Consider the following 72089-nt stretch of genomic DNA (forward strand, 5'->3'; position numbering starts at 1 on the left):
AACAAAACAGAGCGTAGAATATCGCCGACGTACCGCTGTCCTGTAAGTGCGCCGTGGATAACTGCCAAAGCGATCCTGCTACGAAAAGAAATGGTATCGCAGACCATCACTCCTGGTTATCACGGCTTGTGGCGGGCGACAGTCAAGTTGGTATCCCACCACTGTTCGATGCATCTCCAGACACGTCTTCGCTGGTCACTGTGGCTCAGTTAGAAGCGGGACTCATCACTGAATTCCAGCCCAGTCAGTGAGGTTCCAGACCGAATACGTGTCTGTAGACGCCCCGGACAGTGGTGGGCTACCAACTTGACTGTCGCCAGCCACACCGCCCGACAGCCAGGAGTGATGGTCTGGGGTGCCATTTCATTTCATAGCAGCACCTCTTCGGCGGCCATCCGCCGCACCCTTTCCAGTACACCGATACGTCGACGTTATTAATCAGCTGTTTTGTTGCCCTTCGTGGCAAGCCACCGGGTTTACATTTCAGCAATTTAATACTCACCCGCATACGGCGAGAGTTCCTGCTGCTTGTCTTCGTGCTTCTTAAACCCTACTTTGGCCAATAAGGTCAACGGTACTCTCTCAAACTGATAACGTTTGGGGTAATACGGGCATTACCCTCAAACAAGCTGGGGATTTAGGCGATGTAGCATTCTAACTCAACGGAATCTTGCACGATATTCTTCATTTACTTGTCTGTACATGTACGTCACATTCACCGACTTTCAACCCATTTGGGTAATTCCTTTGTGGTGGATCTTTTTTGGCTTTGAGTATAGAGGGTGGTTTTTCCCACCGTGCACAAACTCTAGAGACCGATCGATGAAAAGATACGGAAAAAATGGTCTAATAAACTTATGTCCGGAAATGCAAGGTTTCCATGCTAGAGACCATTTATTCAGTCATACATTGTTATAGATATTGCGGTCTAATACACGCTGTACCATGCAGCCACAGTTATAGTATGTGCTGAAAATGGTTTCCGTGCACCTGAAAGCGTGCGTGTACGGGTTGTAGAATGTTCTGTCTCACACGTTCACTTCGGCCAGGCTGCACCCGAACAGTGTCAAAGGCAGCATGAATACGCTGCGCTACTGTCTCCACATTTGGAATAGGCTCTGCATGAACGATACTTCTGAGGTGGTCCCATAACCATCTCGATGTTTGAGATCTGGTAAACGAGCGGGCCATGCAACTGAGACGCCTCGTCCGATCCATCGATCAGGGGAAGACACGATTGAGATGCTTCCGGACGTTAAAGGCGAATTGAGCTGGAGTACCATCATGTAGCATCCACATAACCCTTCGAATCATCAGTGGCAAGTCTTCCAGTAGGGGATGCACAGTCACCCGCAAGATATGGCGATAGTTCCAGCCTATTAGACGATGTGGAAGGAAGACTGATCCCAAAATACGGTCGCCAATGAACCACGCTCACACATTCCGGTGGCACCGATACTGATGATTCGCCGCCACCATACCATAGGGGTTCTGCACACTAGCCCACAGGTGACTGTTCTGAAAGTTGAAGATACCAGTCCGCGTAAAGGTGGCCTCATCTATGAATAGCATGGATGACATAAATTTTCTAATCGTGATTACCTGTTGAAGAAACCATTGACAAAACTGCTCCTGATACGGAAAGTCTGTCGCTAGTAAGACAACCACGCTCTGTAAGTAATAAGGATAGTACTTGTAGTCATAGAGAATGTTCCACAGAGTAACGACCCTGTCTCAGACAAGCGGCGAAACACTGTTGCTGTGGTTGTTGTCGACGGGGAATGGTCTCCTGATACAACCTTGAAGCCCGCCGCCCGTTGCCGTTTTCCTTTACAAACTCTCGATTCGAATGCGGAACCATTGTGTACAATGCTGTATCACATCCACTACAAGGTGAGTCAGCATGAGAAGTGAATCGGACACAACATTACCAATTACTATGGCAGGAGAGGGTGCTAGGGCATGACATGAGAGGAACAGTACCAGCTTCTAGGAGGAAATCGTGTACACTGTAAGTGTGGCTGCATCCTACCTCGTATATTAGGCCGCAGTCTCTGTAACTGTAACAAAGTAAAAAAAAAAAATGTTTTCTGGCATGGAAACCGCGCATTTCCGGACATTAGTTCATTATACCTTTTCTGTTCCGTATTCTCTCATCGATCAATCCCTAGAGTTTGTACCCGGTGGAAAACAATCACACTGTATGCAGAGTGAGTTTCGTAACACGTGACACCACTTTCATTTCGTGAACGGTTACATATATCGAAATGAGATTTTCGAAAAAGGTTAGAGCATTGAGGAAAGATTTTTTAAAATATTTTTAGCGGTGGTACGAACGAAGTTAATGAATCAAGTACGTTAAAAAATGGACATACACTTTTTATAACTGCATTCGATAGCTGTTGTGAAGACAATTACAGTGATACAGCGTTTTTTAATGTTATCGGTGTAACCCATCGTATAAAAATACGAGAAGTTTACTAGAATCTGAGAGCACAGTGGCCGGAATAGGCATTAGAGGTGCAAACACCGCCAAGCAGAGTGTTGGCGCTGGCTGTGTCAGTAGGTCAACACATTGGCCTACTTGTTCACTTGCCTGCTCTGCAGGCGGCTCTTTTCTGCTTCAGCATTCGTTTCGTGCAGACATGTACACCAGTGAGAATAATTTGGATATACTACTTTTATATCGTGAATGTTAAAGGAAATGCCGTGAAGACAGTACAGTGTTATAGGGCTACCCATCTGGATTTCCGGTATTCGACGCGGCAACTGCGCGAATTGTTAAGACGCTAGTCTGGACTGGCTGTTTGAACGTGTTAAAGGGGACAATAACGAAGACTGCAATTGTCAGAACACGATGAAGCTCTTCTGGTTACGACGCTAATGAATTCGCACAGTGGTACGAGACATATGGTTCAAATGGCTCTGAGCACTATGGGACTCAACTGCTGAGGTCATAAGTCCCCTAGAACTTAGAACTACTTAAACCTAACTAACCTAAGGACAACACACACATCCATGCCCGAGGCAGGATTCGAACCTGCGACCGTAGCGGTCGCGCGGTTCCAGACTGTAGCGCCAGAACCGCTCGGCCACCAGCGGCCGGCGTACGAGACATACTGCAAAGGAATGTAGAATGCATCCTGCATCTACAGAATTTCAAAATGGCTCTGAGCACTATAGGACTTAACATCTGAGGTCATCAGTCCCCTAGAACTTAGAACTACTTAAACCTAACTAACCTAAGAACATCACACACATCCATGCCCGAGGCAGGATTCTAACCTGCGACCGCAGCGGTCGCGCTGTTCCAGACTGAAGCGTCTAGAACCGCTCGGCCACTCCGGCCCTACAGAATTTCCATCCCTATTATCTTTCACTACACCAGGTACACGACGACCGTGATTTCGAACGTCGTACAGAATTTGGCCGATATTCCATTCAGCAACTGAGAGACGACACTACGTTTTTCCAGCGAGTGCTCTTTACCGATGAAGCAACGTTTACTACCCGCGCTAATGTAAATTTGCATAACATGCGCTACTGGGCAGCAGAAAATCCACACTGGCTTCGTCAGGTGCAACATAAATGGCCGTGAAGCGTAAAAAGCGTGTATGACATAGTGGGTAATTATATTGTGTGACCTTACTTCAGCTCAGGCGTTCTAAACTGACTTTCGTGCGCTCACTTCTGCCGATTCTTCTAGAAGAGGTACCACTGGGTATTCGACAGTGCATGTGTTTCCAGCAGGACGGTTGTCCAGCTCTCTCCTCCCGTGTTGCAACGCAAATACAGAATGAGAACTGATTTGAACATTTGATAGGACGAAATTATGCTCTCAAATGGCCTGCGAGGACCTCTGATTTGCCTCCTCCTGATTTATTTTTTCGTGAAGCACTCAAAGATGCAGTCTAAGACGAAGCCCCAAATACTCCAGGTGATATGTGTCGTCGAATCGAGAGTGCTTGCTTTCCCATATCATCTACTGTAATTACATCTGTTCATCGTTCTTTGGAACGGCGATTGCAAATGTACCTTTCAGTCCATGGTCAACAGACGCAACACATGTTTAAACAAAGGATAAAGGTATCTCTTAAGGCAAAATTTATGTCATATGATTTGGTTGGTTACCAAATCATTGTCAGTAAACTGTTTATTTAATTTACGTTTGCACGAAATTGCATTGCAACGTCGAATAAGTCGACAGCGTGTATCACACGTAAGTGATAATCATTACGCGCTTACGTTCAACATGAAACGACGTTCCGTTAAGACGAATATTTTTTTGCGGTGTACAGGTGTTCATCACAACACTTTTAATAAAATGTTTAGTTCGACGAATGTATTGCATGTGATATAATTTAGAGCATTGTAGTTAGGGACAGTTATCCGACATAATGTATTTTAGCTTTAACAAGCACACAGCCGTGAACTGGAAAAGGTAGATCAAATCTTCCTTCTAACATTTAGATATATAATGCAGTTGTTGCTTTTTGCAGCTCATGAGACATCTCTATTTTAGAAGAATGGAATAGCTGATTTCTCTGCTTCAGCTCAGGTAAATCTGGGAGGATACACAAATGTGAAGCCCACTGTGATAAGCTAGATTCTAGTCTACGTCGTATTTGCATATACAACATCCGTAGGTGAACATGCATCTAGGTCGTATGTTGGTTCAAGCTTTATTCTCGTACCCCATGCCTACCTTACGGTATGCAAGTATACAGCCTGATCCGAGACGCCTGCTTGGCAGTGTTTGCACCGCTAACACCCATTTCAGCCACTATGCTCTCAAATTCTAGAATATTTCTCGAATTCTTTTCCGACAAGTTTCAACGTCAACGCTAACAAATTCTGTACCACTGTAATTCTCAAGAGCTATCGAATGTAGTTATAAGAAGTATACGGTTCCTTTTAAGAAAACTAACTTACTTCGATATCTCAGTTGAGAATAGCTCTATAAAAATATTAACCAAACAAAAACATACAAACATATGAGCCACTCGACGCTCTAACTTGTGTCGAAAACCGCGTTTCGATATGTGTAGCCGGCACGAAATAGAAAGCAGTGGGTACATCTACGTGACTCAACGTGTGTGTGTGTGTGTGTGTGTGTGTGTGTGTGTGTGTGTGTGTGTGTTAGTGAGTGAGTGAGTGAGTGACAACTACCACCTTTTGCAGCGTGGGCCGCTACGAGACGTGAAGGTAGAGAAGAGTGAATGAGGTTCTGGAAGGAACTGCCACGTGTAACCATGCCTGCTCCAGTGCTGTGGCTAGAGCGCTATGTTTCTCCGTTGAGGATCGAAGACGCGAATAGTCCTATGGAAGTGGTCACACAGATTCTAGATTAGTTTGGTAGCCTAGGGAGTACCGTAAACTTTTCCTGGTCGTCTTCGAGCAACGCACTTGCACTGCAAGCCGTGTGGTACGTTGCATTATCCTGCTGGTAGATGCCGCCTTTCCGAGGAAAATTAAACGGCATGTAGTGGTGGAAGTAGTCCACAAGAAGAGATGCATACCTTTGGTGATGAATTGTGCCTTCCGTAATAACAAGCTCTCCCAAGGAATGCCACGAAAACGTTTCTCAGACCACAGTGCTCTCTCCTTGTGTGCTATGAGATGTTTCACGCCGCACCGACCAACGGCCATCTGTCGTTTGGAGTATAAAACACGATTCATCTGAAAAGGCTACCGATCGTCACTCAGTGGACGTCCAGTTGCGATATCAGCATGTAAATTCCATCCTTAGTCACCGATGGGATAGCATTCAGCAAGGATGCGTGAACTGGACGCCTCCTGTGGTGGCCATACGCAGCAACTTTGGCTGAACGCTCGTTGAGGAGACACTGTTGGTAGCCCCTTGCTTTATCAGGGCAGTCAGTTTCTCAACAAATGCACGTCTATGGCACATCGTTCGTATACTTTTGAGCACAACCCAGAATGACTGCAACGAGGCTATATTGTGAATGCCTGTTTCATTTTAATGGCCGCTAAAGTTCTCGGTTGTGATTGGCTGTTTCGTTCTAATCGGTGGTAAAATACTAGGCTCTGGTTGGATAAGACTAGAGAAGCGAGGAGAGAGGGTGTATGGTGACGCCATAGAGAATGAGAGTGGCTAGACAAATGAACAAGACTTCATAGATGTGTAACAGCACTGTCCCTGGATTAAGAAAACTGATAGAGCTCTTCTCGGCCACTAGTCGTGTGGGAATTGTTCTCGAATGCCAACTGCGTTCCTTATCTTATGAAAATAATGGCATGTTAATTTCATTCAACAATCTCCCAAACATTCATTTGATGGCATTCCTTTGGACTTGGTCAACATGGTTAGAAGCAATTCCATGCTTTGTTCTGAAGTCTGCTTTAGAAAGGTTTAAATACGTTCCGGTCCAAAGAAAATGTATCGCTGCAAAGTCATTCAACTGGCATTACGATGAGGTAATCAATATCTGTTTGCACACAATCTTCAAGAATTCTTCTATAAATATGAGGATACTTGATGTTCAGAAGGGAATGTTTGTTAGTGTCAAAATTATTAGACTTTCCAGGATTATTGGTGCGGTGCATTTTTTCTTGGAGAGTAGTGTAAGCTTCCGAGAGGTGGGCCATTCCATGGCCACAGCAAAAGAACAAAACTTCGTTGCTGCAAAGTATTTTTATTCCGTGATTTCCGGTTGGATCTCGAAAAGAGTTATAAATCTGAATGTTTTTCAGAGTTATCTGCTTTTAGGTGACAAAAAAAGCATTGTACCATTTACAAGGAAAAGTTAAATCCTGAATTAATGAAGTTGCGAGAATGGATTGCTCCTTGTTTCATGAACTATGGTCTTTCATCAGTGGCGAAATCCGCTACAGTTGTAAAAATTATTTCTAAAAAGTAGAGCACAAACCGATTTCAGGACAAGTATTCCTTGTTGAAAGGCATCTCGAAAATTATAAATCAAGAATAATATCCGCCAACATAGTTGAGATACGAGTAATCAAAACTAAACAGTACCAACAGAAATTCTGAGAAAGAAAAACCTTGTACATATATTAAAACATGATTCCTCAGTGGATGCGCAATTGACATTAAAATAGGTTAAAATAAGTTAAACTAGTGCGTCCCCAATACATGGGACGCACAGGATATTCTCTTCAATCCTAGGCCTGCCTCCAGAGGAGGACCTACATAAAAGGATACTCGTCTCCAGTTAAAGGAGCGGGAACCACCGTTAAATGGAATAAAATACTGAAGGTATTAACGGTCCGACGACCCAAATCCCCAGCGCAAAATTTACAACGGTCCGAGCTTAGGACACACACATCGATTCGCATAAAGATGGAAGGGCAGTCTTTCGAATAATGAAACGTACAAAAAATGGTTGTGAACTCTCGCTTTAATGTAGGTTCGAATCCTGCCTCGGGTATGGATGTGTGTGATGTCCTTAGGTTAGTTAGGTTTAATTAGTTCTAAGTTCTAGGCGACTGATGCCCTCAGAAGTTAAGTCGCATAGTGCTCAGAGCTATTTGAACCATCTACAAATTTCTGTGGTGCTGTTTAGCTTTGATTATCTTAACCGTGTGGACAGGTATTATTATGGCTCATAGTTCTGCAGATGCACCTGAAGATACTATACATATCCTGAAATCTGGTTGTGCTTTAAATTATGAAAATAACTGTAGCAGATATTGTCATTGATGATGTATAGAAATTGTCTATGCCCCGTCAGGAGAAACGGGTGTCCTGGTTTCTGTTAGCACGGTGAAAACAAATTGGAAATGTCTTCTAAGGGACAAAAGTACTTTAAGGTCACAATGCAGACGCTTCACCCATGATGTATCATTTGTAACGGCGTAAACTGCCCCGGGGGTATGTATACGATAATAGGAGCGGAAACATTCCAGCAACCGCGGGTTCGAGACAGAGCGGTTTCCAAAATTATTGTGAATGTGTGGAGCCACCATCGGCTCGGTATAAAATATTACACTTGATTGTAAATAAAAATTTGAAGCGCATACTTTTTGATTAAGTCCTCATGTACAAGGTCCAGTCAAATGAAAACGAGAGAGATGGAAAAAAAAAGTCTGTAAATTGTTTATCATTTGAAAGCAATCGTCTTAAATGTTAATACATTTATCTCACTGTGAGACAGTCAATGCCTTCATTGGGAATTGCCTGCAGCTGAGCAAGCACCCACGACTGTACCCAGGAGTGCACCTCTTCTTCCGAAGCAGTCGACGGCCACGCATGTCTTTCTTCAGGACAGCAAAAATATGGAAAACGCATGAACAGAGATAGGGATTATATGGAGGATGCGTAAGGGCTTCTCAGGGAAACTCCTGCAACGTTTTCGAAACAACAGGCACTTGTAATGATGACCTCTATCTTTGACTGCAAGGGCCCGCTGCTCACTGAGTTTCTGCACACTGGTGCCACAATCAACGCGCAACAGTATGTGGAAACTTTGCATAAATTCCAGCGCACTATCAAGACCAAGCGCTCAGGAACGTTGGCGAACCACATCATTCTGCAGCAGAACGCTGCCCGCCCACATGGTGCCAAGGGTGTCTCGACCAATCTGCAAAAACTTCGTTGGGACGCTAGTACACGTCCTCCATACAGTCCCGATCTCACCACATGCCTGATGAAAAACATTTCTGGCGCCTATTTGCTTCGGACGAAGAGTAAGAGGTGGACGCCTCGGTAAAAACATGGTTCCGCAGGCAACCGCAAGCATTTTTATATGAAGGCATTGACCATCTTGCCTCACAGGGCATATATGTGTCAACAATTACGACGAATACTCTTGAAACAATGAACAGTTTACAAACTATTTTTCCATCTTCCTCTTTTTCACTTGACTACCCCTTATAATTGTGCTCACATTTCACCGGTGGCCTATTGCTAGGGAGGGCTAAACATGCGTTATGGAGCATCGATTCATTTTGTAGCGGTGATGTCGACCAGGGCCCTTAACTTGGCATCCACGATCACTTGCGATGTAGAACTACGGTCTTCCGGCCTGGGATCGTCTCAAAAGTGAAGTGTACAACACTCCCATTACGATTGAAGAACTCGATCCGTGAAATATACACAATTGTCAAGATTTATGAGTCAATCTGGGGTGTTCGAAAGAATTCGCAACTAACTCTGTAATTATATGAATGTGTGGTGTCTGGTCTTTAGCATTCATATAATTTATTCGCCTCTATGGGCAATGAATACATAACCATCAGCGCGGATGGACATTTACGTTCGACATCGGGCGGGAATCTAAAATTCTTGAGCATGGAGGACGTGGGCGTGGACTGCAGATAGGTGGTGCTAGGTGGGAATATGAGTCGGCGGGGGAAGCGTGTCGAGATAGTCCGCTCATCTGGTATAAACACTATGCTTGGGTGGCGCAACGGATAATGCAACTGCCTTGTAAGCAGTAGATCCTCGGTTCGAGTTTTGGTCCGGCATAAATTTTCACTCCTCGCCCTTGATTCTACATGTAAGTCCTAATGCAGCTGATATCATTAGTTCCTTCCCTATCCTTTCCTTTCTCCCTCTCCCCTTCTCAACATTCTGCTTACACAATAACTCTATAATGTTACTCAGCATTTTCACATACTTCGTTTTTTGTTCTCTTGTCTTCCTTTACTACTTAATGAGTTGAGCATAAAGTATCAAAATCAAGACAGAGACTAACTATATTATCTGTTAACGCAAAAATTAAAAATATTAACGAAAAAAATTAACGCTATGTGAAATGTTATTTTCATAAGGTTATCTTTCAATGTTTGATCATACAGAATATCAGTTATATCTTTGCGTTCTTTTATAATTAAACGAAATCATTCTATAACTGGTACAATGGCGACTGTTGTATGGTCCATTGCATGCCATCTGAGTACAGAAGGAAATACGAAATATCTTTAAAATCATATAATTTCCAAAGTGGGACCGATTCATTAGCGAGTCATGCTTTCAGATCTCGTAGAACGTCCCGCACATCGGTGGGAGAGAAGACTATCAGGGGTGAGAGGGGGGCCCAAAAAATAACAGAACACAATTTTTTTCTCTCCCTATTTAGGTTGAAAAATGCGGAATTTTTTGTAGGACATCGTACAATATTAGCGCTTCAGTCCTAGCAGTTTCATGAAGTTCCGATAGGTCGTGGCCCTATACGTAGCATTGAAAATGGCGTCTTTAATGGAGTTGCGTTACAAGCAAAGAACTGTCATTGAGATTCATATGGTGGAAAACCAGATCATCGCAGACTGCAGAATGTCTGCAGAGACCTGACAGTGAACAAAAGCAGGCTGAGTTGTTGGACAAGGTATCGGTCATCATCGCAACAAGATCGCGCAAACATGCACGCTGGCAAGGTGCACACAGCTGTGACTCCTGCACTGTTGGAACGTGTGGACGCCCTCATTCGAGGCGATCGACGAATCACAGTCAACTGCACTTCTCTTTTGGTAGTGCTGACACACTCCCGCACCGGTTGGGCAGCTAAAAGGTGTGTGCCCGCTGGGTTACATGCACCCTAACAGAAGAACTTAAATAGAAAGGAAGGACCGTCTCCGCAATGAAGGATACACTCCGTGGGAAGCAGTACGCTGAGGTTGGGGAGTTTATTGGAATAGGAACACAGTGAATCCGACGTCGACCAGCAGAGCGGTAACATGTGCGCATATATATCCTCCAAGTAGGGTGACGTAATGTTGCCACATTGAAGGGAGATTGTGTTGAAAAATAGGGTTTTGCAGCCAGAAGAATGGCAAGTAATACTGCATACTGGAATATAGTATAAAAATAATCTTCTTTCAGAAAAAAACTATTGCAAAAAAAAGGCCCTCAGCACTATGGGACTTAACATCTGAAGTCATCAGTACCCTAGGACGTAGAACTGCTTCAACCTAAGTAAGCTAAGGACATCACACACAGCCATGCCCGAGGCAGGATTCAAACCTGCGACCGTAGTGGTCGCGCGGTTCCAGACTGTAGCGCCTAGAAGCACTCGGCCACACCGGCCGGCAAATTATTGCATTACTCATTGGAAATCTCCCGTATTTTGAAGTTTCTCATAACAAATGTGTTACGAGAAAATGTCTTTCTCTCACACTGTAACTAAGTAATGTGAACATGAAGCATTACCTATGGAATTAAGTGGCTTGGTTAAAAATTCTGTGTCCGTGAAATTTAAAATTAAAACTGTAGCAATTAGTGTAGGCACTCGCAAGTCGGACATCGTCAAGATAAAACAAGAAAGCTCTTTGTAATAAACGGAAATAGTAACTGCCTCAGTGGAGTGGCCACAATGGTGGCTGAACAAATTGCAACCATGCCGCTTAATTATGATCACAGTAAATGAACGCTTGATCCATGACATGAGCTATTAAAACGTAATATGACATTACAATGGAAAAACCCACAATGTAACGACTTTCATTTATCGTTACTTATTAATCAGTAAGACGTACATGGAAAATATGTTCGTACTGATACAAGCAGTACTGCGACAATAAGAATGTCTAACGAGAGAAGAAAAAAAAAGAAGTGACAAAAAATGGCAATTTCCCCTTTTTACTCAGGAAATAAAAATTAAATCAGCGTTACTAGAATTCAAGTTCAAACACTACGCGAATTCTCTTCTCGTCATAGAAGTATTATTTTCTGTTCAATAAAACGTAAATGTCTACTCGAAAAAAGTTGTATATACTAAGAAAGAAAAAAATTATTGTGACGCTTCACAGTGATATGTTTTCCCGCCTGATCGACGCTAATGGTTGTCGAGAAGTGAACATCGTGTTGTTTTCTCCTTCTCCGTAATGAAGGCAATTGAACTAATAATTTAGACATGGATATTAAAATTACCGAACTATCAGTTTAATAAGTCACAGCTGCAAAATACTAACGCGAATTCTTTACAGACGAATGGAAAAGCTGGTAGAAGCGGACCTCGGGGAAGATCAGTTTGGATTCCGTAGAAATGTTGCAACACGTGAGGCAATGCTAACCTCACGACTTATCTTAGAAGAAAGATTAAGAAAAGGCAAACCTACGTTTCTAGCATTTGTAGACTTAGAGAAAGCTTTTGACAATGTTAACTGGAATACTCTCTTTCAAATTCTGAAGGTGGCAGGGGTAAAATACAGGGAGCGAAAGGCTATTTACAATTTGTACAGAAACCAGATGACAGTTGTAAGAGTCGAGGGGCATGAAATGGAAGCAGTGGTTGGGAAAGGAGTGAGACAGGGTTGTAGCCTCTCCCCTATGTTATTCAATCTGTATATTGAGCAAGCAGTAAAGGAAACAAAAGAAAAATTCGGAGTAGGTATTAAAATTCATGGAGAAGAAGTAAAAACTTTGAGGTTCGCCGATGACATTGTAAGTCTGTCAGAGACAGCAAAAGACTTGGAAGAGCAGTTGAACGGAATGGACAGTGTCTTGAAAGGAGGATATAAGATGAACATCAACAAAAGCAAAACGAGGATAATGGAATGTAGTCAAATTAAATCGGGTGATGCTGAGGGAATTAGATTAGGAAATGAGACACTTAAAGTAGTAAAGGTGTTTTGCTATTTAGGGAGTAAAATAACTGATGATGGTCGAAGTAGAGAGGATATAAAATGTAGACTGGCAATGGCAAGGAAATCGTTTCTGAAGAAGAGAAATTTGTTAACATCGAGTATAGATTTAAGAGTCAGGAAGTCGTTTCTGAAAGTATTTGTATGGAGTGTAGCCATGTATGGAAGTGACACATGGACGATAACTTGTGTGGACAAGAAGAGAATAGAAGCTTTCGAAATGTGGTGCTACAGAAGAATGCTGAAGATAAGGTGGGTAGATCACGTAACTAATGAGGAGGTATTGAATAGGATTGGGGAGAAGAGAAGTTTGTGGCACAACTTGACTAGAAGAAGGGATCGGTTGGTAGGACATGTTCTGAGGCATCAAGGGATCACCAATTTAGCATTGGATGGCAGCGTGGAGGGTAAAAATCGTAGAGGGAGACCAAGAGATGAATACACTAAGCAGATTCAGAAGGATGTAGGTTGCAGTAGCTACTGGGAGATGAAGAAGCTTGCACAGGATAGAGTAGCATGGAGAGCTGCATCAAACCAGTCTCAGGACTGAAGACCACAACAACAGCAACATTAATTCACTTGCAACGCATAGATCACTAAATCGTTACTCGTAATTGGTCATTTTAATATGCTTATCAAGTATTTCGGAATTAACTTTTAGCAAGAATGAAAGCGGAAAATGTCAGATACATTACTTCTTTATGTGCGACATTGTCAAGTATTTTGTCATGACCTACTTTTGGTCACAGTGGTGACTGCAATTGCCATTGAAAGCACTGCTCGCCCCAGACAGGAAATTTGGTTGATGTCAGTGTTCCAAATGACGATGTACAGCTGAAGTCGCGGAGAGCATGCGGCTTGGAGTTGAATCCTGTCGTATAAAATACCTGGTTTGTGTGGATAGCGTACTGGAGCTTCGACAGCACTTCTCACGACTTCAATGAAGTGGTGATTCTTCATCTGTATGAATGGCGAATCGTGTTTTCATTTATGACAACATGTGTAACTACATCCCTCTTTTTAGTCATCGTACATAGGATTAGAATTACTGCTGCGGCTTTTTAAAGTCATTACTCTATTGTAAAACTCCTACTTTTATGTTCAGTAAGGTATTTCTTGTTGTTGTGGTCTTTAATACGAAGGCTACTTTGTTGCAGCTCTCCACGCTAGTATATCCGGAGGAAGCCCCTTCATCTCCACGTAACTATTGAAACCTGTTTCCGTTTGAATCTGCTTACCACACAAACAACTCTGTGTTCCGGGCATCCACAGCTGTGATGGCTTCATCTTGCAAAAAGAACACAGCTTACAGTTGGGTAACACTCTTTAATGGAACAATACCGGTTTCAGGGCCTGTAGGCACATTGCTACTTGCTAACCTACAGAGAAAAAAATAACAGCGTAAGCTACAATTCATATGGTCCAGCGGACCCAGGTCATAACATACAGGCATAATACGTTAACACAGAAAGTTACTAAACATACATTTCTTTTAGTTATTACAAACATCAACGTACGACGGAAGGAGTACCAAAGCTCTGCTGGTAAAACGCCATTACCCGCCAAATGGAGATATTTAAGAAAGGTGGCTGTGTGTAGCTCATCCACCGTAAAGACTGCGACGACTCTACAACCAGAATAAAACATAAATAATGGAATACAGATTGAATGATTACAGGTTACCCTGCTCGTTGTAGTGGCAGCCTCCGCGCCCCTCGACAACCCACTAGCCACAATAAACGTTTGGGAAAGATTGACACTCAGAGCACAACGACAAAATAAAACATTATATGTTGCACAATAAGACGAACACCATCCGAGAAGCAAGAGACAGAAACAAGTCCAAGAGCTGCAGCTACGACTTTCTCCCCTCCCCACGGACCCTCTCACGCCTCCTCTCGCTGTTTTAACTGTCGGGAAAATGGCGTGATAAACAAGATGTCAAAGTACAGCAGGCGGTACGGAACCAAAATATGCGTGGAGCGCCAGGTATTACAGTCAAGTCCTAGCAGGACAATCAGAAAGCCGCAATGTCGCAACTCAATCCGGCTTTTAAGCGTGTCCTGAGAATACAAGACATACTACGCAAATTCCCATTTCTAACACACAGAAGGTGTGTCCTTTTTCCCAATGCAGAATTTTTAAGTAGTTACTGAATGGCCTTGCTCACGGAAATTAGTATTTAATGGAGATTTTGAATTGGTCAAATTTAGATGTTCTCTAAACCTGACAATGAAACTACGGCCAGTTTTACCCACAAATCGTGTAGGACAATCGTCGCAACGGCTACAGTACACCCCCTTACATCGGTACTTGTGACAAGGGGCCTCCTCTCTACACCTAACTCTCTCGCCCATCTTCCCTGACCGATCTCATTTTTTTTTCCTAAGCTCTACGCCCACTTTTTCCTGAGATGCTTTCATAATACGGAAGAATGCCGTAACCATTTCACTCTTTTTTCCCCCTCTGCAGCCGGCCTTTGTGGCCGAGTGGTTCTAGGCGCTACAGTCTACAACCGCGCAACCGTTACGGTCGCAGGTTCGAATCCTGCCTTTGGCATGGATGTGTGTGATGTCCTGGGGTTAGTTAGGTTTAAGTAGTTCTAAGTTCACAGAGCCATTTGAACCATTTTTTTCTCCTCTCTGCCTCTTGTTACGTAATACCGTCACCATCAGACCCTTCCCCAATCCCTCCCCCTCCCCACGAAACAAAATCCAACTTTTTCGCAAAATTACCTTCTTAACTAACATGGGCTGTAGGAAGGTAACTCGATACTTTCGATCTAAGGCCTCCTTACTCATGCGGATATTACAGAGTCAATGCATAATAAATCGAAATGCCGCCATTTAACTAGCAAGAGTGTGGTTTGAACCAAAGTGGATAACCCAATCGGTTGTGTATGTTTTTCTAAAAATATCTAATGCCTCTCTGGAGACCTCGAAGAAACTGCTGAAATTCAAGGAAGGTAGTTATCCTCAGTCGCTATGTGGCATGGTAAATTGAACATTTGCATCCAAGTTACTGAACTCCCCAAAAAAGTCGCAACTTGGTCATAAGAATACTTGTTTTCGGAAGTATGTGTGATCACCAGATTGAAAATAATTGTATCTAAGGACTGTACCTAGATTTTTACGGACATCACAAACCTTGTCCACAGGGCTGCCATTATCTGTTCTTAAATGTTGGTTCATAATATTCTGAACCACATCGACGGTAATAGTATACATGTTTTTAACATCCACAGAGACCATTTAGGTATCCTGGGGAATACTTTCATCTGGCAACTTGTTAACTGCGGTTCCTTATTATCTACACAGAGATTAATTGGGTGATGATAATGCTCATTTAAGTACATACCGAGGGCCGCATCAGTATAGTAACCTACCCCTTCTTGGGCACTGATAACAGAATGAAAGGCCTAACCAGCACCAACTCCTTATGGGTTTTAACAGCAGTTTTTAAGTTAGGTGCTCCAGGATTCATAGGAACTTGATTCTTGGCTTTAAATTGTCCAGGGAAGACCTTAATATTCTTCAGGAGCTCTTTCAACTGATCCACATTCTTGGTGGTAGGGTCCCTATCACATTGCTCATTCTGATTCTCATTCAACAACTGATGGGCATTCCATGTATTGACGCTCTTTCAAAACCACAAGTGTTTTTATCTTTTCCCACTTGCCCAATTAGTATGTGGTTATCCACTAACGTGTAAAACGATTGGTTTGGGAATGGGATAGATGACAGTGTTCTTACTCTCCGTTCTATGTTCCTGCGTTTGGGACTGTGTTTGACTTATTGTGCGACATGTGAACTTTTAACTTGTTATTGTTAATGTTCATTGCTTGTTTGGAAAGGGGGGGGGGCTCTAAACTTTCCCGGTCATTTGCAATACGTGGGACGTGGTTAACCTACTGCTCAACTCACCTCACAGTTATGCTTTCATCGCCGTCGGTGACGCCTGCACTTTGTTCTGAGTGCCAACTATTTCCTGTACGTCCTTTATAGCTGGTGGATTGTTCCTGTGCGGTGCTGTGATAAGCTGGATAATTTGTAAGCGTTCAAACTGTTGCTTTGTTACGAGTATTGTCGAGGGTCCCTCTATTCCAGTTTTATACAAGGAGAAGTTAAAAAGCAAAGGGGCTTTTGAGAAAAGGAATATTTTTTCTAATGATAGAAAACTCTAATATATATTGTTTCTCTACATAGCCTCCCTGCACTTCAACGCACTTTAACCAATTTTCCTCAAGTTTTTCGATTGTGTCGGAACTAACTTTGCACCGCATCAGTGACTCCTGCATCGGTTGCAAATCTTCTTCCCCTGAGCGCTTCCTTCAATTGTCCAAACATACGGAAACAGCTTGGGGCCAGGTCTGGAGTATATGGCGCGTTCTCCAGCCATTCCATTCCCAACTCCCTTATCGTTTCGGCCGTCCGTTTGGCAGATTGTAGCTGAGTGTTATCTTGCTGCAGGATGACACCTTTTCCGTGACGTCTGGACGTGATTGCAGGTTTCAATTAAGTTTGCAACACGTTACAGTGGTTTTCGCTGTCCACCGTTCCGCCTTTTGGGGTGAAATGAATGGCTACCATACCTCGCTTGTCCTAGAATAGTGTTAGCATAATATTACCAGCTGATGGGCGATATTTAAATTTCCTAACTTCTCATGAGGACATTAGGTGTTTCCAAACCATGCTCGCAGCCTTACTTGCCGGTTCAAGATGATGCACCCAGGTTTCGTCTATAGAAGCTATTTGCTGCAACAGTCCGTCTCCCTCTTGAAGATAACGAGCCAAATGTTTACGAGGGATGTCCATCCTTTGCACCTTAAGCTACGTTTACAGTTCTTTCGGTACCCACCTTGCACACAGTTTCCGAAAAGTTAGCCTGTCGTGTAAGAGGGCATACGCTGAACCTTGGCTGATACGTATTGTATTAGCGATTTCATCCAAAACTTCCAAATTGTCCTCAGTTGTTGACGTCGATCAGTGTTACCAAGCCCTACGGCATAGGTCCATTTATTTTTTGACTTCCACTCGTACTTCGGTTTGAGTGTAGGATAGTCCCTGTTTTCATGGTGGCTGAGATCCACACTATTCACTCTCTTTTTCTGAATAATTAAAGTTGGTAAAAGAGATTTTTGTCACAAGAATTGGGAATGGTTTTCTTAGCTACGTTGTGTGTACCGAATTCGAAAATGAAATCAGTTTTTGCCTAACGGGCTCGGTTTCTGTGGTACAGTATCCACAATGTATAAAATAAACAGAAAATTCTGAACGTTGGCTGCTTTGGTACTGCTTATTTGATTTCCTTTTATTCATTTTCGGACGTAGTTGTTGTTAAACATTTGAAATATGTCCAAGGAATTCCGTACAGGATCGTCAGTAACGAGATTTACCACCAGGATACGAAGGAGTTGGATGAGTAATGGTCACGTTGCATCGCATCACGTTGTGCTTGTTGCATCGGTCTCAGTAGTGAGAGATCTCTGACCTGACGAAGCCAGTCGCTGTGGGTTCTTGAAAGTTTATGTTCTGAGTGAATTCAGAAGAATAAGAGTCTCATACCCGCATAAATAACCTAAACTCTTTTTCATATACTGTATCTATGGTGAATTAACACTGAAATCGCCAAAACGGGGACTAATCATTGTACGAACACGTGCTATGAACTTTATTTTGGGTACAATGTTCGCGACCAAGACAAAATGTGGACCCCTCGCTTATGCTGTTTGACATGTGTTACATTCCCGACATCCTGGTAAAAAGGATCAATCCACGTGTCCTCTGATGTCCACCAGTAATTATCTGCTTTTGGGGTGTAATGCTGTATTACCAGCAAAGTTCGCCTTCTCTTTCGGTCCCCTTTTGACGTACGTAATGATTGAGACTAGTCTGTGGCATTTAGCAATTGTCTGTGTTAGGCTTTTATAATCGTACAGCTACGACCTCGGACGGCTGGGTCATATGAATTGCCACTTAGATTTTTATTGTTTTCTCTTTAAATGTACACCTGAGGACGCGGCCACAGACCAATAAACTGATAGTGTCCCATTAAATGGTATTAAATAGTTGTGAGCGATGTTGTTTCTGTTCCCTATAGTCAAGCCTTGATCGTACTCTACAATTTTTACCCTTACACTGTGTTCCATTACTAAACTAATAATCGTACTTGGTCAGGACGTAAGTCAAACATAGATTCCTACTTTTAGTTCAACTGTGCCATAAATTTGTTTTCTCTCGAGTTCAGTTCTGTACCCCCTCATTATGTGTTCGATCTACCCTTTAGTCTCCATTATTTTTCTGTGGCACCGTATTTAAGAAGCTTCTAGTCTTTTCTTTTCTGAAATGTTTATCGACCATGTACAAAACGGCGCAACGGCTAAATACCTTTGGAAAAGACTTCTAAACTCTTAAATGTATATTCGATGGAGACAGATTTATTTCATCCTTTCCTACTGTTACCTCTCTGCATTGTATAGGCTGTTTGCATCGGCCATCGACAGTTAATTTCGCTCCCCAAACACTAGAACTCACCGACTCTTCTTAGTATCTCATTTCTAAATATATTTCGCTCAGCTATCAACTCATTCGCCTACATTCCGTTTCTATTGATTCGCTTTTGTTGACGTTATCTTACAAGCTCTTCTCACAACACTACCAATCCGTTCAACTGATCTTCCAGGTCTCCAACAGGATTACAACATTTCTGACTGGATTATGGAGACGTTGACATACGTGGAAGTTCTTATCTTCTCGTCCTGAAATTCAGTTCGCTTTGCCAATCTCTCCTTGGTTTCCTTTATTGCATGTACAATGTACAGAATTAATAACATCGGGGAGAGGCTGCAACACTATATCACTACCTTTTCAACCACCGTCTCTCTCTCTCACAATTCCAGTATGGTTCCTATACAAGCTGTAGATTTCTTTCAATGTATTTTATCCCTGCTACCTTCAGAACTGAAAAGTGTGCGTTACAGCCAACATTGAGATTTAAGGACAATGAGCGATTTCATGTTAGTTCAATTGTCCAGGCCTTCTTCGATTCTCTGCATTCATGGCTTGTAGCTTTATTAACCGTCTCGGGACGTGCTTCTGTGACTTGTTTCATCGATACACGAGACCCATTTGTCAAATTGCTGCTATTTTTCTCTTACGTTATAGTAAAATATATACTATTCACTTTACCTTTCACCAGTATTCTCATTATGATTCCTACTCAGGAGCTACGTTGAAAACTTCCGATTGCTTCTCTACATTTCGGACATTAGCATTAATACACATCCATAACTGTCCCGTAAAATATTCTGCAGCGGCAAGAAACTGTTGTATGATTAGGGGAGAAAGTCTGATTTGATTCAAAGTGATTTTCACTTTTTGGAATAACACACAGAACGAAACTGACTGCAGAACACAAAGCGCACGTTGTAACTGACCCCATTCTCCACTCCAATATGAATAACAGTTGGTGTGATAATATGAAAGTGTACCTCTGTACTGTTTTCACTTTCGTGAATCATATAGTAAACGGAAGTTGGCTCTAGATATATAACCATCAAACCTCAATTAAAATTTTAATTAGTTCTTTTGTGTGATGAAATTCAATTTAGCGCGCACGGTGAAATAAACGGCAATCTAACTATCTGCAGTAAACGGGTTAAGTCTCAACTCGAACACCGAGACAAAATGCAATTAACTCTCTGCGACGGCAAATATTTTCGCATGAGCAGAGAAATAAGTAAATTTTACGTACATTCCTAGCTGCGGTCCCCAGTCTCGTCGAATGAAAAAAAATTGGCATAAACTCTTTCGTAAGTTTTTGTAAACAAACGAACAGGTTAGTTCTTGAAACATATTGACCCGATCCAGGAAAGAAGAAAGTTTCAAGGAACACTGAAATTTCCTCTGGTATAAACAAACAGCATACAAGACGTATTGGCCATTTGATTTAAACGCCTTTTCACACCAGATATATACATATTACGGCAAGTGTTTTCTGGTTTCCTGCTGAAGATGAGGTTCAGTGTACCCTTACATAACCTTTGTTAGAATAATTAGGCGTTCTCACCTGAATCGTTACTGAGTGTCCGTATAAAGCTAATAACTACCATGGTATGTAAGTAACTACCGATGTTCCTACATTTGGCTCCTTCCTAACAATATTCGTTTTAAAATAATATCGACGGTGTTTGAGGTCACTTCTTTAAGGCTATGTGTTTTCTGCTGTGTCTTCGTTTTGAAGTAGTCCTGGAGCTATAAATAGCATCAGGATATCAACTGCCATCCAGCCTCTCACTTTCAGGAATTTCGTGAATTTACTACATCAATTAAATCGAATGTCTCTTATTCGTGCATATCGATTGCATCTCGCAATCGGCCATGTAGTTGTATCGATGTTGCTAATGTCAGGGGTCGTACTTGTTCTGAGCATAGGAAAAGCCTTCTGCCCGTGCGCTTGAATAGCGAGCTGTGGGCCATCAACGGTAAGGGTTCACTGTAAGGTGGTTTAAGGGAATCATGTGCGGTGGACGCGTCCGCGACCCGGCAGTCGGTATTCGGCAGTTGTTTTGATGTAGCGGAGAGACCCTGTGTTCGTCTGCGAGTGCACCACGAGTGTTTGAGTTTTTTCTGTGTTCTACTTCGATACACCACATTAACTGCATGTTGAAAATTTTATTTTCTCGTGCTTTGAGAAGTATGGCGAGTGCTATCTTTCATACTTCCGTGTAGGTTGACGTTTCTTCCTGATGTCTGTGTAGAAGCAGAAAGGTTTATATGTAAGCAACGAAACGTCCTGGGTATGGTGCTTGCTTAATGTTATCAGCTGATGGCTTGTGCTTACAAAAGGCCGGTTTCTACTCTGACAGAAAAACTGGCTGGTAAACCGTCTCCAACGGTATGGGTTGTATTTGGTCCTCCGACCGCTTTTGGCCTCTGTTAGCGCCGAATTATATTCGTCCGTGTTGTTTCACAGTGACTGGTTTTAGTATTGTGAGTTGTTGGTGGAATTGTTTTCCCGGATACGTGTGTATCTTGTGGTTTTGAATGAGCAGTTATTTGGGTGTTTCCTGAAAACGTAGTGCAGTCTGTCTCTTCGTCCTTGCCTAAAAATATTCCATCGTTCTACCATTGATCGGACGTTAGGCGGATTGGTTAGACGGTCGGTTGGCGCTTAAGCTGCCTCTAGTTGAGCTGCCATCCCGTTACGTGAGCACAACTCTTGGCTGCCTGTCTCACCTTACCTTATGTTTGAGTTACCTTCCCAGGCTAACCCTTGGAACACTTGCTGAGAACCGCTTGGCGTGATTCCTTAGATTCTGATGTTATTTTAAGGGTATTTGTAATTTTCTAATTAATATTGGTGTGGCCTCCAGCCGAGCAATAATTTCACTTCTTTCGTGATAAAGCCTTCAGCAGTGTTACAGTAAGTATTTTTTAAGCAAACTTGTTTTCAAAGAAAGGTATTTATTTTAAAAGTGCTATATGGAATTGTTTTACTGACTTCTCATTCAGGCCTTTAGCCGTTTGTTGTTCGAGGTCATAGTTGGTGGCCTTCGGCCCCAAAATTGTGGGATTTCTTTTCTGTGATAAGGCCTTCAACCGTAATACAGGCAATTATGTTTTTTTAAGAGATTGTTTAAAATTTCAATTTCTTTAAATAAAGTTTACGTATTTATTGTGCAACCGAGAGTGACTCATATCGGGCCCATCCACCATGGTAACCTTATCCTGCCCCATCCTGAGAAACCAGCTCATAATACTTATGAAAACTTTACCTGGTAGTAAGTGTAAAGTGAAGCTGTCTTTAGTATAGCCGGCGGCCTATGCAGTCACTGCAGCTCAGAGTCCGCTACTCGTGGCGTAGTTGTTAGCTTTGCTTCCTCTTGATCCTGGGGTAGCAGGTTCGATTTGCGGGCATGATGGAACTTTTCCCGACTCGCGGCCTGGGCGTAGTGTTATCCTCATCACCATTTAGTTAGGATCGCGGGCAAGTCACCGAATTGTGGTCACACAGAAAGATTGCCCCAAGTCACACCCAATAGTGTTAGCCGATCATGTTATTTGCAGTTCAATAACGCACAACTCATATAATGCTTTCTTCACGTATTTTCTCTGAACAGTTAAGTTTTCTATTTAAACATGTGTTTTTGATGGATAAATAGAGCATAAGCTGTGGAGGCCAAATGAAACAAAAAAACAAACGAATCTACGATTCATTTTTGATGAATTCATGGTGTTTGTATCAATGCCAGAGTGGACTGTTCCTGCTTTGTCGATGAACTATGGAGTTTGTTTAAATGTAATAAGAATAGTAACAAAGCTAGTACCAAACCATGTGAAACGTAGGTTGCTTCGTAAATCTTAAGTTAATTCTTCATGCACATTGAAGAAGCTATCTATCAGGTAAAAGAGATACGTATCCTTTGTTACTAATGGTAACAGTGTCATAGAACTCGAGTTTTCCACAAATAGTATCATTATCGCCTAAACACCTTGGAAAGACCGCAGAAAATTCCATTTGGTGTTATTTGACACTTAAATGTTTTATTACGTGGTAGACAAATTTAAGGTCGCCATATTTAATGAAAAGTTTTATATGAAACTCAGTTTGCGACTTTCTCAGAAATTTATTTTAGTAGAGAAGCTTGAAACCCCCTAAATCAAAAAAATTCAGAGATGATTCAATAAAATCAACGGCTCCTGCGTGTACGTTCTTCAGTAGACTCGAATAGTTTAAATCTGGCCATTATAAGTCTTCCCCTGTGGTTCAAATGGCTCTGAGCACTATGGCACTTAACATCTATGGTCATCAGTCCCCTAGAACTTAGAACTACTTAAATATAACTAACCTAAGGACAGCACACAACACCCAGTCATCACGAGGCAGAGAAAATACCTGATCTCGCCGGGAATCGAAGCTGGGAACCCGGGCGTGGGAAGCGAGAACGCTACCGCACGACCACGAGCTGCGGACTTTCCCCTGTGTCCACCCGTCCTTCGAATTTGCTGTTCAATACAGACTAGTATGTCAAGATTGTTCCTTTCATTTGCACAGTTTGTAAAGGATGCAATTTTCAGTCTAAAATTCTAAAAGATAGTTACTCCATTCTTATTAGTACAAATATTACAATTTCTTTCTTGCTCAGGGTAGTTCCCTTATTTACTATTTTCGTTATTTTACGAAAGTGATGTTCGTAAGCACATATCAAATTAGCTTAAAACTGAAAACTAGTGGGGGACTATCTATCGTAGTAGTTACGTCGACGAAAGAAGCTAGAAGGAAAGAACATTTGACAACAACGACAATTCTGATCCAGCTGTCATACATGCCCTTATCGCACGATAGACGAAGTTAGTGAAAAAGCCGAAGGATATACTACGTAACTGATGGTCCACTTATCAGACGCAAATGGTAGTCCCTGCATTTTACAATGATTTCGTTGTCGCTCAGAAGAACGGTCTGATGTAGCTCCCAACGCTAAAATTTCATTTGGGATATGTTTTCATAACTGAACAGCCACTGTTTCCCGTATACGTCTGATCTTAATTACAGTATTCATGTCTTGGTTTTCTCTGGAATGACATATTTATCTAATCATTCCTCCATTGCCCAATTTATCCCTTTTTTAAGTCTATTACTGCCACAAAGCTCTTCTCACCCGAACACAAAGCAGTAATCCTTTATTCGTTACTTGAATGCCATAACTCGTGATATAGTCGTTAGCGGCGCTGTCTCTAGACAGCGAGATCCTCGGTTCGAAACGTGGCCGGGGTGGAATTCTCTTTGTTCAGTGACTTAGTGCTTATGTTGACCTCATCACTTTCCCACATCTTCACCGGCGTTGAAGTCCACAATGTTACATCAAATAGGAAGACTTTCAGTAGGCGGCCGAAAAAACCAGATGGGTCTCTGAACCGTACTCTCATTTCATTTCAGTTACTTGATCTACGCCGGCCGGTGTGGCCGAGAGGTTCTAGGCGTTTCAGTCTGAAACCGCGCGACCGCTACCGTCACAGGTTCGAATCCTGCCTCGGGCATAGATGTGTGTGATGTCCTTAGGTTAGTTAGGTTTAGGTAGTTCTAAGTTCTACGGAACTGATGACCTCAGATGTTAAGTCCCATCGTGCTCAGAGCCATTTGAAACATTTGAACTTGATCTACGTATCTACTCGCCATGATTCTCTTGTAGAACTAACTTTCCGAAGCTTCTGTTCTCTTGTCTCGATTGTTTATCGTTCTCGTTTCTCTTCCATACAAGGCTACACAAACTAAGGAAGATAATCTGCTCGTTTGTGATTAAGCGTGATTCCTGCACGTGATGTGTCTAATTCATACAAGACAGACTACAGAGCCATGACTATCCCAAACTTCAGTTTGATCAGTTGGAAAGCAATATACGCCACTGTTTCAATGTTCAGACCCGTGCTAAACTGAGGCAGGTTAACATACACGTCAAAAATACTCTTTTGTTTTATAACGGGTGTAAATAAGGTGTGGGCGAGTGACGCCCTGCCGAACTTGGTGAAGGACCACATGATGTAGGCAGCATCTTGTTCCTAAAAACATCTGTTAACAATCTAAGTAAGTGTAGAGCAGTTTGTCTGCAGCAGGCAGACCGCAGACGGCGAGCACTGACCCTCGGACTCAAGCGCACTGTTACGAATGCGCCGATGCAGGCAGCATTCAGATTCAGCTGCACTGCATTGTCGTGGGCAGCTGCTGGTGACGTTATTATGGTGGGTACTCTGAGACTGGCAGTCCCGCCAAGCAAGTGCGCCCCAGGGGCTTAACATGGACCATGCACCGTGGGGAGCAGCGATGCACAGCTGGTATGTTCTAACTGCGTGTCGTGGACGATGTGGCGGCTGTTTAATGCTGGCTGTCAGGAGCCCAGGAAACGGTCAGCGGTTGGTGGCTCCCATCCTGGATGCATCGCTGACTGCTACGTCGTAAATACAGAGTCGACTAGCAAAGGGTGAAGGTTTTTACAACACTGTGATGTGCCGTGTTATGATGAGATGTTCCTGTTGATTTAAGTACCAATGTATGGCACTGACTGTTGTGGAAGCAGTTGCGCTTCTGTGTCGCATGGAAATGTCTTGAACTGGACCAGTATTCTTAGGCATAGGTAACGTGACTCAAGAGGTCAGCGGAAAACTGGGCCGAACAGAAAAGGGTTCCTGCGTGGACAGGTCTTCAGCCACAGCTGCTGGTGGAGACGGCGGCCCGGTTACTACGTTGGATGTCAATAAATCTGGCCCACCGACTTCCTGTTTAAAACTCTTGCTGAAACAGAGGCACTCCTGTATCTGTCGTCTGTTTAGACCTGACGTCATCAAGTGACAGAGATTAAGCGAGTGGATGTATTTCAATTACGTAAAATATTTTAATTGTTTTGATTGCCGTAATACGTTACTTCACAACTGATTACTGGTTTTAGTTGTGAGACAATCATCTGCAGCTCTGCAGAAGTATTAAGAAATAGAAAAGTGAAAAATGTATTTAACAATCTTCGATAACACACATTATTTCAAAGCAGTGAATGTTAATTAGCGAAAACATACTACTCGTTCCAAAGACATTGTCTACATTAAAGTAGGCTACAATGCTGTCATCTGATAGTGTGTCTCGGAGCTCTCTGAATTGATGGAAACTACCTATCACATCAGTGTCAACAATTAACAGTTTTAACACATATTATAAACATGTGTTAGAACGCAATTAGAATTAGTATGTTCAAAATGTTCAATTGTGTGTGAAATCTTATGGGAGTTACTTGCTAAGGTCATCAGTCCCTAAGCTTACACACTACTTAATCTAAATTATCCTACGGACAGTCCATAATTGCAGCTCCCCAGACCGCTCGGCTAATCCCGCGTGGCGTAGAATTAGTAAAAATGTACCATGTTCACTAATGAGCAAAGTTTTCAACACACCGTTGGTTCTACCGAAGATACAGAGTATGATTTTCAGCCTGTGGAGACAATGAAAAATGTTCTTTAGTTAAAACTAAGGTACTAGACCAGCTTACAACCTAAAGTAATTATAATATGGAGGACCATGAAATGTTAAAAAAAATAAGGAAATATACCAAGCGTATTAAGAATGAACCTTCAGTACAAAAATGACTTATCCTCATTACGAATTGTAATACGTCAATGAAAAATACGTAAAATACAAAACTTGTGAAAGTTTATTAAAGCGTGTTTCTCTAATTTGAAACCAGTAGAAGCCGACAGGTTGCGCCTCAAGTATGTACAGTTATAATTCCAAGAATAAATATTATCATTACTGGAATATTTTGAAATAAGTACACTTACAGTCTGATCAGGTAACCTTTCTAATGGGATTCGCTGACAATTCAGCTTGGCTCTGAGTGCTAGGAATGCAGTTAATTACATAACACTCTACATCTTACTCCCTCGTTGGCCACAATAATTTTCAATGAGACAGTGCAGTGTGGCATGTCATCCTCTACACCCTGCAGAATGGAAGTCACGAACCTGCCTCAGTAGTTCGATACACAAACTCGCTGGTAGAACTATGTGGCAGCCGCATCTTCTGTGCTAGTACAGCACGCGATTATAGCTGACTTGCGCTTGACTGCTGACAAAATGGGTCAGTGGCCGGAGCTCTGCACTGTTCTTCTGTGCTTACTCCTACCTGCATATGCTAGGGTGCCTGTTTTGTTATTAAGTCCATCTGTGTTACCACGAGATTTCCCTGGATGATTTACAGCGTGAAATTCGAACTTGCTTAGCCACAAACCCAAGAAGGTCAAACGGGTGGTTGGATCTGTTAGTCACACGAGTCATATCAGAACTGCATTACCCATAATGACTTTGCAATGTCTCCCATGCAGGCAACAATGGAAATAGGTAATGCCAAAAATTAGAGTGAGCATATCCTTTTCGGTAACTCAATAGTTCTCCACCTGCTTGAGCTGTCTAAAAACATAGCCTACTGGTTGTTCTGTCTACCGCTTAACTCAAAACATGGTTAACTGAGTCATGCAGCAATATGAACTGTTCTGGTAGGTAAAGCAAGGGTATGGTCAGTGCGGAATAAATCTTTTGATCGTTCAAATGCCGCTTTACAGTCTGGAATCCTAAAGTAAAGCAAAAGCAGCCCTCGCTCGCAAAAAAGAAGTCTTTTGTCCTACGTTTCGGCACTGCTATGAGTGCCTTCGTCAGAAGTAAAACCCTCAAACTAATATGTCACGTACAAAACCAAATATCAAGGGTAAAGCTTTAGTCACAAAATTTTTAAAAAAGGATACATAGAAGGCAAGTCACTACGGGCTGCTCACACGTATCTAACTACGGTAGCATCAGACTTGCTTTCTACGTATTCTTTCTTTAAAAAATTGTGACTAAAGCTTTATCGATTAATATTTAGTTTCATACGTGACATGCCAGTTTGCGTGTTTTACTTCTGATGAAGGCACTCATAGCAGTATCGAGACCTAGGAAAAGAGACATATTTTGCGACCGATTGCTGCTGTTGCTTTAATTTTACTTTGTAAACCGTCGTTGACCTAGCAGCCATGTTCAAAACTTTAAGTCTGGATTCTGCTGACACTCACTTCTTTAATAAAATTAACTCCATTCTTTGGTAAATACATAAGAGATCTTGTTACAGCCTCAAATTTCAGAATAAACTTTCTACAAAAATTAGCAAGCCTGAGATGTAACTGTAATTCTTTTAGTGATCTAGGCACCGGGAAATCCTTTATGGCATGTACAAGTCGTGGATTGGCTCATACATAGTCTTGGCCAATAATACTTATTTATTGAAACTTATCTCATCAGAGCCACCACGATCTCTCTTACAGCAGACCAGGGTTACACACAAACAGTACATTAACTTAAATAGCATATCACCTGAAACATAAAGTGACACTTTTCTAAACTGTGAATCGGCTGTGCTGGACATAATTAGTCAAAGACCTCTTGCCTGACTAGACTGTGCATTGTTTCGGTTTCTCTCTTAAAGTGTTGGAAAGTCGTCAGTGCAGTGAATGGCATTAGATCATTTAGTAACCAAATGGAACCAAAAACGCTGTTTTAGGGTCGATCCTCTGGTGCTAACTTTAATTCGTGATACTGACTTCCTGATTCCATAAGCGTAAAACAACGACATTGCTCCGGATTTCCTAAGTTCTCTGAAATGTTGCGCGATGCGTAAACATTCATAACTGCCCTTTGGCTTAATAATCTACAGTCACAGCAGAAACTAGAACCCAATTACCAGTTGGAGACTTCTCTGAAATAATGCTTCAATTGCTATCCAGGGACTGGTTCTCTCTCCAATAATTCCACCCTGGAGCTGTTGATCAATAAACTCCCCCATCATTGGTTACTGATGGTGTGAGGCTCTTGCACCTCTCTGAATCATCAGCTGAAGCTTCTACAGTTACCGCTACATACAAGGTTTTTGGAAATCGAAGCACACTGTGATATTTCAGCTGGTAGACCAAACAGAAACGCATTAAGACCCTATAATGCTGCTTTCAGGAAAATGCTTTATTGGCACAATTATCTTCAATGAATTAATATGTATCGACATTAATTTTTCTTACACAGTCCTCAAAATTTTCTGTCAGTACTCTTGTTTTTTAACTATACCGCCAATCTCGAATACAGCTAGAAGTATAGAAGTATTCTTTCCTCCGTAACGGTACTTTAACACCTCCTGTATGCCTGAGAAGCACTGAGCTTCCCACAGCTTCTCTTTCCACATTACATGTCTTCTAGCATCCCGTAACATTTTAAATAAGCCACACTTATCAACTGCATGCTACTCTAGTTCCCTAACTTTATGATTATAAGCAAACTATAAAAAACAGAAATTAACATCATCTTTCCAAGATTTAACAGTAAAAGGCTACCAGTGAGGCAGTACTAACATCAAAGATTTGTGGAGGCACAACAAAAGTTTGTTGTTTCCTTCTTTCACTCAGTGAACAATGTATTTCCCTATGCATAGCTTTATTGTCGGCTTGAACTTTAGTTACATCATCCAGCAAATACTAAATCCTGTGCTGTCGCTCTCGTACTGACAGTCATTTTGCTCACTACAACCACCAAAAGTGTACATGTTGCTTAAATGGGAAAGAAAGTAATGGAAAAAACACAACCACACAGGCCCAAGAAAAATTCGAAACTTACTTGAATGCTCGCACTAGTCCTGCAACCTTTGCATCTCTAACCTCCACTAGTCCACCATTACAGCCTACAACAGTAATCTTCGCATCAAATGTGGTAGGTGTAGATCATGAGGTGTGGACGAGTGGCTCCCTGCCAGAGATGGATGGAGGTTCAGATAAGGTAGGCTATTATTTTCTGAGTAATCAGATTTCTGATACTGCCCGCCACGAATTCCTCTCCTGTGCCTACCTTTTCATCTCTGATGCAGCGTACGTACTGAATTATTCGCTGGATGTATCCCAATCTCTGTTTTCCTCTTCAATTTTTCCCCTTCTCGGCCCCCTCTAGTACCACGTAAGTTATTCCTTGATGTCTTAACAGATGACCTCTCATCCTGTGCCTCCTTAGTGTTTAGCGTACTTTCCTCTCCTCTCCGATGCTGCGCAGATCCTCCTCATTCCTTACCTTTCCAATCCATCTGATTTTCAACAACATCATGGTTCCAGATATCGTAGGAGTGAAGTGCTAGATTGTTAAGTGTGGAGGCTGGAATTCAGAATTTTTAATTTCTTTAAATGGGTTTTAGCAATTAAAAACCAAGCTCTCCCCAATCTGCTTTATGATGAAAGGTTGTCGGGAGCTCGTCTGATCCTCCAGAAAGACCTCCCGCAAGGTCGAGTGGTTACATTTGAACCCACGCCAAAGGTGTATCACACTGCCACACGATCCCTGAAATTTAGACCACAATCACTACCTCAGTCTTGATAGTAGTTTAGCGCAAACAGCGGGCTTAACAGCTTAAGCTTCCAATCAACAGTTAAAATTTTTGTCATCCCTTTTTAGTTCTAATTGGTGTGGCCCTTGCCCAGAGCTCAACTACTTAGCTCCATGATAAGTGTGAATATTACATAACAAGGAAGTGTGGTAAGCAATTTCAATGTTAGTGTGTGTATGTATATAAACAGTCAGGCCTTAGCAAGAAGTTTCTTACAACTTAAACTTAATAGTGACCGAGCGCATGATTACTAAATTCAGCTAACAGAGCACAGCTATGTTAAAAAACTGTATATCAGCATGCACATGATTACTACATTAAAGCCTGCCTGAGTGGCCGAACGGTCCTAGGCGCTATAGTCTGGAACCGCAGGTTCGAATCCTCCCTCGGGCATGGATGTGTGTGATGTCCTTAGGTTGGTTAGGTTTAAGTAGTTCTACGTTCTAGGGTACTGATGACCTGAGAAGTTGAGTCCCATAGTGCTCAGAGACATTTGAACTACATTCAAACAAAATAGACTAGCAGGGATTAGGAACAAGGCTTTTAAAACTTGCTGCACTAACTTTAATAACGGCCAAGCTCAATGCCCACTACATCCAACGATGAGCTACTGTTACCCAGGTGCTATACACGCTCATAGGGCCACAGCCGCAATTACGACAGCTTAATCTGAACGGGGTGTAGCCACGCAAGCGAGGCCGAACACTGGCCAGGCTTTAACCGTGCTGACACTTATGCCGCTGCGCAAAACAGAGTTAAATAAGTCCGTACGACCGTACACAGATCATCAGTTGCGGTCAAGCACTCTTAAAATTTACCGCGGTGGTGCGCCATTTTACTGTCCTACAGATGCGAAGGGCTCTGCTTCAAAGAACACTCTCCGCAATACAACCGCCCCAAAGTACAATCTACATATTCCATAGTAAAAACTTTAGAGCCAATACAAAAGGAACAGTACAATAGAAGCTCCTGCCATACAGTGCCAGGATATTGTGACCACAGGACACAGCACAGGGACGTCTCAACTTTATACTGTCCAATAATCAGTTTCTTAAAAACAAAGTGCACACAAGCGGCAGACCAGCAGTACCTCCCCATTCTGGGTTACATCACTACCAACAAACATATACGGACGATCCAGGATCGCCACAGCCAAGAAGGGTATCACTGCTGAGTAACGATCGTTCCAGCCCATTACGACGGGTCCATGTGCTAACACTCTAATGAAACTTGCCACCAACGTTGCCCCTGAAGGCAATCCTTACAACAGTCCACAACGCCCTCACGACACCACAACAAGGAGAACCGAACGCAGCACCTCTCGAATGGCAGCAGCTACTCCCTAACGGTCGTTCCCAACCGCTTTACTGCGGTAGACATGCTTTTATAGTCCTCCTTAGTAACAAGAAGGTTACCAAGCACAATTGTTGTCGGAGCCAGTACTTGCAGTAACTTACAACGGCCGCACCACAAAACAAGAAAACCAACACGTTGCATACAGCTGAAGAATAACACCAGCATTCGTAGTCATTACCGGCACTCTGATACAATGGAAAACATCATCAAGAAGCTAAAGAACCAACGTAACTGTCTTTAGCAAGTTCTCGTACTCAAACACCTTGGCAACAAGACACAGCTTCTTATCGACGGCTTGATCTACCGGCGTTGTCTTTTTAAGACAGAAATATACGTTACAACTACGCTGTTGACCACTTAACCGAACCCAGCTACTCTGAGGCAGTACCAGGGCTCCTTCACGGGAACAAGCCCGCGTGCTGCAGGCCATTCTTCCGCACCTCCTTTAGGTGCCGCGCTTGCACGAACAGCGCATGTTAGCGTAAAGTAGGGACCACCCACTTCAATAGGGAACAAGAGACACTTCTCTCGCCCATCGAGAAAAGCAACATTGTCGTTTCCCTCTTCCCACCCAATAAATAATCCTAAGTGCGAGATGGCGGACGCTGCTAGCACTTCCCCTGCTGTCACCCGCAGCAAGACTGCAACACACGAGGCGCGAGGATCGACTGCACCCGCCGAAACTCGCGCCCCGCCCGCTACCGAAGGCCAGGGAGCGGCTGGCGACGCTCGACAGCTTGGCGCGAAAGCGCTAAAGCAGCTCGACTCGCGCCGGCTAATCACCGAACTTTTCGGGGCGGACGTGTCACCCACCAAAACAACTACACTCAACATCACTTTACACTCACCTGTCACTGGGCAGTCATGTACCATTGTCCCACCGACGCCGCAGCCTCAAGAGATCGAGGCAGCGGCGGCGGATGTGGACCACTACACAGAGCCCTGGCAGGTGGAGGGCCCAAAACGCAGACCCAGAAAAACACCAGCACAAACAAGCGAGCAACCAAACTCGCTAGGCAACCGAAAGGCGCTGTTGTCTACACCCACTAGCTCATCTCAGGCTAGCAACATTAACACAAAACAAAACGCAAACACACTTGTGGCGAACAACAACAAAGCACACAAAGCCACAGCGGTGCCCACACAACACTAGACTGGTTTCCCCCAGTCATTATACAAAACTATGGGAACCTTAGTGCCCTTAACACTGCATTCGCGGAAAGGCACATAAACAGCACATTACATGCAAAGTACTCGGGGGATAGGGCCTCACTGTACGTTGCCACAGACAACGAATATAAAGATCTTCTGACCTTCCTCAAAGATCGGAAGATCGAACATTACACGTACAGAACGCTGGACGAGAGAACCTAGCAGTACGTGATCAAGGGAGTGTATCCCAGTACCCAAAACGACACAGTACAGGCGGCCCTTTGTTATCTGGGATTCGACTGTAAAAGTGCCTCCCGGATGACAGGGTTCCGTACACACGCACCGTTACCACACTACATGGTTGAGTTAGCCGACACGGCTGATTCCCGCGCCATCCTGCAGATAAAGAGCTTTCTGCAGATGGACGTACGTGTAGAACTTAACGAACCACCCAACGTCCCCCAACAATGTAACAACTGCCAGCGGTTCGGCCACTCGGCCCTCCGCTGCGGCCTGGCAACTCGCTGCCGCGTATGCGCTGGCAATCACAGATCCAACACTTGCACACAAACACAGCCAAACCAGTGACGCTGTGCCAACTGCGGTGGGCCCCATGCGGTAAACTTCAGGCAGTGCAGCTCATACAAACAGGCGCTGAAGCGTAAACAAGACAAGAGCAGGGTACTGTACGACATACCACGCCCAAGTCCATCGCCGAACCCAGTAAGGAACGGCGTAACGTTTGCCACGGTTGCACGCCCTGGCGGAACGGCACAGGCCGCGGAAACTCAGCGCCCTACACACACACACACACACACACGCGAAACAACCGCTGCAACAGCCACACAACAGCCAGTCAACACCTGAAACCCAACAAGCATCGGTACCAACACCTATGCCCCCAAACAACACGACCCCACTCCCGGAAATCACGCGCTGCGAAGAAACGCACCATATACAGGAACACACATCCACACAAGAACCCCCCGAACCCCAAGCCCAGAGGAGGAATAGACGTACACGCAAACACAGGGCGGGGAACACGAAATCACAACAGGCCACGCAGAAACAACAGAACAGCAACACACAGGAAAACAGTCAACAAGACACCGAGACTGTAACTCACACTACCATCCCCCTCACCACAGAAGTAACACAGGCGCCACAACCTCTGTCACAAAACACAAATGCCGCTCCTAACAACACACCAATACAAGCGGCCGCTAACTCCACAACAGCACCTCAGGCTGCCACACCCAACACCAACACACCACCTGGGGGAATACTGGAAACACTATTCCCCTGACACACGACCGTTCAAATCCTTACCAAGGCGCTGACGGCCGTCACTACACTAATCACCCAGCTCATGAGCGCCGAACCCGGGCAATACTGAGCTGTCATACACACTGCCATCACAACACTCTTTCACACTCTTACATGAATAATATGCCACACCCGGCCCATAACGCAGACCCGCACACACTATCACAGATCCTGTTCTAGAATGCAGACTCGATCCACAACAAAAGGGCAGAATTTGCCGCGTTCGTGGAGCGCAAGGGAATCCTTGTCGCGCTACTGAGCGAGACTAAACTTAAACCGCGCAAACAACTAAACTTTCCTGGCTACTGTGTCTATCGTACCGACCGATCGACCGGGCGACGCCGTGGCAGGTGGAACTGCAATCGTCATACACAAAGACATTGAGCACACAAACATAGAGCTCCCTGAACTGGAAAAAATCGACGCTACGGCCGTCAGTCAAGTTCAACGGAGCCTACACCACACTGATATCGGTATACAACAGCCCTGTAGGCATTTCAACACGTGATATCAGCACATTACTCAATATTTCACCGCGAGTAATAGTCGCTGGAGATCTGAACGCAAAACGCCCAGAATGGAATTCACGCATACGAAATACCAACGGCAAAACACTGTACGTTCACTAGGCAGAAACTACATTATACTAGCGCCGACTGAACCGACTCACATACCCTATCAGAGGGGACACAGGCCAGACGTGATAGACATGTCCATCATCAAGGGCATTACAGCGACACTCGACGTTGCCGTTGAAAACGATCTGCCCTCAAACCACCAACCTGTAATACTATACATTGATGAAACACTGCAGCACATGGAACAATGCAAGATGTTGGACTACGGGCGTGCGAATTGGACATTGTTCAAGCAAACGCTCGATAGCCACATCCGACCTATACACGAAATTAATGGAACAGCACAAATTGACGAGGCAGTAGAAACCCTCACTAACGCCGTCCAGGACGCAATGGCAGGCACCATACCTGATCGCACCTCACAACAACGCAGTGCGGCCCTGTCCCAGGAAATCCTGGGCCTAATCTCAATGAGGAATCGCCTCAGGAGACAAGGCAGCGCACCAGGCGACCTTACTTCAAACGGCACATTAACAGACTACAGGGCATCATACACGATAAAATACAAACACATAGAACACAACAGTGGAACCAAAAACTCGATGGGCTGGACACCGCACGACCTGGCGTGTGGAAACTAGTCCGACACTTCACCAGGGAGAAACTATAACCCCAACGCTTCAAGGGCCTGACGGACCTGCATACTCAGCGGAAGAGAAAGCAGAACTAATGGCCCGAACACTCGCAGCGTCATTCACACCGAACCTGGTACCATCAGATCCAGTGTTCACACTTGCTACTGACCAAGAGGTTACACGCATTCTACCCCAACCATCGCGCGACGACATTCGACATGCTAGCACAGCCGAAGTCTCCTGGGCTATAATGCATTCCGCTGCTGGTCATGATGGCATTCAAAACCGTGTCCTCCAGGAGTTCACGGATAAAGCAACTGAGTACCTAACACACATAACGAATGCCATACTAAAACACCAACACTTCCCCGCCTTTTGGAAGACGGCCAAGGTCCTGATGTTCAGGAAGCCGGGGAAAGACCACAGCCTCCCACAAAATTACCGACCCATCAGCCTTCTGAGCTCGCTCAGTAAGATTGTTGAGAAGGTGATTCTCAAACGCATCACTAGGCACTGCATAACAAATGACATCCTGAGACCGGAGCAATTCGGCTTCAGGAATCACCACTCCACAACACAACAACTCCTACGGGTCGTTGAACATATAACACATGGCTTCAACATAAACAAAGCTACAGGGGCAGTGTTCCTGGACATCGAAAAGGCTTTCGACCGTCTATGGCACAACGGCCTCATCCGCAAACTCAGCGACGCGGGATTCCCCGACGGGCTGCTGCGTCTAATAAACTCAAACCTCACAAACAGGAGTTTCATCACTGACGTGCAGGGAAAACAACACGACACGGTATACACGCAGGAGTACCCCAGGGAAGCATCCTAGGGCCCCTACTGTTTAACCTCTACATAAACGATCTCCCAACCACACACAACACAATGATCGCAATCTACGCGGATGACACAGCCATCCTTGCGCAAGATTGGAAACCATCAAACATTACGTCACGCCTACAGACTGCACTCAGAGTGGCCGAGCCTTGGTTGGAGAAATGGCGTGTTAGAGTAAACGTCAAGTGCGAAGCAGTTCTGTTCACTAGAAGACCAAAGCAACTGCGCAAACACCGCTACTGCAGACCAATAACACTACATGCATGTCCAATACGTTTCCGCGAGAAAGTCAAATACCTCGGTGTCTGGCTGGACCGGAAATTACTCTGGGGGACCACATACAACACATGACCAACCGAGCTAGCGCGAGGCTCAAACCGTATCCTATGCTCAACAGGCGTAGCACACTGAACAGAAGGGTGTCGAGGTCCATGTACATGACACTTATCCGACACCTGATGACGTACGCAGCTCCTGTCTGGGGATACGCTGCGCCTACACGCCTGCGCCGTCTGCAGCTCATACAAAACAAAGTACTCAAAATCATAAGCAATGCTCCACGATACACACGCATCGCGGACCTTCACCGGGAATACCGACTTGAGACTCTCACGGAGGTAATCCACAAACTCACCACAAGACTATACAGAAACTCCAGACATTCGCAGAACCCGTTTATTCTGAATCTGGGGAACTACGACCACAACCATAGATGGAAACATAAAACACCAAAAGACATACTTGTAAGGACATAACATCTATGGCCAAGCATACGCAAACATAACGGCACAGGCGAGCCCCTATTAATCAGACGCCATTACTGGATATCCAGCTGAAATACACTCTCGAATAACTGGCACCACACAGGGAAGCCGTACCGTGCACTGCATGCAAACAAGCTCCACACATCCCCCACACAGTGAGATGATCTATGGCCGATCTCCCACTACTGTATAACGGATTGTTCCAGGAATGTAGCAGCTGCAGCAACTGGGACACATCGCCATCGCTTGTCACGGTAATGATGCATGATACCCATACTAACAAATCCAACCTTGCATGAGCTATCGCAGCTAGTAAGCCACTACTGCTCTTACTACCGATCCCACTGTCGCAGAGGTTTTTTTCCCACGGCACGAGCCATGGAACTTTTTCCCTCTGCTCTTCAATTCGCTACCCTCACTCGCGTTTTGTCCACTATCACCTGATGGACCGTGTTAATGCGTAGTCTTACCCAGACGCACGGACAACATCACAGCCCAGCATCCTGTGATCCACTTACTAGATAACTAACATGTTTACGGAGGTGACAGTAGAACTTTTGGTGTGGTCACCACGTTGGTGCGGGCGTGGAGGGGCCCCATCTCTTAAGACTCCAAGCTGTCGCCTTTCACGCCGCTGGCGCCATCGCACCGTCACTCGCGTACCTAGGCATATCTAACACCCCGTAGAATACAGAGGAACTGTGGTAGAACCGCAACGGCGTGAAATGCAAATTACCGGAGGAGGAAACCAACCGGCACATTCCGTAGCACCACATCCCAAATGATTTGCTTCTTTTCTGTTACGGTTTCGCCACAGTCCATGTCTGACTGCCATTCAATGCTGTGCTCCAAACGTACATTCTCAGAAACTTTTTGCTCAAATGAAAGCCTATGTTTGGGACTAGTAGACTTCTCTTGACCAAGAATGCCCTTTTTGCCAGTGCAAGTCTGCTTTTAATATCCTCCTTGCTCCGTCCGTCATTCGTTATTTTGCTGCCTAGGTAGTAGAATTCCTTAACTTTATCTACTTCGTGATCACCAGATAAGATGTTAAGTTTCTCGTTGTTATTTCCTCTACTTTTCATTACTTTTGTGTTTCTTCGATTTACTCCCAACCCATGTTCCGTACTCACTTTCGCTGAAGATGGCACTGTCACCAGGAAGTGTTAACAGAGATATTTTTTCCCATCAAATTTTAATCCCATTGTTAAATCTGTAGTTTGTTTCCATCATAGCTTCTTCGACGTATAGACTCAACAGCAGGGATGGACGACTACATCCCTGCATTTTGTTGGTCTGCCACTGTTATTGATCCTCTTTGCTCTTGTAGATAAAGTGTATTTCCCGTCTTTCCCTTTTTTTGCTTCCATCATCAAACGAAACGTTAGAACTGCTCTCTGGTGTCGTTACCTTCGCTCAAGGCAAATTGATAGTCATCTAACAGATCGTCAGTTTCCTTTTCTATTGTTCTGTTTATTATTCGCGTCAGCAAATTGGATACGTGAGAATTTAAGCTGACTGCGCGATAATTATCAAACTTGTCGACGTTTTCAATCTTCAGAAATGTGTGGATGATGTTTCTCCGGAAGTCTGATGGTATGTCGTCAGTCTCACACATCCTACACACCAACGTTAACAATATTTTCGTTGATTTTAGAATCTACGATGGAATTTTATCTATTCCTTCTGCTTTGTTTGGTTTTCAGTCTTCCAAAGCTCTTCTAAATTCTAATATTGAATCCCCCGTCTCTTATAAATAGACTTCTGTTTCTTCTTTATCATGTCATCAGATATGTCCTCCCCCTCATTGAGTCCCTCAATGTAGTCTCCACGTATGCGCTGGCGGCCGCGGTGGCCAAGCGGTTCTAGGCGCTTCAGTCCGGAACCGCGAGACTGCTACGGTCGCAGGTTCTAATCCTTCCTTGGACATGGATGTATGTGATATCCTTAGGTTAGTTAGGTTTAAGTAGTTCTAAGTTCTAGGGGACTGATGACCTCAGATGTTAAGTCTCATAGTTCTCAGAGACATTTGAACCATTTGAACCTATCCGCTCTCTCCTCTTCATTTCACAGTGAGCTTATCTTTGCACTCTTAGTGATACCGCCGTTGCTCTTAATTTTTGGCTATACGCTGAGTCAGTCATTCTGCCAACCATTTCATTTTTGATTTCTTCACATTTTTCATGCAGCCGTTTCGCCTTAGCTTCCCTACGCTTTATGTTTATTTCATTCGCAAATGACTTGTATTTCTATATTCCTAATTACCCTGAACATTTCTGTACTCCTTCCGTCGATCGACTGAAGTATTTCCTTTGCTACCCCTGGTTTCTTCTAAATCATCGTGTTAGTGCCTACGTTTTTTTCTCCCCAACTTCCGTTTGCCATTTTTAGAGACGTCCACTACTCTTGAACAGAGCCGACTACTAAACTATTTATTGTCATAGTGTGCATCACCTTAGAGAACTTCAAGTTTATCTGTTCTCTCCTCACTGCTTACGTATAACACATTTTTTCCACATTGTTTCTTCCTGACTAGTCTCTTGAACTTCAAACTATTCTTCATCGTTACCACAATGTAATCTAAGACTATATCTGCGCCTGCGTACACCTTACAATCGAATGTCTGATTTAATAATCTATACCGGAAGATGTAATCTAATTGAAATGTTCACTTTTCTCCCGGCCAAGTACACCAAGTCCTGCTCTTGTGATTCTTGAACAGATTATTCACCTTTCTCCTCCCTAGCTCCCGTTACGAAACCCATATTCTTCCGTAACCCTTTCTTCTACTCCCGTCCCTACAATCATATTCGAATTCCCAATGTCCATTAGATTTTCATCTTACACTCCTGGAAATTGAAATAAGAACACCGTGAATTCATTGTCCCAGGAAGGGGAAACTTTATTGACACATTCCTGGGGTCAGATACATCACATGATCACACTGACAACCACAGGCACATAGACACAGGCAACAGAGCATGCACAATGTCGGCACTAGTACAGTGTATATCCACCTGTCGCAGCAATGCAGGCTGCTATTCTCCCATGGAGACGATCGTAGAGATGCTGGATGTAGTCCTGTGGAACGGCTTGCCATGCCATTTCCACCTGGCGCCTCAGTTGGACCAGCGTTCGTGCTGGACGTGCAGACCGCGTGAGACGACGCTTCATCCAGTCCCAAACATGCTCAATGGGGGACAGATCCGGAGATCTTGCTGGCCAGGGTAGTTGACTTACACCTTCTAGAGCACGTTGGGTGGCACGGGATACATGCGGACGTGCATTGTCCTGTTGGAACAGCAAGTTCCCTTGCCGGTCTAGGAATGGTAGAACGATGGGTTCGATGACGGTTTGGATGTACCGTGCACTATTCTGTGTCCCCTCGACGATCACCAGTGGTGTACGGCCAGTGTAGGAGATCGCTCCCCACACCATGATGCCGGGTGTTGGCCCTGTGTGCCTCGGTCGTATGCAGTCCTGATTGTGGCGCTCACCTGCACGGCGCCAAACACGCATACGACCATCATTGGCACCAAGGCAGAAGCGACTCTCATCGCTGAAGACGACACGTCTCCATTCGTCCCTCCATTCACGCCTGTCGCGACACCACTGGAGGCGGGCTGCACGATGTTGGGGCGTGAGCGGAAGACGGCCTAACGGTGTGCGGGACCGTAGCCCAGCTTCATGGAGACGGTTGCGAATGGTCCTCGCCGATACCCCAGGAGCAACAGTGTCCCTAATTTGCTGGGAAGTGGCGGTGCGGTCCCCTACGGCACTGCGTAGGATCCTACGGTCTTGGCGTGCATCCGTGCGTCGCTGCGGTCCGGTCCCAGGTCGACGGGCACGTGCACCTTCCGCCGACCACTGGCGACAACATCGATGTACTGTGGAGACCTCACGCCCCACGTGTTGAGCAATTCGGCGGTACGTCCATCCGGCCTCCCGCATGCCCACTATACGCCCTCGCTCAAAGTCCGTCAAGGACACATACGGTTCACGTCCACGCTGTCGCGGCATGCTACCAGTGTTAAAGACTGCGATGGAGCTCCGTATGCCACGGCAAACTGGCTGACACTGACGGCGGCGGTGCACAAATGCTGCGCAGCTGGCGCCATTCGACGGCCAACACCACGGTTCCTGGTGTGTCCGCTGTGCCGTGCGTGTATCATTGCTTGTACAGCCCTCTCGCAGTGTCCGGAGCAAGTATGGTGGGTCTGACACACCGGTGTCAATGTGTTCTTTTTTCCATTTCCAGGAGTGTACTTTACTTACTGAACTACCCATACAATATCGCCATACACTTCCTCTATCTCTTCATCTTCGGCGTGCATCGTCGGTACGTATACCTGAAATTGACTGTCACTCACTCTCTTTCCTACCTTAGTATTGATAACGAATCTTCCTCCCCTTATTCCACTTTCTGCAGTTGCTCATATTACCCTATACTCACCTGACCAGAAATACCTGTCTTCCTTCCCTTCCACTTCACTGACGCCCATGATATCTAGATTGCGCTTTAATAGTTCCCTCTTTGGATTTTATAGCTTCTCTTCCCCGTTCAAACTTCTGACATTCGCGTGCTGATTCTTATAATGTTATCCTTTCCGCGGTTATTAAATATTTTCCTCATGGTCAGCACCCCCTTGGCAGTTTTTTCCCGGAGATCTGAATGGGGGACTATTCGAAAAATTTTGCCAGTGACACCTGTTGCTATAACTCTTTATCGAGAATCATAGGATTAGACCCCCCAGGGGGTCCACAACTCTTTTGTGGATACGTGTGTGGCGAGCATGGGGCCCCGAGCCATTGCAGCCTTCTTTCTCTCCCGGGCTGCATTTCCTTCCCCTTCCCCTCATTTCCCCTCCATGCTCCTTTCCCCTCGCCCTCTCCGCTCCCTCTATTGGTGTCCTTGCTTATGTTGGCCCCCGCTATCCTCCTGGTTCTGTTGGTTTTACACTCCGGCTTTGTTGCGTAATCATCTCCTCCTTTTGGCATTCCTTGGTCCCCCTCTGGGGTTTGACCTCCATTCCAAAATTTCTCCTCTGTAGTGTGAGCCATTTGGGGAAGAGCACCTTACCTAGTGTCTCCGACGTGCGCCCTCCTAGTACATTCCACCTTTTCTTTCACGTCGTTGTCTGATGCTAGGGTGCATAGCCAGCACAGTAGCCAGCCCGTGTGGTGGGGTCGCTATGTACCCTTTTGGTTGAGCCCCCTGAACACACAGGGATCACACTTCTGATGCCTGAGCTGTGACCTCCTCATGCATGCCTTGGAGTGGTTGTTCGTCATCCTGGAGCATCGGAACTCCCGGCAATGGCCGCCGTGCCAGACGGCCCTTGCTGTGGCTGGGTGGCGCCCGTGAGGAGAGCCCCTGATCGGAGTGGGTGGTATCGGGGCGGACGCTATGCAGATGAAACGCATACGGGTCCAAAACTCTGGCCGTTCTTCTGCGGCCGTCTCTCTGCGTGGTACTGATTCCTCAAGTGCTGCTTCTCTTGCCCTTCGGCCTTCCCTTCCATGGCTACCCCCTGGGAAGAGGGTCAGGCCCGTCGTCTAGGGGCAAAACCTTTCCCCCATTATCTAGTTTGCAGCAGGATTGATGGAGATACTTTCACCAGTGTCAAACCTTTATTCTTTGTGGAACACATTGAAGACAAGTTTGGCGAAGTGGACTCCATGAGCAAGATGCGGTCGGGTTCGTTGCTGATAAAAACTGCTTCAGCTGCCCAATCTGCGGCCCTTCGTGCCTGTACCCATCTTGGCACAATTCCTGTGTCCATTACCCCTCACCAGTCTCTAAATATGGTACAAGGTGTGATTTTTCACAGGGACCTCATCCTTAAAACTGATGAGGAACTTCGGGACAATCTCGGACGACGGGGTGTTCACTTTGTTCGGCGTGTTCAAAAGGGTCCTAAAGATAATCGTATCGATACTGGTGCCTTTATCCTGGCCTTTGAAGGGGATACCCTTCCTGAGAAAGTTAAGATCATGGTCTATCGCTGTAATGTGAAGCCGTACATCCCCCCTCCTATGAGGTGTTTTAAGTGCTTGCGTTTTGGCCACATGTCTTCTCGCTGCTCCCAGGACCCTGTCTGTGGTGACTGTGGACGTCCACTCCATGAGGGGAGTCCCTGTGTTCCCCCTCCTGTATGTGTAAATTGTCATGGTAGTCATTCTCCACGTTCACCAGATTGCCCAGTATATAAGAAAGAAAAAAAGATTCAGGAGTATAAGTCCCTCGATCGTTTAAGCTACACAGAGGCCCGTAAGAAATATGCCCGACTGCACCCTGTGTCCATGACATCTAGTTACGCCTTGGTTACATCTTCACCCCTTCCTCCCCCTTCCTTACCCCCATCCCGGACCCCTCTCCTCCCCCCCTCCCCTGCGGCTCCCACACCTTCTCCTATGGGCGCTGCTCCCCCTCCCCAGCCGGAGAAGTGTCCCACTCCTTCGGCGTCTGCCGGTCAAGGGCGCCTCTCCCGGGATGCCCCTTCCCGGCACCTTCCAGGTCAAAGGTCTGCTGCCGCGCGGCGCCCGCGAGAGCCGCGGTCTGTCGGCCCCCAGGTCGCACGGTCTCTTTCTGTTCCTGATCTTGCTGCAGTTGGCTCCTTTATGCCACACAGCCCTTCTCGATCTCAGCCTGAAAAGAAGAAGAAACATAAGTCCCGGGACAAAGAGCCTCAGGTGTCACCGGAGGTCCCTTCCCCGACTTCACAACCGGATTCTGACCTGTCGTTCATGGATGTCGCCCCCTCCTTGTCGGTGACGGGTGGGGACCCGGCGGTATGACTGGATTCAGCGTGTTCAGCCCTCATTGAAACATTCGTTCTGTGGTTCTCCAATGGAATTGTGATGGATACTATCGTCACCTTCCGGAATTGAAATCCCTTCTTTCGTCCTACTTTGCAGCTTGTGTGGTTCTCCAGGAATCTCATTTTACTGATGCTCACTCGCCGACCCTCCGTAGGTTCCGTGTTTTCTGTCGAAATCGGGTCGGACCCTTGCGGGCTTCTGGTGGCGTTTGTACGTTGGTCCGTACAGACATTGCTAGCACGTGGATTCCTCTCCAAACTACATTGGAAGCGGTTGCTGTTAGGGTCCACTTAGACTCTGCAGTCACAGTTTGCAATCTTTATCTCCCTCCTGACAGTACTCTTACACCTGCTGCCTTAACCACCCTTCTTCAGCAACTTCCTCCTCCCTTCCTCCTCCTTGGGGATTTTAATGCTCATCATCCTTTGTGGGGCAGTGCCTTTCCATCTAGACGAGGTCTTCTTATAGACCAATTTATTGCAGACCACGACCTGTGCCTTCTTAATGATGGCCCTCCTACTCATTTCAGTGCCGGACATGGTACCTTTTCTGCCATTGATCTTTCTCTTTCTTCTCCCTCTCTCCTCCCTTCATTACACTGGTCGCCACACGACGACCTTTGTGATAGTGACCATTTCCCGTTGATTATCACGCTCCCTTCCCGCTCCCCGATGGACAGGTTACTTCGTTGGTCTTTCCACCGCGCCGATTGGCCTCTATACACTGCACAGGTCGAGTTTTCTCCCTCTTTGTCGGGTTGTATTGATGACGTCCTACGTGACGTGTCTGACGCGATTGTTCGCGCTGCTAACCTTGCTGTCCCGCGCTCATCTGGACCATTTCGTCGCCGGCAAGTCCCGCGGTGGAGTACGGCCATTGCCATCCGTGATCGCCGTCGAGCTTTGCAACACTTTAAGAGGCTCCCATCCGTAGCCAGCCTTACTACCTTTAAACGCCTTCGCGCTAAAGCCCGTTATTTAATCATACAGAGCAAGCGGATGTGTTGGGAACGATTCGTTGCTTCCCTTGGTTCCACTGTCCCTCTGTCACGGGTATGGGCTACACTTCGCTCTCTCCAAGGTTGCCATCGGCAGTCCACCCTCCCAGGCCTTCACCTCCCAGATGGCATTTGTACGGACCCATTAGCTCTCGCAGAACATCTTGCGACCCATTTTGCAGTGAAATCAGCGTCAGCCTCCTATCCAGCTGCTTTCTTTCATCAAAAACAGCAGGCTGAAGCTCTCACCTTATGTTTCACCACTTGTGAGTCAGAATCTTACAACGAACCTTTCACTGAATGGGAATTTCTTTCTTCTCTATCTTCTTCTCATGATACGGCCCCTGGCCCAGATTCCATTCATAACCAACTGCTTCAACATCTCAGTGCTCCACAACGGCAACATCTTCTTCGGGTGTTTAACCGTATCTGGCTCCAGGGTGACTTCCCCTCTCTGTGGAGGGATAGCATTGTGGTTCCTGTCCTTAAGCCTGGTAATGACCCCCTATCTGTTGACAGCTATCGGCCAATTAGTTTGACCAATGCTGTTTGTAAGTTACTTGAACGGATGGTAGCCCGTCGGCTCACTTGGGTCCTCGAATCTCGGGATCTATTGTCCCCTTACCAGTGTGGCTTGGACGATCTCCAATCGATCATTTACTTCGCTTGGAATCCGCTGTTCGGCAGGCTTTTTCCCAGCGCCGCCATTTGGTTGCTGTGTTTTTTGACCTTCGAAAGGCCTATGACACGGCCTGGCGCCATCACATCTTACTAACCCTTCATCAGTGGGGTCTTCGGTGCCCACTCCCGATTTTTATCCGCCAGTTCCTGATCCATCGGTCATTCAGAGTTCGAGTTGGTACTGCTTTTAGTTCTCCATGGACCCAGGAGACGGGCATCCCACAGGGTTCTGTCTTGAGTGTCCTTTTCCTCATTGCTATCGATGGACTTGTGGCCTCTGTCGGTCCCTTGGTCGCCCCTGCCCTGTATGTGGATGATTTCTGCATTTGGGTTAGTTCCTCCTCGATGGCATCTGCAGAACGGCAGCTCCAGGCGGCTATACGGCGTGCCTCTGCATGGACCCTCACACACGGGTTTCAATTCTCTCCTTTAAAATCGCGGGTGGTCCACTTCTGTCGCCGTACTACGATCCACCCTGATCCAGAGCTCTATGTCGCTGCACAACGATTGCCTGTGGTTCCACAGTTTCGTTTCCTGGGTCCTCTTTTCGACAACAAGCTCACTTGGCTGCCCCATATCAGACTCCTGAAGGTAGGATGTTTCCGTAAACTCAATGTCCTTCGCTTCCTTGCCCACTCCTCTTGGGGTGCGGACCGTTCCCTCCTCCTCCGTCTTTATCGTGCTCTAGTTCTGTCTCGTTTGGACTGTGGTTGTCAAGTTTATGGTTCAGCTGCTCCTTCCACACTGCACGTGCTGGATCCAGTCCACCATCGTGGTATCCGTTTGGCCACCGGTGCCTTCCCTACTAGCCCTGTTGATAGTCTCCTGGTTGAAGCTACAATCCCCCCGCCCCCTTTCTGTTCGGCGGTCCCAGGTACTGGTGTCTTATGCCCTCACTATCCGTTCTTCTCCCACTCATCCTTCCTATTCTATCCTGTTCCCAGACCATGGACGTCGCCCACCCGTCTCCCGCCCTCGGGCGGGTTTACCGGTTGGGCTGCGCCTTGCGTCTCTTTACCGTGATTTTCAGCTTCCTTCTTTGTCCTGTCTTCCTCGCTCCCTCCCCTCCACCCCACCTTCGTTAGTTCCTCAGCCTCGAATTCGGATGGATCTCCGCCGTGGTCCGAAAGATTCCATCCCCCCGGTGGTGTTCCGTTCCTTTTTCCGACAAATTTTATGGGAGTTTCGGGATGCTGTTGTTTTTTACACTGATGGCTCTAAATCTGCTGATCATGTTGGGTATGCCTTCACGTCCTCTGTTGGAACGGAAAATCGTCTGCTGCCACCTACATGTGGGGTGTTTACTGCGCAATTGATGGCAATTTCCCGGGCCCTTACCTTTATTAAACAATCCCCACACAACCGCGTTTTGTTATGTACGAACTCGATGAGTGGCCTTCTTGCTATTGACCGGTGTTTTTCGCGCCATCCCTTGGTCTCTGCCATCCATGACCATCTCGCTGATATTCACCGTGCTGCTTGTTCCATTGACTTCCTATTGGTCCCTGGCCATGTGGGTATCCCGGGTAATGAGCTCGCTGATCGTTTGTCTGGGGGAGCAGTTACTTACCCCCCCGTTTTCTGTAGCCCCTCCTGCAGCGGATTTACGGCTTCACATCAAATCCCACTTCGCACGGTCATGGGCCAATTCTTGGGAGGCTACTCCCCTGTCTAATAAACTTCGTGCAATTAAGATGACACCAGGCCCGTGGCGTTCTTCCTTTCGCATCTCCCGAAAGGACTCGACCACACTGTGTCGTCTCCGCATTGGCCATACTCGGTTGACCTATGGTTTTCTCTTGCGTAATGAGCCACCCCCACTATGTGGTTGTGGAGCCTTCCAGTCAGTAGCCCACATTTTGGTTGAATGCCCCCTTCTTTTGGCTCTGCGTGCTAAGTACAGGCTCCCCCACACTTTACCTTTGATGTTGGCTGACGATTCCCGGATGGTCTCTCTGGTTCTCGGTTTCCTCCGGGAAAGTGGTTTTTATTCTCAGTTTTAAGGTTTTTAATCTCTCTGGTGTTGGGGCAGGGCGGTGAGTGTTTGGGTGTCTCCCACTGTAAGGAGTGTTCGCAGATTCCTGATTCACCTCCCTGCCCGAATTCCTCTTTTCTTCCCCTTTTACTCTGTTTTTACCCTTTTTTTAAAGGCTTGGTTAGTCTTTCTACTCCCATATGTACTTTCTACATTATAGCGGTTGTACCTTTTAATTCACAGGTGGTCTTGCCTATGCTGCTTCAGCATAGTGTTGGGTTCATTCTCTTGCCGACTTCCCTCATTTGTTTTTTACCAATGACAACGTGACTGCACTTTTACGTTTTTCCCTTTTTCCGTTTTATTGTTCTGACTTTTCTGAGATGTCGCGTTAGCAGAATGGAGTATATTTGAAACAAGGGACTGCTGACCTTGCTGTTTGGTCCCTTAAACCTCAACCAACCAACCAACCAACCAACCAACCATAGGATTAGAGGCGTGTATCTGCATCAGGCAGGCCATAGGCAGCAGGCTTTGACCTTCGACCGAAGTGTCCGTCATTCCTTAAGGACAGCAGCTTATAGCTTCTGCTATCTCTGCATTATGGCACACAGCAGCTGTAAAAAGCGGCATGGCGAAGCAACCACTTGGGCCCAGGGATGGGTGTGCTCATCCAGTGAGATAGGCCCAGGTGCTGAACATGGACCCCACAGGCTGTGGATCTGTGGCACCAGGTTAGCTGTTTAGCGTGGCGTCTTTGATAATGTTATGGCGGCAGTGGACTGGTTGACAAAGGCCCAGGATACAGTCAATAAAAGGTCATTGACTCATGTGCCAGATACGTCGGCGATGGCTGCGTCGTCAGTACTACGACTGGAACCGGCTGAAAGAGATTATGATACCCAGCAGTACCGGATGATGACAAGATATCCGGCTCTGACGCTTTTCTGTGTAGAAACGTCTCGAATGTGGTCAGTGTTCTAGTCATGGGTGTTGTTACTCGTCAGGCAGTGGGGTGAAAATGCCCAAAGGCGTAGTTTTGTTGCATTGACATGTCTGTGTCCATAGCTGCTGGTGGTGATGGCAGCCTCGTTACGAGTGTGGACTGACGGAGTTTGATGCCATTACAGTTTAAAAATTATGTACTGTGGTTACAAAACACTTTCCTCTAAACGCCACAGTCCATTAATGACACAGTCTAATTCCAAACCAACTCTTTCATTGGCATTTGAGCTTGAAAGACCTTTTGTTCTTTCATACGCTCAGTGCTACTGCAGACACTTCAACATAAACTGCTGTCTTGTACTCTGCTCCTCATCTATGTCTTCACTATTGTCATGTACTTGCTGACAGCTGTATTACGTCTCTATATACAAAACAAATGGTTTTCGATAACGAAACTATCGATGGCGATGAGGAAAGACAGGGGTTTGTGACTCAATTTTTTTGTCCTTTTTTTGTCTTATGGGACCAAACTGCTGTGGTCATCGGTCCCTCAGCTTACATGCTACTTAATCTAACTTAAACTAACTTACGCTAAGGACAACACACACAACCATGCCCGAGGGAGGACTCGAACCTCCGACGGGGAAAGCCGCACGGGCCGTGACAAGGCGCCTTAGGTATCCCGCGCGGCGGTTTGTGACTATCATGAAATTAAATACGAAACCCCTGACCTCTTCATGTGTTTAAATTTTTGAAACTCAACTTGTTTTTTTAATTGTCAGCTTTCTCTGAACTGTGTAGTGATTCTTTCTGTGTCAAAATAGCACTGACTAATATGGTCCTGCGAAACCTGAGTGATCACATAAATGAATATGCTGTTCTCTTGTATCATTAATTTACGACAATGTTGGCCCTTCCTTAGAAATAACGTTAACTACAAAAATTACATGAATTCCTTAACTGATTCAGTAGTTCAGGAGAGGAATAAAAGACGCAGACAGTCATCAGTACTGTCAACAATTATAATCCGGAAGCAAAGCCTTATAAAGAACTATTGGCTCTACACGTATGAAGAAAGAACAGTGCCAGCAAGTGATGGTATTTCAAAAAAACTTACAAAATTTTTTACAGATCATCAGCGGAGAGATAAATCCTTCTAAAACGACAGAAACGATGTAATGGTTACAGTCACAAGTAAGGAGATAAACAATACATAAGCAGCTAAAGACCGATCAGCCTACAGTCCGTACTGTACGGGCATTCACTTAAATGATCTCTAACCAAATAAACATTAGAAAATAATATTCGATTTGATTTAGAAAAAGGAATAACTTGCCAACGTGTACCGAAACCTTTAACGGGAGTTCAAAAGTTTTTTGAAGACCATAAACTGGGACAAGAAAAGGATACTTTTCAACGGTACATACGAGAACCACATTAGATATGCTGATAGCATTGTACTTGTTGCGTCTACTGCAAATATTGTTTGACTAACGGAGACACTAATAGAGCAAGTTTGAGAGCACGCTCCCATATTGACTACAATAAGATCAAAATAGTACAGATTAACAATGAAAACTGCTTACTAATTAACGGCATTAATAGAGAAGACAAGTGTAATAGTTTATTGCTACATGGAAAAGATGACAACAATTACGAAATCTCAACCTACGAACGTGATATGTCATATATTTTCTGAACTTTTAAAACGAGCTGAAGCATGGGTTTCACAGTACTTCGCTTGATAATGGCCACGTGGTCGGAACTGCAATAGCGGATATTATGAGTAAATAGTTTTACACTCAAAGACGACCATTTTGGGTTCTAAAATATATTACGTGACTTTGAACCGCAATTGTGAAAAGACTGAAAATTAGTCTGCTGTCAGACTAGACGGATCTCTATCTTTTGCAAGTCTTTACACTTTTACACAACTATTCGATCCTAATATTGGGTTCATACTTTGATCTCCCACTATAATTTTTACCTTGCCACGCTTAACACCTTCACCACGTAACATTTCATTTATTTCCCAGGGTGTATGCTACAAACCTATCACTTCATTTGTTCATCTAGTGCGACAAAGCTCATTTCTCTCCCATTCTGTTCATTTACTCCATCTACCTGTCTTATCAGCATTCACCACGTTTCAGAATTTTCTGTTATTTTCTTCTCAGTAATACTGCCCACGCGCGTTTCAGTTTTGATAATGCTGCAGTCTAAACTATACTTTATAGAAACAACTTTCAGCAGGTAATTTTACATTCAGTGTTGAAGTGTAACCATTTCTGATACGTGATTTTTTTATTGGCATGCACCATGTTATACCGTCTCTGTTGGCGTTTGTTTTGTTACTCAACTAACTAAACGGGTCTGGGACTTTCACTGCTTCATTATCTAATCTAATTTTCCTAGTCTCACCTGACAATGTGACAACTCCCCATTAACCTTCGGTTTACATGTATACTATATGATCAAAAGTATCCGGACAACCCCAAAAACATACGTTTCTCATAGTAGGTGCATTGTGCTGCCACCTGCTGTCAGGTACTCCGTATCAGCGACGTCAGTAGTTTTCTGACATCGTGAGAGAGCAGAATGGGGTGCTCCGCAGAACTCACGGACTTCGAACGTGGTCACGTGATTGGGTGTCACTTGTGTTATACGTCTGTACGCGAGATTTGCACACGCCTAAACATCCTTAGGTCCACTATTTTCGATGTGATAATGAAGTGGAAACGTGAAGGGACAAGTACAGCACAAAATCGTACAGGCCGAACTCATCTGTTGATTGAAAAAGACCATCGACCCTTAAAGAGGCTCGTAATGTGTAATAAGCGGACATCTATTCAGACCATCACACATGAGTTACAAACTGCATCAGGATCCACTGCAAGTACATGACAGTTAGGTGGGAGGTGGGAAAACTTGGACTTCATAGTCGACCAGCTGCTCATAAGCCACACATGACGCAGGTAAATGCCAAGCGACGCCTCGCTTGACGTAAGGAGCGTAAACATTGCACGATTAAGCAGTGGAAAAAACGTTGAGTGGAATGACGAATCACGGTACACAATGTGGCGATCCGATGGCAGGGTGTGGGTATGGCGAATGCCCGGTGAACGTCACCTGCCAGCGTGTGTCGTGCCGACAGTAAAATTTGGAGGTGGTGGTGTTAGTGTGGTCGTGTTTTTCATAGAGGAGGCTTGCACGCTGTGTTGTTTTGCGTGGCACTACCACAGCACAGGCATACAGTGATGTTTTAAGCAGCTTCTTCATTACCACTGTTGAAGACAATTCGGGGATGGCGATAACATCCTTCAACACGATCGAGCACCTGCTCATAATGGACGGCCTGTGGTGGAGTGGTTACTCGACAGTAACATTCCTGTAATGGACTGGCCTTCACAGAGTAAAGACCTGAATCCTATAGAACGCCTTTGGGATGTTCTGGAACGCCGACTTCCCACCATGCCTCACCGACCGACATCGATACCTCTTCTCGGTGCAGCACTCCGCGAAGAATGAGCTGACAATCTTCAAGAAACCTTCCAGCACCTGACTGAACGCATGGATGCGAGACTTAAAGCTGTGATCAAAGCTATGGGTGCGCAAACATCGTACTGAATTCCAGCATTACCGATGGAGGGCGCCACGAATTGTAAGACATTTTCAGCCAAGTGTCCGGATACTTTTGGTCACATAGTGTATTTATATGCATCTAATAACCTGTTTTCAAGAAAATACGTATTGATTGAATTGGTTTAAGTCCCTTTGTATGTACGCAGAATTAGAATGTGATCTATATGTCTTCAAGTTTTTATTTCTACAACCTCAGCTCCCCTTTCTCATTTTCTCCTTAACTGCCTTTATTACACTAACACTGGGATGGTCTCAGAGACTGTGTCAGTCCCTCAACAACTGCTGCCTCCTGTCTATTTCTCAGAATTGCAGTCTCCTTTCTGTATGAGTTGTGGATAAATTTTTTCTTCCTATATTCTACTCTTCTTAAACCAAGAATTCCGAAAGATATATTCCACCCAACGGTGTAAAAATCTTTTGTAAGTCTAGTGACATTTTCTTTTTTAACAGCGGCCGGTTACCTGTAAAATGGCGGCCTCAGGATATTAATACCTTCCAAGCCAACCTCGTTCTCTAGTGCTGAGGGATGTAACGGGAGCAATAGTTGAGGATAATTAATGTTGAATGTGTACCGTGTCCCTCATTGTCTAGCGCCAATGGCACTGCCGATATTTCCGTCTCTGCCAAGAAAGTTGTGTTGCAGGGGAAGTGCATTGTCCCAAGTTCCGCTAACTATAGTAGCGCGAGACAATGCGGGCGCTCCCCCGCATGACGTAAGGCAGGGCTGTGCCGCTGACAGCAGGCTAGCGCTGCTGCTGACTGCAGTAACGAAACAACCAGACGGCGGGTATTTAAGCGCATATTTACGCAGATTGCAGAAGCGAGTTGTGACGTCCCCTCTCCCCTTTTGTTGTCGCTGTTGATGTTGAGCCGCTACTGCTACAGCTCGATCGGTGGGATAGACGCGACGTGCAGTGATGGTTGTCCCCGTCGGATAACGTGGAACAGCACCTGAAAATCTCTAAAGAAAATTGTTCCTCGCGTAATGTATGAAAGTCCATATGCGAGTCCGCACAGTCTTCTCAGCGATGCGAACTGCTGATTTTAATTCTCTGCTACGGATTTATGATGATGGCATTGAAACAGAGGATGACACGCGTATAAAGCTGAAATGCTAAACACCTTTTTCTAAAGCTGTTTCACACAGGAAGATCGCACTGCAGTTCCTTCTCTAAATACTCGCACGAACGAGAATATGGCTGACATCGAAATAAGTGTCCAAGGAATAGAAAAGCAACTGAAATCACTCAACAGAGGAAAGTCCACTGGACCTGACGGGATACCAATTCGATTCTACACAGAGTACGCGAAAGAACTTGCTCCCCCCTCTAACAACCGTGTACCACAAGTCTCTAGAGGAACGGAAGGTTCCAAATGACTGGAAAAGAGCACAGGTAATCCCAGTTTTCAAGAAGGGTCGTCGAGCAGATGCGCAACACTATAGGCCTATATCTCTGATATAAATCTGTTGTAGAATTTTAGAACATGTTTTTTGATCGCGTATCATCTCATTTCTGAAAACCCAGAATCTACTCTGTAGGAATCAACATGTATTCCGGAAACAGCGATCGTGTGACACCCAACTTGCTCTATTTGTTCATGAGACTCAGAAAATATTAGATACAGGCTCCCAGGTATATGCCATTTTCCTTGACTTCCGGAAGGCGTTCGATACAGTTTCTCACTGCCGCCTGATAAACAAAGTATGAGACTACGGAATATCAGACCAGCTGTGTGGCTGGATTGAAGAGCTTTTAGCAAACAGAACACAACATGTTCTCAATGGAGAGACGTCTACAGACGTTAAAGCAACCTCTGGCGTGCCACAGGGGGGTGTTATGGGACGATTGCTTTTCGCAATATATATAAATGGCGTAGTAGATAGTGTCGGAAGTTCCATGCGGCTTTTCGCGGATGATGCTGTCTGGAAGGTCGCAGTTCGTAGTAATAGACGGCAAATCATCGAGTAAAATTGAAGTGATATCAGGTGTTCCCCAGGGAAGCGTCCTGGGACCTCTGCTGCTCCTGATCTATATAAATGACCTGGGTGACAATCTGAGCAGTTCTCTTAGGTTGTTCGCAGATGATGCTGTAATTTAACGTCTAGTAAGGTCATCCGAAGACCAGTATCAGTTGCAAAGCGATTTACAAAAGATTGCTGTATGGTGTGTCAGGTGGCAGTTGACGCTAAATAACGAAAAGTGTGAGGTAATCCACATGAGTTCCAAAAGAAATCCGTTGGAATTCGATTACTCGATAAATAGTACAATTCTCAAGGCTGTCAATTTAACTAAGAACCTGGGTGCTAAAATTACGAACAACTTCAGTTGGAAAGACCACATAGATAATATAGTGGGGAAGGTGAGCCAAAGGTTGCGTTTCATTGGCAGGACACTTAGAAGATGCCACAAGTCCACTAAAGAGACAGCTTACACTACACTCGTTCGTCCTCTGTTAGAATATTGCTGCGCGGTGTGGGATCCTTATCAGGTGGGATTGACGGAGGACATCGAAAGGGTGCAAAAAAGGGCTGCTCGTTTTGTATTATCATGTAATAGGGGAGAGAGGGTGGCGGATATGATACGCGAGTTGAGATGGAAGTCATTAAAGCAAAGACGTTTTTCGTCGCGGCGAGATCTATTTACGAAATTTCAGTCACCAACTTTCTCTTCCGAATGCGAAAATACTTTGTTGAGCCCAACCTACATAGGTAGGAATAATCATGAAAATAAAATAAGAGAAATCAGAGCTCGAACAGAAAGGTTTAGGTGTTCGCTTTTCCCGCGCGCTCTTCGGGAGTGGAATGGTAGAGATATAGTATGATTGTGGTTCGATGAACCCTCTGCCAAGCACTTAAATGTTAATTGCAGAGTAATCATTTAGATGTAGATGTAGATGCTGTAGAATACGGAGAAGTTGCAGCATTAGAAAATTGCAGCGAAATGCAGGAAGATCTGCAGCGGATAGGCACTTGGTGCAGGGAGTGACAACTAACCCTTAACATAGACAAATGTAATGTATTGCGAATACATAGAAAGAAGGATCCTTTATTGTATGATTATATGATAGCGGAAGAAACACTGGTAGCAGTTACTTCTGTAAAATATCTGGGAGTATGCGTGCGGAACGATTTGAAGTGGAATGATCATATAAAATTAATTGTTGGTAAGGCGGATACCAGGTTGAGATTCATTGCGAGAATCCTTAGAAAATGTAGTCCATCAACAAAGAAAGTGACTTACAAAACACTCGTTCGACCTATACCTGAGTATTGCTTATCAGTGTGGGATCCGTACTAGGTCGGGTTGACAGAAGAGATAAGAGGATATCCAAAGAAGAGCGGCGCGTTTCGTCACAGGGTTACTTGGTAAGCGTGACAGCGTTACGGAGATAGTTAGCAAACTCAAGTGGCAGACTCTGCAACAGAGGCACTCTGCATCGCGGTGTAGCTTGCTGTCCAGGTTTCGAGAGGGTGCGTTTCTGAATGAGGTGTCGAATATATTGCTTCCACCTACTAATACCTCCCGAGGAGATCACTAATGTAAAATTAGATTCGAGGGCGCACGGAGGGTTTCCGGCATTCGTTCTGCCCGTGAACCATACGCGACTGGAACAGGAAAGGGAGGCAATGGCAGTGGCACGTAAAGTGCCCTCAGCCACAAATCGTTGGGTGGCTTGCGGAGTATAAATGTAGATTTATATGTAGATGTAGATTTGCTATGCCTGGTTGGTTAGTTTATGCAGTATTGAGTGAATCATTCATCACCGGCGTCGTTTCACACCACTGAAGTGAGGAAAAACTCATTTGCAATACAGTATCAGTAGTTGTTGTTACGTTGGTAGGCAGAATTGTTCACTACGGCACGTCGCAAATCCAGAGATAATCTATAATGCTATCTTGCTTTCGTGCGTCGTGATATTATTTCTGCAAAACACTCCTTTCAATGTTCAATGTTCATCAAGTCACTCTTTCAGTTAAAATGTTCACAGTTAATTTTGATCATCAACTATCACACAGTTCCATTAATGATGGAGCCAACACGTGAGATATCCATTACTGACGAAAAATTTTATTGTTCCTTCTTAGCAGTTAGTTTATTATCATCACACCACACGCATACCGATGGATCAGATCATTTAAGATTCTGTTCAATTCGGTGATCGTGTCAATTACGACAACTTTTACAATCGGCGTATTTGTATTATCTTCGTGTGGTCGTATTATTGTTTCCTGCTCCAGGCTAATCGGGTATTGCAGTGTTCGATACTATGACCATTTCTTCGCTGTAACTGTTCACTTTGATGAAGGTTGAGTCCAACAATAATATCTCCAATAATTAAAGTTCATTAAGTAGTCGTACACTATCAGAATATCACTACTGTTCAAGTTCTCAAGTCAGAATAACTGAGAACAGAGTCCGCGCATCTGTATCACACAATATTACATTGTTTTTAATAGAAACAATCTCGTAGCGTTCCGTTTGTAGTACTATAACAAACGGTGCTCTCTCTTGACTTGATAACAAGCAAACTAGCAAGCGACTTTTTTCCATAATCGAGCATTGTAGACGCATTGAATTTCCTTTTCGCCGCGCTTACAACTCTCTTTCACAATAAATGTTATCTCTGACCGACATATTACTTTGGACTTAACTTTCATCGTACTGATTTGCAGTTATTACTAAGAAGTTTGATAGCTAATGAAAATACCCTTTCTTTCTTTCCAGCTTTATATCATGACATACTTAGTAATTATTGAAATTGGGTTTATTAAAACTTTAAGATATTAAATTACTGTCGAAGTTGTCGTACCTGTCAGGATAACACTGTTCCACACTTTAAATTATCATTTGGGTTTTCGGGTTTCTTGGGGTGTTAGAGTTCTTGAAAGAAAATATGAAGTCCACAGAAATATCCGTGTGCACGTTATTCAGATGACTGTGTGGAACGGAAGAAATTTGAACTTTTCGAGAATTCACTCAGAATAAATTGTAATTGTGCTGTCCTAAAGCATCGATTGCACACCGACAAACGCAACAACGGCTCAAGAAGGCACTGACCCGCGAGCCAATGACAAGAGTGTGCAGCGCCACACCTCCAGGAAGACAGAGTTCAGCGCCCCCTGTCATCGCTGATTTAACCAGCCACCCATTGTTGGTCGGCCCAGTGTGGCCGCAGTCTTCGAGAGCATCAGTACTGTGTAACAGGAAGACGTTACTTAGCCTGTGTGCTACAAGTAGTAATAGTGAACACTAACTGCTTGTAGGAGGTACAAGCAGCACCTCAAGTTAAGTTACATTTGTTTTCTCTTGAGAAGTAAAGTGTTCATTTAATCTTCATGTAGTTTGTACAGATTATTTTGGATTCCTGCCATCTTCTCTCCTTCGTTGTTTGTGTCGGTGCTGACTCCCACAGTAACATACAGCAGTTATAATTCAAGGAGTAATGGAACATGCTGTAATATTGATCGAACATTCAACGCCCACTTTCATTGCGAAGATATGACTATCAATAAAATGTATTTTGAATTAACTACTCAAACAAATAAACGCATCGTTATCAGGTATTTAGTAAATGATTAGAAATCTATGTCTAATAGTTTTTATAAATCCAACGGATGTGTTACGCGGATGCTACCGTGCAACGTACTGCATTGTGCTATGTGCGCAGATAAAATTGAAGACGAGGATTACTATATTGACGGAAATAAGTCTTAAATATACTCTGCAGGATCTCATAATTGTGTAGGCATTTTTTACAATCAGTTTCAACAAGGAGTTACGAAAACACAAATATAAATTAAGCTGGTCCATTATGGTTACGGTAGAATAGAGGACAATATGTTAATTGACTATAAATACAGATAATTGTGATCACTCAAATATGACGCATTTATCTCTAAGCCTTTTGAGGCTCATTTTCAGATCGACAATGCAGAACCTACATCTTATTTGAAGCGTGGTGCTAGATACTGGCTCTGAGACATAAAGAAGTGAAACATTTTAATGTATCGTCTTGTTACTCATAATACAAGTTCGATCAAACTATTGTATTTAGGTACTGCACCCGTCTGGATCACTTAATTTCCCGTCACGTCCATTATGCTATGTACAGAAAAACGAAAGAACTGTTTCGAAGGGAAACGTGTTATATCTTTGTGGTATACAGGTGACAGTGTTCATAGTTACTAGCTCTTCATACTGTGGATGACGGCCAGTCTAAGCTGCCAGGTGGATATCAACCGCTAATGTCATCGATATCGTCGTGGTAGGTACAAAAATTGCTTTTTTGCCATAAAGTGTCATACAACTAAAAACAAGGCGATTCGTCAAAATGTTTCCAGTGTTCTTGTCAGGGACCAGAACCTAGCCCACGCTACGAACGCGAATGTATGACTTGCGTATATCCTTCTCAACGTGAGCTTCAAAAGGCTCGAAAACTAGTCGATGGGAATAAACAAACATATCATAAGGGACTGGTCGCAGTTTTACGTATTTATATTCAACAGAAAATATACCTGTGTTCAGGGGCATCTGAATAATTCGACTCACATTGTCTACACAATACAAAATCTGAGAAAGTAATCTATGCTGTAGACATTTGTGCAATATTTACCATTTGTCTATAGTACTGTTTTCTTGGTTAACTATTCAACCTTTTTAAGTGGATTCATAGTTTCTTGCCGTATTGTATTTTATAAATAATTACGATATCCTCTTTTGTTAATATATATAAATGAGCGTCCAGGCCGTAGGCAGCTAGGTTGGAGGGGTAAGGTGATTGTGCCCGAATAAAGCCATCTGGTACAAAATAGAAATTTACCAAACAAACTCGATACCTCGGCGAATTACAGAGGTCTGTGTTTAAACAATTTTGCGTGTCACGTGACTCGTAGCCAGTCAAAGCTTAACCAGATTTAACTGCACTTATCACTTTAAGGTCATGAAGCGAAGATTGCTAAAACTTCAGATGTCAACGATAGCGGCTGCCTTAAACTTTACAACACAGGCGTACTGTTAAATAAAAATAGGACGACATAATTTGTCAAATAAATGACGGAGTCATTAACCGAAAATTTAAGAAACAATTTCAGAAATTCATACTTGATGGCTACTCCAAAATTTACATCAAGCTCGTAATCAAAGAAATTCATAGTAACAAACAGCATAATATTTACTATTTGTATCAAGGACAAAATCTAATGTCTGAATGAACAATATGGACACGTTGTATGCAAGTAATTTTGGTAACAGCTGCTTCAGGCGTAACAGCTCACAAGAGCTCATACTCTTTACGTTTTTCAGATAACTTAGCCAAGAAAGTTATTTAAAGATTCTGAAATCACTTAAACTTTACAGTTTTCGGTCCGTGAGACAATTGCAAGTTACAATGTAGTCCCCAAAATCATGGGAAGCCACTCGACTCTGACTGGCGAGTTACTGGCCCAATTTATTATTTAACACCAACAAGTGTTTAGCCGGTGGAAGGCTCCACAAAAACATGTCAAATAGGCACGCCAAAACATGCCAAGTCTCAACAGTAATTAATCTTGTCCCCAAAACGCAACGAAACAGTTTGTTAACACAGAGATTAGAATAGTCGACTGACTAAAATACCTTTTGTCACACAGGCTAGCATGACGTGGAACTAATTTTTATACCCTCTCGGATTCATGCCACTTAGGTAGTCAAACGTCAACCACAAAACCGTAGTCTATCCTAATACATTTAAAACGGCTTGGCCACAACTGAAGCATACAACACATCAATTATCAACCTATCCAAAATATTACGGTACACATTTGTAAAATGAAAAGGAACAATTTGACACCAAGTTGTCTAATACCTAAGGCTTTGTTTCAAGTACAGGAACTTAACAGCTCTTTAACATGCTAAATTGTTTGATCATGATGAGTACCAAAGCCTTTCGCTAACATACATAATGCAGGTGGTCAGATTCAATGGCGTGACCCACGCGGCATTACACAATATGATAGAGAAACCGTAACCAGCACTCAGTTTGCCTACAACAGTATCAGACAGAACATTAAACCTCAACAGTACAATATACAAATCCGAATGCACGCAGTCAAGAGAATTATGTGGGAAATGCACTGAGAGAGCCCAAATGGTAAAGACAATTTTAAGCGTTAACTCCAGTTATCAGAAAATTTATGTATCACAGCACTTACCAAATACAAATCCGAACGGTCGTCGGATAGAAATTCAACAAGCGTGACCGGTCAGCACTCTGATTCAGATCACACTGTATAACAGTTCAGTATGCGTGTGGTAATTTGATACGTATGGCACTCAGCCTAACTCACAGCCAAACCAACCCAACTCAGAACAACTGTATCAGCAACAGAAATATCAAAATTTGCTTAATGACCAGACGCTGGGATGCTCACCATTTGGTCCCGCCTGTTATATGATCGGCAAATTAACGCCCAGCCGCCGTCTGTGCAATGTGAAACGGCTGTCCAATGTGACAGGCGCTACACGACCACCACCTATTCCAGTGTCTGCCGCCCGCTTGCGACCCTGCTCGGTCGATATCAGCAGCGCCTTAACCTTGCCCAACACAATACAACGGACCTCCAGACTGTCTCCAGACGTAAACACAACTCAATTCTGGTCACGTGGCGTTTTCGACAGCCCATCGCCTTCTCCACCCAGGAGAATCCCCGGCCAAAATCAGGAAACGGCTTTCGATCGACCGATCGCCGGCACCTTGCGAGAAACCGTGCGTGCACAGCAAAATCCTGATTCGGAGACAAGTTAATTTAACACACAACTTTCGGAGAATACACATTTTCTTCAGAATACTTTATAGATACGCTACGTTTCAACAGTTCTCTGTACAAGATTCGAGTAGCTCTGCAGAATTTCGAGGTGAAAACAATAGTACTAGGGAAAATTTAAATTTTGTACAAAAATTATTTGTCAACTTTCGAAAGAAATATGATCACACTTCTCAATAATTCCTCAAGGATTCTATCGAAACTCTTAATTGCATTTCTCTGTGCACGTCATAGTTTATTACATAGTTACAGTAACGAGACGCTCACTTTCAATATATAAAAGAAAAAACAAAATCGAATTCGGAAAAATCTTGTCCTCAGAGCAGTCCGACCCACGACTGGATAGCCACTTCCGTAAGATTACATAAGAATGCATCATCTAATATGTGTTAGACATTTAGAGTAAAATTGTGGCAGAGGTAGACTTTGCAGAGTTTTCAATGATCGTGGCGAAATGTTCTGCAATCCAAAGTGCCATTCAGATGCACCGGTATGAATTCGTGATGTTCTTTTAATTTCTTTACTGGAGGTATCTAAAACTGATTTTCACTTTTGGAAGACGATCATGACGGCATACGAGCTCCAGAATATTTATTGATCAGAAGAACACCACGAAATTCTGTTAAAAGGAAAGGTGGTTATTTTGATGACATGTTATTTTGTAAGATTTAAAGTTTCCCAAACAATGCTCTTTTCTTCGCGAATATCTGCAGAACTATTCAATTTTTTACAGAGTACTCTAGTCATGTAGCATATCTACATATCGTAAAAAACTGTATATTTCTAGAAAGTCCGGTGCCAACTTCACCAGACTGTAATTTGGAGAGGAACTTAAACAGTTTGAGCGTCAAATGAAAGACCTTTTAGTCATTTAATTTCCGAACTGTTATTTTATTTGGCTACCAGTTTCGGTGATACATTACGCCACCTTCAGGTCGCCTGATTGACATGTAGGAAGAATCCAACCTCGGTTCCAGTCAAAATAGGGGTCAGCTTTGAAAGACTGGTATCTTTAGATTTCTGCTTGATACTGGGATCACTTCAAGCATCTACAGAGCTTGACTTTGATAAACAATACATTTCTGTACAATTATTGAATACCAAAATAACAACAATAATATTAATAGCTTAACAGGCAGGAAGCTCGTAATAATGGCATATCTAAAAGCCTAGATATGCTGGTACGGCAGTCATCAGGTAAAATTGTTCAAATGGTTGAAATGGCTCTGAGCACTATGGGACTCAACTGCTGAGGTCATTAGTCCCCTAGAACTTAGAACTAGTTAAACCTAACTAACCTAAGGACATCACAAACATCCATGCCCGAGGCAGGATTCGAACCTGCGACCGTAGCGGTCTTGCGGTTCCAGACTGCAGCGCCTTTAACCGCACGGCCACTTCGGCCGGCGGTAAAATTGTCTCACATTGTTGAAGGTATGGAACAATAACGCCACAAACCAACTTGGGATGTTAATAAATGAAACTTGAGCGTGTGCAGTAAAAACGGTATAAATGGTATAGTTTCTAAAACAGTGTTGTTGATCCGGCAGCAGCCTTATTGGGAAAAGTTTTCCTTGTATTGCATGGGCAATGATAATATCGTTGAAATGTTTGCTGTCCAACATAAATGATGATGATTATAATGATAATGAAGTCCCCTACTCCTTGACAGAGTGTGAAACGTCACAGGTTTACGCTTCATTTAACTGATTAATTTCTACATGTTTAATAATTCATTTTACGCCGAGAGCGTCCTTTCAGTGTTTCGTCTAGCTAATTAACCTCTGGATTCAAAAATGCTTCCGTGTATATTTTTTCTTCTGTTGGTGTCACACCTCCTCTGTCATCCCTTGATCCCGTGATGTATGTGGATGGATAAACGTAATTATGCATGGAATATATAATAATCTGGGTTAGTCAAAGATGGTAGCAGTAGGGTAGTTTGGCACCAACATAACAACGTGAGCAGATTCGACAAAGAGTTCGTCATTCCAAAGATAGTGGGGATGAGCAGGGCAGAGTTTGTGAGGTTGGTTCTCACTGAGGTCCTACCCCCACCACCAGTTTTTCTGAACGGTTGGCGGTTGGTCCTGGAACGCGCCGTGTTAGGACACTCCGGGGCCGCCGATTGAACGAGATGGACGCAGGGGTGCGGCGCTCGTCATGGATAGTGAGTCAAGTTATTCATAATGTAGGTTTTTTGGGGTGACATTGATTATGAAACATGTTCGGGTGTGAATTAATACCGAGAAGCGTTCAGCGATATTTTATTTGTAGAAATTTTTCAGATTAATGTGTTTCAAATAGCGGATTTGGGCGCGAGGTGATTGAGGGCATGAACCAACGGTTCTTGTTCTTAGGTTAATAGCGGATAGGGTCATTAACGTTTTATTTGTTGGATAGTTTAGTTTTGGATACAAGCAATATAAATTGTTCAAGATCCAACGGTTTATTTTACTCGTTTCTTTGTTGTCGAACTTGGCCATGCGTTGCCAGCATTCATAACGGTAGTCACTGGATTTGCCTTTCGTTAATCATGGCATGAATAATGTGGAGTCATGAAGCCTGGGCTGGTTTACTCACGTTGCATTGCGGTTGCATAATACACGGTTTCAACATGAACTTATCTGCATGGTACTTCATGTGTAGTTGCCCAAGTAATGTTTGAGAGAGTGAAAGGTGATATCCTTCCCTACTCCGCGCGTTAAATACATGTGACAATAACTAACTGGTGTTAAGTGGCAACCATTCAGTAGCATTCATTTTTACCAATTTTACTCATTAGTACGAGGTGCATTCAAGTTCTAAGGCCTCCGATTTTTTTTCTAATTAACTACTCACCCGAAATCGATGAAACTGGCGTTACTTCTCGACGTAATCGCCCTGCAGACGTACACATTTTTCACAACGCTGACGCCATGATTCCATGGCAGCGGCGAAGGTTTCTTTAGGAGTCTGTTTTGACCACTGGAAAATCGCTGAGGCAATAGCAGCACGGCTGGTGAATGTGCGGCCACGGAGAGTGCCTTTCATTGTTGGAAAAAGCCAAAAATCACTAGGAGCCAGGTCAGGTGAGTAGGGAGCATGAGGAATCACTTCAAAGTTGTTATCACGAAGAAACTATTGCGTAACGTTAGCTCGATGTGCGGGTGCGTTTTCTTGGTGAAACAGCACACGTGTAGCCCTTCCCGGACGTTTTTGTTGCAGTGCAGGAAGGAATTTGTTCTTCAAAACATTTTCGTAGGATGGACCTGTTACTGTAGTGCCCTTTGGAACGCAATGGGTAAGGATTACGCCCTCGCTGTCCCAGAACATGGACACTACCATTTTTTCAGCACTGGCGGTTAGCCGAAATTTTTTTGGTGGCGGTGAATCTGTGTGCTTCCATTGAGCTGACTGGCGCTTTGTTTCTGGATTGAAAAATGGCATCCACGTCTCATCCATTGTCACAACCGATGAAAAGAAAGTCCCATTCATGCTGTCGTTGCACGTCAACATTGCTTGGCAACATGCCGCACGGGCAGCCATGTGGTCGTCCGTCAGCATTCGTGGCACCCAGCTGGATGACACTTTTCGCATTTTCAGGTCGTCATGCAAGATTGTGTGCACAGAACCCACAGCAATGCCAACTCTGGAGGCGATCTGTTCAACGGTCATTCGGCGATCCCCCAAAACAATTCTCTCCACTTCCTCAATCATGTCATCAGACCGGCTTGTGCGAGCCCGAGGTTGTTTCGGTTTGTTGTCACTCGAAGTTCTGCCCTCATTAAACTGTCGCACCCACGAACGCACTTTCGACACATCCATAACTCCATCACCACATGTCTCCTTCAACTGTCGATGAATTTCAATTGGTTTCACACCCCGCAAATTCAGAAAACGAATGATTGCACGCTGTTCAAGTAAGGAAAACGTCGCCATTTTAAGTATTTAAAACAGTTCTCATTCTCGCCGCTTGCGGTAAAATTCCATCTGCCGTACGGTGCTGCCATCTCTGGGACGTATTGACAATGAACGCGGCCTCATTTTAAAACAATGCGCACGTTTCTATCTCTTTCCAGTCCGGAGAAAAAAAAATCGGAGGCCTTAGAACTTGAATGCTTCTCGTAGATGTAACTGGGGACGAAGTGTTGTCTATGTTTCCGGAATGACGAGATGCAAGAGATAGTGAGTGCTTCATGAATGTTTTGTCACTGAGAGTGGTCGTTTTCTTAAATATAATAGATTTCATGTATGTTTTGTCACAGAGGGTAATCGTTTTCTTAAATATTATCGAAATAAATCAGAATGATAATTGAAATTCTCTCTTAGCGTTATTTAGTATCCCTCATCCATACCACTGAGATAATGACTATATATTCTATGAATTTTCAGTCCAGGCATAGCCATTGTATGCATTATGCACTTTATGCGACTAACTGAATTCATAGTATCAAAAAGAAGAAAGTCTTCCAGTCCCTAATGTGCACGTATTGTTCCACGGCCATTCACCGATGTTGCGTTATCCGTTGTTTCATTTTAGAATACTATCTTTTCTAGCGGGTTTGATTACCCATATTTCAAAAGAAAGAATTAGAGATATAGTGGTAGAAATGGGAACCATGGAGCACTGCGTCCGCTAATATTAAAGGGAGATACTTCTTACATGAAAAATAATCAGCATAACAAACAAGGGGTAAGCTTTCAAGGGGAACGAAGCGGGAGCCCCGCACCGCCGTACTAGGCAAGGTCCTAGTGGAGGTGGTTTGCCATTGCCTTCCTCCGACCGTGTCTAACATAAAATGGCTGCAAATTTCGACAAACTCTCATAATCGTACATAGATTTACTTAGCAACGTGCAGGACTGTCTTCTCAATGACGACGTCAGAAACTGTAACAGTAACACTGACACACGGCGAATTGCATGTTTTAGACCTGTCGAGTTCTCTACACTGCAACCAACGTCCAGTAAGACCTTCTTCTGAGCAGTACTATTAACGCTGCAGTCATTGTCTCCTTCTTTGGCACCTGACCAAGTTCCTAGCTGTTGTTTGCGAATCGACTGGACGCCACTACGGCGTTTTGGCTCAGTGCCAAAGCACCCCTCCTGCGACTGGGCTTGGCAGAAGTGAAACTAATGGACCAGGAATGGAATATGAAGAACGTAAATATCCTGGACTTTAAGGAACAACAGTGAATGCTGCATACCAGAGGACACTTTCAAAAATATTTATGCTTAATTTTAATTAAGAGCAACGACTTGCTCAGAATATACGTTAAGTATCAGTGCATAAATGCGCGTGTGACGTGGCTGCTGTTCAACGTTCCTCTCTTTTTCTTCACATTTCTTTCAAGTTTATCCTATATGCTAAGTTAACATGGAGCTGACACAACACTGAACGATACGCCATAAAGGAAACCGATGTATCATATCCTCAGTTTCGATATGTGCCTTAACAAGTATTTAGTGGATGGGGAGTTCCAAAATGTTCACGATAAAACTCAAGATGCACAAAATCACACGAATGATGTTTCGTTCCTATAGACACGAGGGATTGTGAGATAAGTAAACTGAAATGTGCATCATTCTTATTTCATTGATTAGAATAATTGTTTTAATTACCCTGGACCATAAACAGCACCATATTTCCATAAATCAGTCTTTCATGGATGAAATTAGAGATTGTGGAGATACAAACCAATGATAACCATAATTCGCTGTTACTCGCTAACGAGTTTCATGTCCTCTTTTGGCAGCTCAGGAGCTCATTGGTTGTAAGTTGTTAGCTGGCTATATCGACCAGTTATGGATCCGAAAACTCTTCCGCAACGTCGACAGATGTTCATGTAACCAACAGCTTGCTGACGGTTGTTTATTCAAGTTGACATGCATTACTTGCTGGCCTGTCGCTTATCCGTCTTAAGTTTTCGACGTTGTTGTTCGATGTGTCCTGGGCCTTCCAAGGTAAGTTTAAATATGGCTCCATGATTTACAAAAAATATTTTACAAAGGACACTCTAAGAAATTTACCACTCGCACATTTTCTGAAATTATCTGATTGTTAAGTAGAGAACATATCAATTCCGAGAGCGAACACGAAACGTGCAAGTATCAAAGGTAAAAACGGAATATTTACTGAGTGCAGTGTTCATCCCCTTAGCTGAGTGGTCAGCGCGTCTGCCATGCAGCGGCCCGGGTTCAGTTCCCAGCAGGATCAGAGAGTCTCTCATTTTATCATCATCGACGCGCAAGTCGCCCAATGCGGGGCCAAGTCAAAAGACTTGAAACTGGGAGGCATAACTTCCTGGCCATCAACGCATGCGATTATTTTCAGTGCATTGATTACCATCATCAAAGTTAACGCCACATGATAAATCAAAAGCCCTCGCTTTTGATGCTAAGCAATAGCTGTCACTTCTGTCGACGCAATACACAGATACAGCAAAGATGTAGCGATTTAAATCAGTGTGTTCATAGATCGATAAATGTGTCAGATACGTATATATAGTGTGGCTTTGTTGTAATGGGAACACAGAAGGCCGAAATTGAAACAAACGAGTCCAGTATGAACAATTTGCAAAAGCAAGAAAAGCGTCATAAATTATGTACACTGAAAAGAAACTGTTATAGGCAAAGAAACGGGTATAGGCATACGTATTCCAATACAGGAGTCTGTAAACAGGCAGAGTACGGCTTTGAGGTCTGCAACGCCAAAGTGATACAACAACTGTCTGGCGCAGTTGGTAGATCGGTTACTGCTGCTGCAATGGCAGGTTACCAAGATTCAGTTGAGTGCTGTAGTCGGTGCACACGAGAGATAGGGTACAGCTTCTCCGAGGTAGCGAAGAAGTGGGAATTTTTCCCAGTATTACCCTTTACCGAGTGTACCGTCAGTATCAGGAATCCGGTAAAACATCAAATCTCCGACATCGCTGCGGCCGGAAAAAGATCCTGCAAGAACGGGACCAACGACGACTGAGGAGAATCGTTCAACGTGACAGAAGTGCAGATTACTGCAGATTTCAATGATGGCCCATCAACAAGTGTCAGCATGCGAACCATTCAACGAAACATCATCGATATGGGCTTTCGGAGCTGAAGTTCCACTCGTGTACCCTTGATGATTGCACGACTCAAAGCTTTACGTGCGCCTGGGCCCGTCAATACCGATACTGGATTGTTGATGACTGGAAACATGTGCCTCGTCGGACGAGTCTCGTTTCAAATTGCATTGAGCGGATGGACGTGTGCGGGTACGGAGACAACCTCATGAATCCGTGGATCCAGCATGCCAGCGATGGACTGTTCAAGCTGGAGAAGGCTCCGGATGTGTGTGGGGAGCGTGTAGTTGGAATGACATGGGAGTCCTGATGCGTCTAGATACGACTCTGACAGATGACACGTACGTAAGCATCCTGTCTAATCACCTGCTTCCATTCATGTCCGTTGTGCATTCCGACGCACTTGGGCAATTCCAGCAAAACAATGCGACACCCCACACGTCCAAAATTACTACAGAATGAGAATGTCTCCAGGGAAAATCTTCTGAGTTTAAACGCTTCCGCTGGCCACAAGGCATGAACACTGTTGAGCATATCTGGGATGCCTTGCAACGATCTGTTCAGAAGAGATCTCCACTATCTCGTACTCTTACGTATTTATGGACCACCCTGCAGGCTTTATGGTGTCAATTCCCTCCAGCACTACTTCCAACATCAGTCGAGTCCATGAAACGTCTTGCAGCATTTCTGCGTGCTCGCGGGGGTTCACGCAATGTTAGAAGGTGTACCTGTTTTTTTGGCCTTTCAGTGTGGTTATGTATGTAAAGCATTTGCTTGCTGCTGCTTTCTTATACTTACGTACCGTTTGGCAGAGTTATATTTATAATTTTTTACGTCCAAACTGCAATAAAAAGTTCTTTTCTTCTTTTCCTATATTTCACCCCATTCTCTACACGTATTTGCTGCTTTGAACACTGTTCACAAAATGGTTCAAATGCCTCTGAGCACTATGGAACTTAACAGCTGAGGTCATCAGTCCCCTAGAACTTAGAACTACTTAAACCTAACTAACCTAAGGACATCACAGACATCCATGCCCGAGGCTGTATTCGAACCTGCGACCGTAGCAGTCGCGCGGTTTTGGACTGAAGCGCCTAGAACCGCTCGACCACCGCGGCCGGCCACAGTGCACACTGGACTATGTATGTAACAATTTGGAACTCAATTTACGCCCGTATTGATACTGATGTAGTACGTATACGTCTCTCACACATTCGTCGATGTATTAACACATGATCTAAATGCAAATAATGCTGTTCGGTTGCACGCATGGACAGGAGTGATAGTTGGTGGCTCATTACGTTGCATTGACTTCGGGGATGAATATTACTGCTTTCAGTAAACATTGCTGCTTTTAATTTTGACGCTCGTACGTTATGTGCTCTCACTCGGAACTGTTATTTCCGCAGTTCAATACTGAGATAACATTACGAAATGGTGGCTCCTGTAATGACAATCTTTTAGGCTGTCCTTTCTGAAATAGTGTTTGGTATGTCTCTAAGCTAGATATTAACTTGTATCTTGGTTCGGTGTTTTTGGAGACTGCATTTGAAAATGATTGTAAGACAGATAATGAGCTGCAAATTTTACAGTGTCCTCCCTATATATGTTTTCTGTCTATACGTCGAGCGTACATAGTTATCGCAGGGAGACGAGGACCTAGTGTACTAGATAACGTGACCAGTCGGCCGAAGTTCACACACGAGCAACAAAAAGAAAAAAAATTAAAAAAGTAAAGAGCACCGGTAAGTAATTGCGCAAAATTAGAGGTAAAGTAAGATTAAGAATAATTCAGAACGTAGAAAAGAACGAGCATTTACAAACAACAAACTATGAAACATAAAACAGGCGGGCCGGCCGTGGTGGACGGGCGGTTCTAGGCACTTCAGTGTGGAACCGCGCGACCGCTACGGTCGCAGGTTCGAATCCTGCCTTGGGCATGGATGTGTGTGTTGTCCTTAGGTTAGGTAGGTTTAAGTAGTTCTAAGTTTTAGGGGACTGATGACCTCAGATGTTAAGTCCCATAGTGCTCAGAGCCATTTGAACCATAAAACAGGCAGTGAAAGATAACAAGTTTTTTCGTTGTTTGTATTATGTAATGCTTTTCGTATACTCTCTAAAACAAAAAAAGAAACGAAGCATTAAGAAGTTATGCAAACTAGGCCACAAGTTTGTATTCATACAGCTCACGACGGAAAAAGAAAAATTGTCAACTTTGGCGACCGATGGATGAAGGTGTGACGTTGCAGCGCAATATCACTGCGCAGCTGACAAAAACAAAGAACGTGTCGATACCAGGGCATAAAGTCTTTGCGAATTTTCTTCTTGTGTATTCAGGTAGACAGTAACTATGCCTCGCAGACGGCGAGTGAACAATACACGCAGATGTCAGCATTTGAGCGAGCACATGTAGTTGGAATCAAAGAGACCGATTAGAGTAATCGGCGAATCGCTCAACATTTGAATACGAGCGATGCCACTGTTCGACGAATCTGGCAGCAATGGGTTAACCATGGCCCAAATCAGCGTCACGAAAGAACGCTGCCAACCTAGATAGACGACAAAGCGTGAGGATCGAGCTATCATAGAAAGACACTGAAAGCCCCGGTATCATCATTATCTTCGATCCGAGGTGCAACTGGTGCTTCTGGGACCCGAAAGACTACTAATAGGCTGATCACAGAAAGCGGCCCAAGATCACGGCACCCCGTGCGCCGACTAGCATTGACCTCTCCAGCTTCTAAATCAGCTCTGATGACTAGTGAAGTATCTGGAGACGTACCTGACAGCGGTGGGATACCAACGTGACTATTGTCCGTCATATGGCCCGACCAACAGCAACGACTGTCTGGAGTGCCATTTCATTTCGTAGCAGGAGCGTTTGGCTGTGGCACCCTGACAACACAACGGCACGTCGACAATATTCCAAACCCTCTTTTTTCGCCCTTCGTGGCAAGCCATCCTTGTCTTACATTTCAGTAACATAATTCACGCCCGCACAGGCGGGAATTTCTATTGCTTGTCTTCGTGCTTGCCGAACGCTACGGCCATCAAGGTCGCCGATTCCTTCCGCAATTCAGAGAACTCTCTCCAAACATTTAGCGGTTTTGACGATTTAAAGCGCCAGTTTGACAGAATTGTGCATGATAGCCAGCAGGAGAAGATCCTACAATTCAATCAATGCCAAGCGGAATAACTTCTTCTATATGATCAGAGATGGACCAGCGTGAGATTAACTAGATCTGACTAGATCGATTTGTGAACCTTTTTTCCTGAATAAATCATCCAAATTTTCAGAAATTTTAACCATTTGTTTGTCCGTACATGTTAATCACATCTATTAATTTGCACCCCTGTCAGACGATTTCTTCTGGCCCACCGTTTCATTTTATTTTATTTTATCTTACTTTATTTCTTTTCATTTATTTATTTTTTTTCCTTTGTGTACATACACATCAAAAATGGTTCAAATGGCTATGAGCACTATGGGACTTAACATTTGAGGTCATCAGTGCCCTAGAACAGAGAACTACTTAAACCTAACTAACCTAAGGACCTCACACACATCCATGTCCGAGGCTGTATTCGAACCTGCGTCCGTAGCAGTCGTGCTGTTCCCGACTGAAGCGCCTAGAATCGCTCGGCCACAATACACACACATTTTTTTTCTTGTTAGACATCGCGTCTGCGTATTAAATGGAACAAAGAAATTAGCTGTAATGCGTGTTCATAGACTGAAAAGCCAAAGAAACTGGTACACCTGCCTAATACCGAGCAGGCCCCCGCAAGAGCGCAGAAGTGCCACAACAAGACGTGTCATGGACTCGACTAATGGCGGAAGTAGCGGGGCGGAGAGGGGGGCGAGTGGAGATCTCTTCAGAACAAATGGTTCAAATGGCTCTGAGCACTATGGGACTCAACTGCTGAGGTCATTAGTCCCCTAGAACTTAGAACTAGTTAAACCTAACTAACCTAAGGACATCACAAACATCCATGCCCGAGGCAGGATTCGAACCTGCGACCGTAGCGGTCTTGCGGTT

The sequence above is a fragment of the Schistocerca nitens genome, chromosome 6, assembly GCF_023898315.1.
Source record: "Schistocerca nitens isolate TAMUIC-IGC-003100 chromosome 6, iqSchNite1.1, whole genome shotgun sequence".
In the NCBI taxonomy this organism is placed as follows: Eukaryota; Metazoa; Arthropoda; class Insecta; order Orthoptera; family Acrididae; genus Schistocerca; species Schistocerca nitens.